The 60,948-nt window shown below is 39.5% G+C and overlaps 1 protein-coding gene and 1 pseudogene across 1 annotated transcript; one reads left to right on the top strand and one right to left on the bottom strand.

Annotated features, from left to right (window-relative positions):
• Positions 1-16,212: 16,212 nt before the first annotated feature.
• LOC127488053 (vomeronasal type-2 receptor 116-like) lies at positions 16,213-27,290 on the bottom strand. Its single transcript, XM_070067499.1, has 6 exons — positions 27,042-27,290; positions 25,467-25,752; positions 24,297-25,103; positions 23,381-23,608; positions 22,913-23,036; positions 16,213-18,939 (listed from the first exon to the last, which is right to left on the bottom strand). The coding sequence occupies exons 1-6, from the start codon at positions 27,239-27,241 to the stop codon at positions 18,005-18,007; spliced, it is 2,580 nt and encodes an 859-aa protein (XP_069923600.1). The 5' UTR covers positions 27,242-27,290; the 3' UTR covers positions 16,213-18,004.
• A 21,594-nt stretch (positions 27,291-48,884) lies between these two features.
• On the top strand, positions 48,885-50,675 carry LOC127489358 (pyruvate dehydrogenase (acetyl-transferring) kinase isozyme 1, mitochondrial-like; annotated as a pseudogene).
• The last annotated feature ends 10,273 nt before the right edge of the window (positions 50,676-60,948 follow it).

Genomic DNA, 60,948 nt, shown 5'->3' with positions numbered 1-60,948 from the left:
GTACAGCTCCCTGCTAATGCACCTGAGAAGGTGACAGAGGATGGCCCAAGTGCTTGAGCCCCTGCCACCCATGTGGGAGATGGAGTTCCTGGCTCCTGGCTTCAGCTTAGCTCATCTGGGGCTGTTGCAGCCATCTGGAGGAGTGAACCTTTGGATGGAAGATATCTCTATCTGTGTGTCTATCTTCTCTCTCTTTCTCCATCTCCCCTGTCTCTGTGCCACTTTGCCTTTCAAATAAGTAAGTAACCCCTTTTTTAAAACCAAAGATAAAAAAAATAGATCAACAAAGATGAAAGTTAGTTCTGAAAAACTTCTAGGATCATGATTAGGGAAGAAAAACATGACCAAAAGCAAGAAATGAACATTTGAATGTAACTTCAAAGGCTAAAAAAATGATGAGAGATTACTTTGAGCTCCAAGATCCGAACTTGGAAAAACAAAATTTCTTAGAAAAACATAACTTACTGAAACCACGAGGTGGCGCTGCAACATCAGGTTCCGGATGCCTCATGTCTCTCCTGGAATTTTTTATGTCTTCATCTGGAAGAGCTCAGGTAGGCACAAGGAGCATCCTGCACCTCTGGGTCACTCTTCAGGGAGAGGAAGAATACAGGTGGAGGTGCCTTTGACTAAGACAGCAGGGACAATGTCGATGTTATTGATGAACAGAAAAGATACAAGACATAACTCCTCACACCACAGTACCATGCATCAGGCCACTATGCTGTTTTCTATTGTTGAGGCACACAATTGATGGCTTAAAACAATGCACACACTTAATTATCTTGCCATTTCTGAGAACTGGAAACCTGGGCACAACAGAGCTGGGTCTTGGGCTCTCATAAGCCTGGAACCAATAAGGGCTGTGGTTTCATCTTAACTCTCAACTGCTGAAGAACCCTCCCCCAAGCTTGATCAAGTTGTCACCAGAATTCTTTTCATTGTTGTGATAAGAATGAGGAAAACAGCTTCTCTCCAGCTCTTGGTGGGGTTGGAGGTGGGAGTGGGTGGGGGTGGAGGGTGGGGTGGGAATGGGGATAGGCTGTCTCTGGCCTTGGGGACTATTGTAGTGCCCTGGTGTTTGCCTTTTCCATAGACAAGCCACAGGATTGATCTGCAAGGCCACTGGGATAATCTTTCACTCCCATCTGCCAAGACCAAGTGTTATATGAGGGTACTTCAAAAAGTTCATCGAAAATAAAATTAGGTGATACGTTAGGGGTGAACATTTGGCTCAGCAGATAAGATACTGCTTAGAATGGCCATATTCCATGTCAGAGTGCCTGGTTCAAACCCTGGCTCCTCCATTTCCTATCCAGCTTCCTGCTAATGCACTCTAGGAGGCAGCAGGTGATGGCCCCATGTGGGAGAACATCTGGACTCCTGGCTTCAGCTTGCTGTTGTGGCATTTGATGAGTGAACCAGCAGATGGAAGCTCTCTTTGTCTATCTCTCTCCCCATCCCCATCACTCTTTCAAAGAAATCAGTCTTTAAAGAATGATGATGGTAATGTCAGTGACAGTGATGACATGATGATAATGATAATGATGATGGTGAAGACAATGATGATGAAGGTGAAGCTGCTACTGACAATGATCCTGATGGCAATGGTAATGGTGACAATAATAACAATGATGGTGATGATGATAATGCCAGTGCTGATGGCAGATTGAAATTCATTGAGTACTTACCATTTGCCTGGCATAGCTTTATTTCTTTCACTTGAAACTCTTTTAACTGAAGTATAATGTATATACAACAAAAGGCATGAATTTTAAGCACACAGGCATGCGGATGGAAGACCTTTCTCTCTCCCCCCCCCTTCTCTCTTTCTTTCTCTGCCTCTCCTACTCTAACTCTTTCAAGTAAATAAATGAATTTGAAAAAAAAAAAAGTGTACCGAGTTCCTTTGGCCTTCATTTCCCATTTCTGATGTCAGCAAGGCACCAGGAGGACCCCTGCCAAGGGGTTCCATTTCCTGCTTCAGGAAGAAAAGTGCCAGCACCTGCTATTTTTAAAAGCATCTTTAACTCAAAGTAAGCCATACGCCAAAATGGCATATTTTGGAGTGACCAATGTTGACCCCCTTTACAGAAAGAGACCAAATGGAAGCAGCCTTAAACTCCTATGTCCTGAACCAGTTGCAGTCACTGAGATCAAGGTAGATCATTAAAATGCAGGTTCCCACACTTCTTTTGTCTTATTACAGTTTCACGTTGACTATATTTTATTGTACCTACTACATGAAGGTACCTCAATAGGTTCTGGAGAAAATGGAATTTAAAATTGTTTATTTTGATGCAAAATGTTTTTTAAATCTGCACATAGATTTTGTTTGCCATAATCCATGCCCCTTGGTTTGGACATTGTTTATCCCCCACAAGAGCCTGTGTGTTGGGACTTGGGTCCCCAGGGTGGTGCTGGGGCCCTAAAGAGGCTGTAGTCATGTCAATGGTGGCATCACCCACAGAAGAAACTAACACTCCTCTCATGGACTGCGTTGGCTCCTGCAAGAATGAGTTCCTACAGAGACCAAGAATGCCCCTTCCCCAGCCCAGTCTCTGGGTTCTTGTATGGTCTTATGATCCTTCTCACACACTCCCACCATGATGTCATCCACTAGGATGTGGTGCAGCCAAGGGGCTGTCACCAGAGGCAGAACCCACGGGGCCTCCCACTCTTGCACTTTCAGCCTCCAAAACCATGAGATAAATCACCCTCTTTCCTTTTCTGTCTAAAGTACCCAGGCATTTTGTTATAGCAACAGAAAATGGACTAATGCAAGTGCCTTCTGAGAGGGATAAACACTCCTACTGTGAGTGCTCTCAGCTGCACTGAGACTCGAGGCCCAGGAGGCAGATCCAGGAATTCAATGGCAGTCACCCCACCCTCCAGGCTGGGGCCCCAGGGACTCTGCTAAACAGCAGTGTGGCCACTTGGAAGGTGCTTTGAGGAGCCCCAAGAGGTCCCTCTGGGAAAAAAGGCCACATCCCCACCTACTCACCCTGACACTGAAGCATGCCTTGAGACTCCTTCCTCTGAGAAAACACTTCATTTCCTGAGAGGTTCCTATTAAAAGCCATGAAATCAGGAGGCAGCACTCCAGCGGCCACTCCTGCCAGTTAGCAGTGGCATCCATTTCCCCAAGAACTGGGGAGCTTACAGGGATGGAGAGAGTGGGGAAAGCCATCTGGTAGGAGCATGGGGGACAGGGATTACCCCAGTGGATACCTGGAGCTTTGGCAGCTTTGAGAGCCAGTGTGGAAGTTGAGCTGAGGCAAACAGGGCCGTTGCCCTACTTGCCAAACCTTGCTGCTCTCACTGTCTTTTTTAAAGGCTCTGCTGGTGCAGACTTACCTTTGTCCACCTGCCCTGGAGAGAGATGGAATATGGGGCCCACCCTGTGCAAAGGGGAGCTCACCAATTGATTGACACTGCTGCAATGTAAGACGGAGCGGCTGTCAGGTTGGGTCACCAACAGCACTGATCCTTATCCACAGATGCTTTCCCAGTAGTCAATGGAACCTTGTTGCTGCTGAAATACAAGTAAGGGGGCACATTTATATTCTAGACACTGAAACAACAGCATGATTTCTGGTGTTTCGAGAAAGCATCCCAAGCTACTTGGAATGACCACCTGAAGAAGCTCTTAAGGGGATCAGTCAGGACTACATGCCATGCAATGGAAACCAAGTTATCTGCCAGGGAGAAAATGTCACTTTTGCCTCATTGTTCATTGACTGCATTTCTAACTCTTGTAGAAGTATCTTATGTACACTGTGGGCTACAGCAAACAGCATTGTATATGTGATAAATCCCATCACTCATGGTCATGTTAAAATCATGTGAAAGCAATGATACCAAGGAGGTATTCAGTGGACAATACAGCAAGGTTTTGCAGGATGCCCCAGAAACTAGGCATGCAAAACCAGTGACGAGAATCTAGAGAGGTAAATGTCTTCTGGGTATTTTGAAGGGTTAGCTGTCCAAAGAAAGTTTTTGAAACCAGAGATCTCACTACAGTGCTGTGAAAAAAATCAGAGACCCACGGAATGAATGGAACAGGAAATTTCTCACTGATGGTGAAATCCCATTCTGAGGTGGTGACCCAGACTTTCCGTGTCATTAAAGGTTTCCATGTTTTAAAACTGATTACTATGAGGGATCAGTGTCACAGAAAAGAATCACCACATTTGCTGATGATTTTAGGATCTGGATATGAAACCTATTCTCGAGTGAAATACGTGATTCCTCAGTGACTGGAATCAATTCCACAAAGTCCACAAAGATGCCATTCTTTTGCATCTCAACTTTCAAATCACAATTAAACAGAATACCTTTTGGGCAGTCTGTTATGGCTGAAGCCACCCAGATCCACCTGAAATGAAGCATCAAGGAGACCACGCCAAGGGCCAGAGAAGTGTCTTTGGGGGCCATCTGATAGAGAGAAGGAAACTGACCACTGTCACTCAGAAGAGGTTCAAAACACCCAAGAGTCAGCTAAGGAAAAATATGAGAAATCTCTGTAAGGTTATTGCTATATTGAACAAAATTATTCCTGGAGAAATTAAGCAAATGATGGATGTATGAAAAGATTTTAGAATATTTCATTTTTCTCATCTCCCACTATATATAAATTTCCTAGTACATGAGTCATTAGAATCACACGTTGAAAAAACCATTTCTCATTTTCACTCCCCCACACTACTTCAGGACAAATATGGCTACTCCACCAAATCTCTGCACACCTTCTCTTTAGATCACACACTGTGGCAAATGTATAAGGTCACTGTAATGTAAATTTTTGTGTCTAAGTAAGGCAGCTAAAGGTGATGTGCTTTTCTCCCTTTCCCTTGCACACTCACCTGTGGAACTTTGTAGAGTTCCCAGAGTGTTCCCATGTGGATAGTAATGCTTGTTCCTGATATTACAGCTATAGACTTGCTCTATTTCCAACACGTGTTATTGGGAACATGCTTTTCCAGTCCAGCAAGCCAGATGAAGAGAATCTCCATCACCACATCACTCTGCATGACATTATAGAGGTTGAATCCTAAGGTCACGTTGGGTTAAAGGTGGGGGTTTTTTGTGATCTCCTCAAGAGCAAAACCAATGCAGAACATAATGTGTTTTTTTATTTTTTTGGACTGAAACCTGCATGAAAGGCACAAGGACCTTAAGGAAAAAGCCTCCAGTCCAGATTATCTTCAATTCTACTGCAATAACTGCTACAAATGGATTGGTCATGGCCAAAAATTCATATGATCTAATCTTTCTCTGTATATTAGCAGAGGACAGAGTGTGAAAACTGCTGTATTTGCAGGACAGAGTCCTGAAAAGAACAAAAGCTGATATGACCTTGATCCTGACCTAGCCTAAATAATTCTGAAAAACAAGATCTGCTTTTACACCACATGGCTGTCCATTCAGCCAAAGAACATGATCTCATTTATGGATGCACATCTCATCAATTTAAATCATTTCTGGCATTTAAATCATCTCCTAAGTTTTTATATTTGCCCTCTCTAAAGTTCATGAACACCTTGGAAGAACATTCCAGTTGTCCAGGAATGCATGACAAGGAAAGTCACATCATCTTTAGCATGCCTCCATAAATGTTTCCTCAATTCACAAACTACAATGATTCTTCTTCTGATCACATCAGTAAATGCTTCTTGAAATAGGAGTCATATGATAAGGCTGCAGGTTGTAATTGGAAGAAAGAACAATTCAACTGAAGGCTCTGTGATCAGAAAGAGGGATGATGTCACAGCACTGAGAATGGTAGAGTGAAAGCCTGCCATTTACCCAGAAAAATATCTTCCTCATCAAACTTACCCATCAACCAGCATCACAAGCCAGCATAATGAAATCAGATGCAGAGTTACAAGGAGGGAAACAGTGAAAAGGGGGAGCTCTTTAGAGAAGCCTAAACAATCACTGGGTGGACTTGAAACCTTGTGCTGCGAGACCTTTGATGCTTTACAATTAAGACAGTCATCCATTTTTAGAACACTAAGCATATCTTAAAGTAAATCATTAACAGTGGTATCAGTGTATTCCAAACAGGCCTTCTTCACTCAATTTTCCCTACAGAATTGAACATAATTGATCTATGCAGTGTCATATTTCCATGCAAAGAACACGATGCGTTTCTACTTTCTGGGTTGTGACATTTCACAAAAATGTAAATGAGGAGTCCTTTTTATTTATTTCTGATGTCTGGTGTGTTGAGTCTTGATGAATGGACTAGATCATGCACAGTTTGTTAAGGGTTATTGTGTGCTCCAGAGAAAGTGACAGTTTTTCAGGTCTTGGTTCATGCTGCAACATAATATGTATGTATATATGTATATATGTGTGTATGTATATTATATACATATTCTCTCTATGTATTTATATATAGGCATTCTATAACCATGTAACAGTTGCTTTATATTGTTTTATATATAGTTTCTATAAATATTTGTTATCCAAATATGTCATTAATACTTTCTCTGCAGAATGAGGAAATTTGAAAATTCTTGCTAAATGAATCAAATAATATTCAGTTTTGTGTTTCATGTATCTCTGTTCTTCTCCTCATTCTTCTACACTTCTGTCAATTCCTCATCCTCTCATTTATTTCTCCAATTCCTGTCCAGTAAGAAAATGTCTAGAAGGCTTTTTAACACACTAGGCATTTGTGAGCTTTGCCATTTCAAACTATTTTATGCTGCCTTCATTATCTCTAAGAAGAGTTTATCAGGAATTACTGTATATTTGAGTTTTGGTGAATCCAGCATGAGACAGTATAGTGTCTAAATCTATTGATAGTCAATATGGCTTGTTTTTCCAAGTATCATCAATGCAGGTATTTTCTCTTGGATTTGCTAAGATTAGATTATGATCTCCAATTTGCATGGCATACATCTTGGAGGAATCTTGCTTCTACTCATAGAATCTACTCTTGATGCTGGAAATTCACTATCTCCTTATCTGTGCCATTTAGGGTACACGTAAATGATGTGCTGCATGCATAACCATGGGGAATACTACTACTAAAATAAATGAATATTTCATAAGTTGGATGCCTTGTGCACATATCAAATTAGGCAAATTTTTAAAAAATCAATGTGAATAAAATCATAACACCAAGCCAATTTCCATTAGATATTTTCTGGAGAGATCTCTGGACATATGCCTAAAATACTTAATGAGTTGAATCACCTTGGTTGCACCAAATATGCTTCTCAAATCCATTGGCGCTAATGATAGTGCAATAATCTATGTCCTAATATCTACCTTCTATCAAAGATCTATGCAGTGTCAACCTACTTCCTGGAGCATTATAGTAAAAAGCACTTAGAAAATTAGCACCTTCATAAACAGGTGAGAAGAAAATTATGCTGTCCTACAAGACACTATAATTTGTAATCATAAAATTTATAAATATATGTATATACATATGAAGCATTTATATTTAGCTACAAAAAGAAAGTATCCTAAAGAGGGGCAGAAGCAGAATAATCCCCCTTCTGTAATGTATTTCTACAGAATGAGATAGAATCAGGGACACATTGTGAATGTTGTAGATTTCAACCATTGAAGTTCTCATGGCATATTCATCATTAAAATATAATTATTATTGTAGTTGTGCGAAGCTGTTGCCCTGAGATTACTTTAACCTAGTAAAAAACTTACTTTCTTGAATATCATTCTCCTTTAAAACTGTAGAAGAAATGAAATGTTGTCATAGCCCCAAATCAAGCACATAAAAGAAAAGTTTGAGAGCACATGTGGAAGAGCTCATGTAATTCAGGTTTGTTCATTTCAGTGTATGGGTTCTGTAAGAATCTGCTGCTGAGGTGCAATAGGCCCCTGAGCTGATGAACGGGGCCAGGGAAGGACAAGAAAATACCAACCAGACTCTGCTTCCTCCTATGATGAGATAACATTTCCTGAACCATTCAAGGTGCTAGGCAAGAAGAAATGTCTTCTTCATGTCCAGAATTAATTGTCAGTTTTTACAAGAGACAGATGATGGACAAGAAGAGACAAAGAACACATTTCTTTATTCATTTGCACACCCCCAAAAATTAGCTCTTATGTAAATTAATGGAAAATTATTTTAGCAAGAACTTACCATCTGTGTGTGAGAATATTCTGGAAATTATACATGGTTCTTGGAAAGAAGTATGTGCAAAGGGGGGAAAAGCAGCAATCTCAATACATCCATCCTTGTAAAAACTCCATTCCATCTGGAAAAATGTTGTTGCAATCAATCATAACAAGAAACAAAGAGATACAGCTGCAGAAAGAGCAACAGAATAATCAAAGTGAAGATCCTCAAAATCTGTGAAAAACCCTAGGACAGGACAGCATTTCAACATGCAGTGTCATGCAGATGCATACATATAGTGTGTGTGTGTGTGTGTGTGTGTGAGAGAGAGAGAGAGAGAGAGAGAGAGAGAGAGAGAGAGAGATTGCCTGAATCAAGCTACTTTAATACTGCTCCATCTGATGTCTTTCCACCAGCTGTCCACTCATCCATGGGGGAATCTGGAACCCTTTCTGCTCTGAGGATCTGTAGCTCAGGTCTTCTGACCTGGTGAAAAACACAAGAAACAAAGCATGTTTGTGAAGATCCTCTTCACCACAGGTGTCAGGATTTTCCCCAAGTCCATGGATGCAGACTCAAGGGAGAAACCCCTGTTAGTTACATTTGGTCCAAGGGCTTTGTCAAAAACCTTTCCATGAACTTTTTACAATTATGTACCTGGACTGCATCAGAGGACACGAACGGAGGCATCAGGTGTGGATCTCATTAAGGTTTCAGACCAGAAATCTCCAGTGTCACACACTTCAAAGACCCAGAGAGCAATGGGGCAACCTCCCGCACCCAGTGTTCTGGGCAGGCCCACATTACCTAGATGCAACACAGACCCCAAACCAATCCTGTTTAAGTTCCCATTCGGTATGTCAAATCACCACATCTTCAGTTGTAAAACATGAAACTCTTCCATGTTGCTGTTAACCGTGGTAATCTCGTGTTGATCTGTTTTTGCACCTTCAACCTTGGTTGATGCTCTCATGCGAACTAGGGACTCTTTGACTACTTACCACTTTTTACTACAAAGCAGACAATACCAGCCAGAAGTCACCTCTTTATTCCCACCACAACAAACACCAAAGGCAGAGTAATGCCTGCAGACTCTTGCATTGCTTGGATACAAGCAACTTTCAGGATGCTTATGTAGGTCACCATCAGGGCAGCTACATACCTTTAAACTCTGTTAAAACCCACAGACTGCACAACACAAGAATGAACACAATGGATAGCATGTGCTGCAGGCAATAATGATGATCAACACTGACTAATAATTTGTGCTTGCATGCCAGTGTGATATATTGCTAATAAAATAAATCTAAAAGGATGGGGTAAAGAGGGCATATAGGAAAATGCTATTATTCCACTCTGAAGTTTTCTGAACTCAAACTGCTATCAATGAGATGCCTAATATTTTCAGCAAAACACATTTTCCATTGCCTAGCCACTGCTCTGATGCCATAAGGGAGATTTTGAATAGAGGCTCGTGCAAATTGAAAATGAGTATAGCCACAATGAACACAAAATTCACTGACTTGCATAAAAATTAGAACATAATGACTTGATGAGTTAGATTTATTACCAGTACAGTGATGAAACTTTCGCCTATTCATTTAAACAAGAAAAGTCAATCTAAATCAGAGAAAATATCTCTTATTTTGTCTCATGTGTAGAAACTAAAAGTAGAGTCATTCTGAATGCACACAGTTCACTGAACAAAGGTTGAGAACAGAGATGACGAAGTCCACGCAATGAGAAGGCTTAGAAATTGCATGGAAAATGTGTGTTATGAATATGTGTGTTTGTAATAAAATATGAAAATGTGTGTTTGCAATAAAACTGACTAATGAGAAGAGATTTCACATAGTGTTACATGCCTTACACCTTGGAATTGCAGAGCAAGGAAGAAGCAGGATTGGGAAGAGGCACCATATCACTGCCAGGGGCATGTGCTCATCCTCTGACCTCCACAAAGTCCTATGGGATATAAAGGCAGAGAGCGCATGTACAAGTGGTCCTACTGTTTCAATACACCTGCCTTGCTAATTCTGATGCCGGATAAGATTTGAAAGCTCTGAGGGCTCCTGTGCAAGGTGAAACTCTTGCTGAGGGCTGCTGTTGCCAATCTCACCTGAGTCTTTGGTGCACAAACACCTATTTGGATGAAGTCTCAATCTAGGGGCAAGTGGTGGTCTACACGAGGGCCTCCGTAAACTCCCAGAGTTGCATGATAAAGATCTCTGGAGGTGGTACTGTGGTGCAACAGCATAAGTCTGCACTTCTGGCACCGGCATCCTACATGAGTACTGATTCATGTCCAGCTGCTCCTCTTCTGATTCAGCTCCCTGCTCTATCACCTGGGGAAACAGTGCAGGATGGCCAAGTTCTTGGGCCCCTCCACTCAAGTGGGATACAGAAAAAGCCCCTGGCTTCTGGCTTCGGATCATCCCAGCTCCAGTCTTATTGGCCATTTAGGTAGTGAACCAGTGGATGCAAGATCTCTTTCTCTCTCCCTCTGCTTTGCAAATAAGTAAATAAATATAAGCTAATAAAACATTAATGAAGAGACCCAATGGTCTCTCTAGGTGGCATTTAGCACAGTCCTGTGGAAAAATTCCAATCCATCGTCAGCCATGGGTGTGCTCACAGGGTCTGAGGGTTACCTTGATCCCCTGAAGGAATCCAGACTTGTGCAGAAGAGCAAGAACAGACTCCCTAACACCCACCATTGTTGGACTGCAAAGACAACCTGAATGTTGTTCTGCAGCACCAATGTTCATCTGATTTCAATGTAAGGGGATCCATAAGATCCCAGAAGAACCAAGAAAAAACATATCTGTACACAACATTCTCAGAATAATATGATAATTATTGTTTCTGAGGAATATGGTTGTGCATGGTTTATCTATTTTTCTTTATATTTAATTTTGGATTTAATTTCCCATGTCTACATCTTGTATAATAAAAAGATAAATGATGCTTCCACATTGAAAATAAATGCCCATGCATTTATACCTAAACTATGAGCACTCCTATTTTAAACAAAAAAAGGAAACAAGCCAAGTCAGAATAGAATAGATTCTTCATATAATGAATACACATATATGTGACTCAATTATTTCTAATAAATCCAAGTATCAATGAGACACTATTTGCACATACCAACTCAGGCCACCTGTTAAGATAACCAGTGTGAAGGGAATAATAGTGTTATAACTGTCTAGAATGCATCATTTTAATTCTTGAGGATTTCGGACATATGCCTGAAATACTGCATCACATGAATTGCTTGGTTAAACCAATTATATGGTCCATTATAGTGGATTCTCAGAATCCATTGGCTTAAACCATAATGCAGGGGCCAGTGCCATGGCTCACTTGGATAATCTTCTGCCTGTGGTGCCGGCACACCATATATGTGCCAGGTTCTATTCTTGGTTGCTCCTTTTCCAGTCCAGCTCTCTGCTGTGGCCTGGCAAGGCAGTGGAGGGTGGCCTAAGTGCTTGGGCCCCTGCACACACATGGGAGACCAGGGAAAAGCACCTGGCTCCTGGCTTCAGATCGGTTCAATGCCGACTGTAGCAGCCATTTGGGGAGTGAACCAATGGAAGGAAGACCTTTCTCTCTCTCTCTCTCTCTCTCTCTCTCTCTCTCTCTCTTACTGTCTGTAATTCTACCTGTCAAATAATAAAAAATCATAATGCAAAGAACGATGCCCTAATATCTATCTTCTATCAAAGATCTATGTACTGCCTTCTTACTAACTGGATTATTAAAGTAGAAGTCAGTTTGAAAGTCAGAAACCTTCAGAAATTGGTATGATAATAAAATTATGCTAGACCTCAAAGATATATTTAGGTCTAAATTAAATATAAAGGTAGTTACATGGAAGAAAAATATCATATTTTACTACGAATGCAAACCTAAGAGAGGAGGAGGCAGAATAACCACAAATTTCAAATATCTATATATTTTTGCAGTTGTCTAAACACAAAATTATTACTTATGAAATGAAACATTTTCTTTCTTGGCCTATCTTTTATTTTCAATGGGGATTTTTTAAAATGCATTCTTATGGTCCCCAAATCAAGTGCCAGGTAGAAAAGTTGATCAGCACATGTAGAAGAACTCAAGTAAACACAAGGATGTTCATTTCAGTGCCTGGGCCGGGAGACAGTGTTTTTTCAAACTGATCAAATTGGAGAATGGAGGACAGGAGGTATAACAAATACCCTCTCTTTTCTTCTATGAGGAGATGCAGTGTCACACCAACATTCTAAGATTAGTCAAAAGAAATGTCTTGATGAGGCCACAAGCCTCTAGAGATTCACAAAAGAAGACAGTTCACTTAATCTAGAGTCATAGTATCGCAAGAAAAGCCACCAGAGCAAAAAACAAAAAAAAAGAAGAAAAATGCAAAGAATATCTCCACAATGCCAACAAGAAACAAGGAAAACATCATGACGCTCCCAGATGAACATGACACTCCAGTACATGATTATGAAGATGATGAAAGAGAAGATTGCAAAATATGCAATTGAAAATTTTATGATAAGAACATTTAGAAATTATCATAAGCAAATGCATGAACTACAGAAACCCAAGCAGGACATGACAGAAAATCTCTCTTATGAAAATGAAATATTAAGGAGGAATCAAAATGAAATGAGGAATTCAGTAGAATGTGAAATTGAAATACTGAAGAGAAATCAAAATGAAATGAAGAATTCAATAGAACAAACAAACACATTTGAGAGCCTTAAAAATAAAATCAGTGAGGCAGAATAGAGAATATCTGACTTAGAAGACAGAGCACAGGAAAGTATATAGTCAAACCAAAGGAAAGAAGAGGAAATAAGAAATCTAAAAAATATTGATACATGATACTATTAAAAACCCAACATTTGGGTCCAGGGAGTTCCTGAAGGTGTGGAGAGAGAAAGGATTAGAAGGCCTTTTTAATGTGATACTAGCAGAAAATTCCCCAGGTTTGCAGAAGGAAAGAGAAATCCAAGTACAGGAAGCACATAGACATCCCAATAAACAGACCAAAAGAGAGCTTCATCATAACACGTTGTTATCAAGCTCACCACAGTGAAACATAAAGAAAAGTTTCTAAAATGGGCAAGAGAGAAACATCAGATTACTCTTAGAAGATCTCGAATTAGACTAACAGCAGACTTCTCAGCAGACAGTACAGGCTAGGAGGGAATGCCATGATATAGCCCAAGTACTAAGAGAAAAAAATGCCACTACACAGTATTATATCCTGCAAAGCTCTCATTTGTTAATGAAGATGAAATAAAGACCTTTCATAGCAAAAAAAAAAAAATTGAAAGAATTTGTCACCATTCATCCAGCCCTGCAAAAGATGCCTAAAGATTTGTTACACACAGAAACATAGATACATGGCCAGTGATACAAAAAAGGTAAAGGAAGAAAATCGATCAGTAAAAGATCACAGGAAGCTCAAAGAATTTATTAGAAATATCTTTGGAAAAAATGACAGGGCAAAGTCACTACTTATCAATAGTCACATTGAATGTAAATGGCCTCAACTCTCCAATTAAAAGACATACACTGGCTGGCTGGATTAAAAAACAAAACCCATCAATTTTCTGCTTGCAAAAAGCACATCTTTCTAACAAAGGAGCATGCAGACTAAAAGTGAAAGGTTGGAAAAAGTGTTTCTATGCCAACAGAAACCAAAAAAGAGCTGGCATAGCCATCTTAATATCACACAAAATAAACTTTAACAAAAAACCTGTTAAGAGAGACAAAGAGGGGCAGTATATAATGCTTAAGTGTTCAATTCAACACTAATTGGAAGATGTAACTATTATAAAAGTACATGTACCTAATCACAGGACACTAGGTTATTTAAAAGATATGTTTAGGAACTTAAAAAGAAGACTTACATTCCAATACAGTAGTATAGGGGGACTTCAATACTCCATTCTCAGAAATAGACAGATCGATCAGATAGAAGATCAACAAGGAAACAGCAGATTTAATAAACACTATAGACCAACTGAATCCAACATATATCTACATAACTTTTCATCCTATACTTAAAGAATACACATTCTTCTCAGCTGTACAAGGAACCTACTCTAGGATTGACCACATACTAGGCCATAAAGCAAGTCTCAGAAAATTAAAAAGAATCGAAATCAAACCATGTATCTTTTCAGACCACAAAGGAATGAAGCTGGAAATTAGCAACTCAGGAATCCCTAGATCACATGCAAACACATGGAGACTGAACAACATGCTCTGAAATGAACAGTGAGTCATAGAAGAAGCAAAACAGAAATCAACAACTTTATGGAAGTTAATGAGGATAACAACACAACATATAAAAATTACAGGATAAAGCAAAATGAGTGTTAAGAAGAAAGTTTATAGCAATAGGTGCCTACATCAAGAAATTGGAAAGGGACCAAATAATGAGAGCCAATGCATCTCAAGGATCTAGAAAAACTAGAGAAACCAGATGCAAAACTATTAGGAGAAGAGAAATAATTAAAATTAGAAAAGAAATCAACAGAATTGAATCAAAAAAATACAAAAGATCAGCAAAATGAATGGATGGCTTTTTGAATAAAAACTCAATTGCCACACAATTGGACCAACTAACTAAAAAAAAAGAAGAGAAAGGACCCAAATCAATAAAATCAGAGATGAAAAAGGAAATGTAACAACAGACACCACAGAAATAAAGAGTCATCAGAAATTATTAGAAAGAGTTGTATACCAGTAAACAGGGAAATCTATCAGAAATGGATAGATTCCTGGACACATACCACCTGCATAAATTGAACCATGAAGACATAGAAAATCTAAACAGACCCATAACTGAGACAGAAATTGAATGAGCAATAAAGTCCCTCCTAACAAAGAAAAGCCCAGGGCCAGATGGATTCACTGCTAAATTCTACCAGACATTTAAAGAACTAACACCAATTCTTCTCAAACTATTCAGAACAATCAAAAAAGAGGAATCCTCCCAAATCCTTCCTATGAAGCCAGCATCACCTTAATTCCTAAACTTGAAAAAGATGCAGCAGAGAAAGAGAATTACAGACCAATATCTCTGATGAACATAGACATAAAAATCCTCAATAAAATCTGGCCAATAGAATGCAAAAACACATCAGAAAGATCATCCACCCAGACCAAGTAGGATTTATCTCTGGTATGCAGGGATGATGGTTCAATGTTTGCAGATAAATCAATGTGATACACCACAGTAGCAAACTGCAAAAACAACATATGATTATCTCAACAGATGCAGAGAAAGCATTCGATAAAATACAACACCCTTTCATGAAGAAAACTGTAAGCAAATTGGGTATAGAAGGAACATTCCTCAGTACAATCAAATCAATTTATGAAAACTCATGGCCAGCATCCTATTGAATGGGGAAAAGTTGGAAGCATTTCCACTGAGATCTGGTACCAGATAGGGATGCCCACTTTCACCACTGCATTTCTATATAGTTCTGGAAGTTTTAGCCAGAATAATTAGGCAAGAAAAAGAAAATTTTTAACTTTTATTTAATGAATATAAATTTCCAGAGTACAGCTTATGGATTACAATGGCTTCCCCCCCATAACTTCCCTCCCACCCGCAACCCTCCCCTTTGCCTCTCCCCCCCTTCCATTCACATCAAGATTCATTTTCAATTCTCTTTATATACAGAAGATCAGTTTAGCATATATGAAGTAAAGATTTCAACAGTTTGCACCCACATAGAAACACAAAGTGAAAAAGACTGTTTGAGTACTAGTTATAGCATTAAATCACAATGTACAGCACATTAAGGACAGAGATCCTGCATGAGGAGTAAGTGCACAGTGACTCCTGTTGTTGACTTAACAAATTGACATTCTTTTTTGTGGCATCAGTAATCACCCTAGGCTCTTGTCATGACTCACCAAGGCTATGGAAGCCTTTTGAGTTCACCAACTCTGATCATATTTAGACAAGGTCATAGTCAAAGTGGAAGTTCTCTCCTCCCTTCAGAGAAAGGTACCTTCAAGAAAAAGAAATTAAAGGGATACAAATTGGGAAGAAAGAAGTCAAACTATCCCTCTTTGCAGATGATACGATTCTTTACTTAGAGGATCCAAAGAACTCTACTAAGAGACTATTGGAACTCATAGAAGAGTTTGGCAAAGTAGCAGGATATAAAATCAATGCCCAAAAATCAACAGCCTTTGTATACACAGGCAATGCCATGGCTGAGAAAGAACTGTTAATATCAATCCCATTCACAATAGCCACAAAAACAATCAAACACCTTGGAATAAACTTAACCAAGGATGTTAAAGAACTCTATGATGAGAATTCCAAAATCTTAAAGAAAGAAATAGAAGATGATACCAAAAAATGGAGAAATCTTTCATGCTCATGGATCGGAAAAATCAGTATCATCAACATGTCCATTCTCCCAACAGCAATTTATAGATTCAATGCCATACCAATCGAAATACCAAAGACATTCTTCACAGATCTGTAAAAAATGATGCTGAAATTCATATGGAGACACAGGATATCTCAAATAGCTAAAGCAATCTTGTACAACAAAACACAGCCATAGGCTTCACAATACCACATTTCAAGACATACTACAGGGCTGTTATATTCAAAACAGCATGGTACTGGTACAGAAACAGATGGGTAGACCAATGGAACAGAATAGAAACACCAGAAATCAATCTAAACATCATCAGCCAACCTGTATTTGATCAAGGATCTAAAACCAATGCCTGGAGCAAGGATAGTCTATTCAACAAATGGTGCTGGGAAAACTGGATTTCCACGTGCAGAAGCATGAAGCAAGACCCCTATCTTACACCTTACACGAAGATCCACTCAACATGTATTAAAGATCTAAATCTATGACCCAACACCATCAAATAATTGGAGAACATTGGAGAAACCCTGTAAGATATAGGCACAGGCAAAGAATTCTTGGAAAAGAGCCCAGAGTCACAGGCATTCAAAGCGAAAATTAACAATTGGGATTACATCAAATAGAAACTTCTTATGTCTGGCACTGGCAAAAGAAAATCAAAGCAAAATTTATAATAAACAAAATGAACAGATGGAAAAGTTTGCAGAATCACTTCTACATATAATGAAATCTTGGTGTGTATCACATCATTTGAAATTCATATGAAATGATATATAATTAAGGAGTTTCTGGACAATGAATTATACATATTATAATGACAACATGTCTAATGATTGCACTGAAATATTCCAACTATATTACTAAGCTGATTTTAGTATAGACTCCAATGAATGATTAAAAGTAGCAACCAAATGTGTAATTCATTTTATCAAAATAGGAAGATAACAAGGTCAATGAGTTGACAATGAAAATACAGGATTGAAAAGAAATGAGATGGGTTTGTGCTTATGAACATAAAACCCAGGCTAAGAAATTAGTACACAGTATTATTTTGAAGGAGGAGGATTAGGACCACCATGAGGGTGTAGTGGATATAACCACCACCTGTAAACCTAACATCCCATGTTGGTGCGAGTTCATGGCCTGTCTGCTCCACTTGCAACTCAGCTCCTTGTTAAGATCTAGAAAAGTCTCTGGAAGATGGCCTAAGCCTTTCCGTCCCTGGTACTCACATGGACACCTGAATTAACCTCCTTGCTTTGGCATGAACCAGCACTGGCCCACTACAGATATCTTCACATTCCATCACAAGATGGAAGGTTTATCCCACTCTCTCTTCATTTTCTGTGCATTGGTCCTTCAGAACAAAAATGTTTTAAGAAAAGTATAAATTGTTCATAAGGAGGTCACATGCTGCAAGTTATTTTATAACATCACAATGCAAAATCAGTTTTATAAATTTTAGTTTCTAACCATTGAAAACTGAGAGAGCCTAAGAGCTATTCCTGAGAACATCTGTTTCCTTGGAAATTATTCTATCCCTGAATCCTTTCAAAGCATTCTTCTCAGGTCTGAAGAGAATAATGTAGCACTTGGGAACAAAGATGCAGCCCAGGAGCCCTGCACTGGAGCACAAGATGGAGAAGACCTCCACAGCCACCATGACCTTCCCCTTGGTGCTGTGGTAGACAGGCAAGAAGGTCACCCAGACACTGCAAAACACCAGCATGCTGAATGTCAGGAACTTGGCTTCATTGAAGGTGTCAGGCAGATTCCTGGCTAGGAAAGCCACAGTAAAGCTGGCCAGGGCCAAGGAACCCAGGTAGCCCAGGACACAGTAGAAGGCAGTGACTGAGCCCTTGTTGCACACCAGGATGATGTGGCCATGCTCAGAGTGTGCATCTGTGTCAATAAAGGGAGGAGAAGTCCCAAGCCAGAAGCCACAGAGAGCCAGTTGGATCAGGCAGCAGATGGGAATAATGGAGTTAGGTAACCCTGATATCAGCCAGTGTCTCATTCTTCTCCCTGGGCCAGTGACCCTGAAGGCCAGAAGCACAGTGATAGTTTTGGCCAGGACAGTGGAAATAGCCACAGTGAATACCACTCCAAATGTGGTCTGCTGGAGGACACAGGTGGTTTTGTTGGGACGACCAATGAACACTAAGGAGCAGAGGAAGCAGAAGATGAGGGTGATGAGCAGGATGTAGCTGAGACAACGATTGTTGGCCTTGACTATGGGAGTGTCTCGGTGCTTCACAAAGACCCCAAGGACAACAACGGTGAGGACAGAGAAGCACAGAGCTGTGCAGACCAGGGTCATCCCCAGGGCATCTTCAAACGACAGAAAGGTCACTCTTTTGTGGAAGCACTGGTTTTGCTCTGTGTTGGCATACTGAAGATCTGGACACTTCACACACTGGTCCATATCTAGTGAGAAACATACAATAACATCATCCCAATTTCCTGATTCACAAGGACCCGACTTAGCCAGTTTAAGCAAGTAGTCCTTATTTGGTGTTGAAATACCATATAAGATGACATCTACAAATTATTGGCCATTATTCATGCCCATCTTCCTCATGTTAGCCAGAGTTATTACTCCATCTCCCTAAGTACCTTACATACTCATGAGTACATGCTCTTTTTGTCCTAACAAAGTACTAAGGGCTACTCTCTGAACCTACTCATGGTACTTTAAAAACCTACCTTTTTGACCTGTTTCATTTTATTTTATTTTATTTTTTTTTTTTATTTTTGACAGGCAGAGTGGACAGTGAGAGAGAGAGACAGAGAGAAAGGTCTTCCTTTGCCGTTGGTTCACCCTCCAATGGCCGCCGCTGCAGCCGGCGCACCGCGCTGATCCGATGGCAGGAGCCAGGATCCAGGTGCTTTTCCTGGTCTCCCATGGGGTGCAGGGCCCAAGCACCTGGGCCATCCTCCACTGCACTCCCTGGCCATAGCAGAGAGCTGGCCTGGAAGACAGGCAACCGGGACAGAATCCGGCGCCCTGACCGGGACTAGAACCCGGTGTGCCGGCGCCGCAAGGTGGAGGATTAGCCTATTGAGCCACGGCGCCGGCCCCTGTTTCATTTTAACACCACAAATTCATTCTTCACGGTTTCTTCAGATTGGGAAGTGATGATCAAGATGCCAGGGGTTTCTATGTGTGGTAAAGACTACTCTGACCTTTATACATTGCACATGCTTGCTGCATCCTCACTTTGAACAAGAGCAAGCAGCAGTCCTTGTTTTCTTAATGAATGCATTCTTTCATAATTCAACTTTTTTTAACTAATGCTTTTTTCATAGATAGAACTTTGGGAATATAGCGATTCCTTCCCCTAAAACCACCTTCCCATCCCAACTCTCATCCCACCTCCCTCCCCCTCTCCCATCTCCTTCTTTATTATGGTTCATTTTTAGTTTGATTTTAAATATAGAAGACCAACTCCATATTAAGCATAGATTTGAACAGTTTGCATCCATGAAGACAAACTACATATAGAATAGAGTTTGGGGAAAAATTGCAGTCAATTCTCAAAGCACAACTCATTATGGATGGAGTTCCTACATGGGGAATAAATGCACGGTGACTCTGTTATTCCTTTAACAATTAACACTCTTATGTATGACATCAGTGATCAGCCGAGGCTCTTGACATGGGCTGCCATCAATATTTGGACATTGCCATAAGCAGTTGGATGTTCTCTCCTCCCTTCTGAGAAGAGTATATTCTTCTTTGATGACCATTTCTTTCCATTTAGGTCTCACGGAGATCCTCCATGGAGGCTATTTTTTGCCAGAGTCTTGGCTTTTTATGCCTGCAGTAAGCCCTTGTTTTAATGGTGTTATTCCCTCTGGATTCTCATGGCCCTCTTAATGACCAAAGGATCCCAGTTTTATTTCTAAGGAGTGTTTATTTATTTATTTATTTATTTATAATTTAATGAAAGGCAGAGTTTTGGAAGGAGGAGGAAAAGTAGGAGAGAGGGAGAGTGAGAGGGAGAGAGAGAAGGACAGGAGGACAGGGAAAAAGAGAAGGGGAAAGAGAAAGAGGGAAAAAGAGAAAGGAAGAAATCTTCCACCAGTGATTCACACCCCAAATGATGGTAATAGCTGGAACTAGGCTGTCTTAAGGCAATAAATGGGAGCTTCTTCTGGGTCTCCTACATGGTGTGGACTCAGAAACTTGGGCTGTCTTCTGCTGCTTTCCTAAGCATCAGCATAGAGCTGCATTGGAAGTGAAGCAGCTGAGACTGGAACTGCAGCCCAACTGGGATGCTGGCATTCCAGCCAGAGGCTTCAACTCCTAGTCACAGTACTGGCCCACGTTCCCACTCTTAATTTCATGCACTGGGATATTTACTGTGTGAATTTGGGGTGCACAGAAAGTACCCTGTTATCTCACTAAACCACATCTCTCTAAGGTAGGATCTGGATAGCCATTCTATGGGCAAGTACTGATTGAGAGATCACCATTAGAAAGCAGATGGTCAAGTTCTAGAGAAACGCAGAAGAGTTGTACACTTGATACCTTCTGGATAAGATGCCACCCTTGAGCAGATTTCCATGAAGGAACACACTGGGATGCTGCCTGTAATCAAAGTCAGTCTGGAGATCACCTTGAACCCTACTGGCATAGTTCCACTTTGCTACCTTTTTATCCTTGAACATGAATTTTCTTTCTCTCTCAGTATCCCCTTCTATACATTGCTCCATCGATGTCAGATATTGCAACTTGAAGTTGTCTTCCAAAATTTAGGTGGTCTTATCTTTGGATAGTTCCTACTTTTGAGATATTACATGTGCTCATTTTCAGAGCTTTGTTTTCCAGAATTGGTAAGCAAAAATAACTTTTTTTTGTATTTAATCTAGTATTCCAGCACTACTTAACTCAGTTACTGATTTTTGATTGTATTACACCATCCCAAGATCAGTTGAAAATGATTCCACTTTTATATCTTCCTTTATAATAAGTTGCATGGCTTTCATTTCTATTATATGCACAAAGCAGACCATCCTGGGTAATTTCCTGCATAAGTTGCACTCTTTCTTCAACTTTGTATCCAATCTTCAGCCATAACTTCCATGATTTTAGCATTCTAAAGCACACTTTAGGATTGAAAACTGATCGTTCTTTTTGGCATTTTTGAGTTGTCTTGGTCTTCTTGTATAATTCTCAGATCACTTAGATTTGTTAAATGTTTTTGTTCAGTTATGCTATTCTTATTACTATTATTGTATGCAAGGCATTGGGCATGATGTAACCTATTTAAAAATACTGTTGGATTTATGTTGTTTAAAATTTCAAATGTGTGAATTTATTTCAACAACAGTGTCTTACAATTTCATTTTACTGAAATATCTGGCAGTATTTGACCAAACAAGTTAAGATGTTTCTGTAGAAGAAACAGAATTTTTCCATTTTTCCTATTCTGTACAGGAGTTGAGAAAGAGTTCCTTTCCTATGTGAAAGTGTTTATCACAATAAAAGTATTAAGAATTATTTTCATAATCTTGAAGATACTTGGATTTTTAAAAGAAATTCTCAATGTATTTCATTTTTATATCTGGAAATATCTGAATTTCTTCTCTATTCAAACTATCACCATTAAATGATTAAAAAGTTCTAGTATTACTATTTTTATATCTGTGCAGAGATCTCTTCACCTCTCTTTGTGTAACACACAGACATTGTAATCTTGTTTTTAGTACTGTTCCAACTTTCTGAGGTTCATAAATTTTGCTTGTTTTATGAGCACCACCTATAAGCTCTTCCAATTTTTATTTACCTCAGTTTCCTTATAATGTCCACATCCTATCTTCAAGGGTTTGTGTTGAATTTGATGTCATTAACCTACCTTGCTATGCATTCTTTTTACCATGCATGTCAGCATGTATTATTTTGAAATAAATTTTACTCATGAGTGTATGTGTGTAAGCATAGAAATGTTCCTGAAGATATATGTTTTCATAAGCCATGATTTTTCTCAAAGGCTAAGGTTAGCTCATTTATGATATCTGATGAGTATTATCCTTAGCATGATATACTATATAATTTCTAATACAGCTTTTCTTCTTACACACAGTTTGATGAAAGTTGTGCTTTCTCTCTGCAAGCATGCTATATTTGAATTTGGTGTAAGCATTTTATCTAAACACGCACAAGGAATGCAGACATGAATTTACCTAAATGATTTTGCAAATACTACATGTGGTAAAGTATAGTGTGCAAAGTTTTATCCTTTTAGGGATTATTACTGAATATAAGGTTTAACTTCCCCCAGAAGGTGAAAAGAATCTTCTCAGCAGTCATAATCCACATTCTTTTCTTTTCATGGAGAAGAGAAAATTCTAAGAAACAGGTGTTAATTTCTCCATGAAGCTGGCACTGACTTACTTGTCTGATTGGAAATCTCATTCTCAGAACAAGGTGTGCAATCAAAACAACAGGTAGGCTTCCCCTCCAGAGGGGCTTTCCTGAATCCAGGGCTGCAACTCTCACTGCAAACTGAACGTGGAGTCTGAGAAAAATCAAATGAATATTGGTCATATTGGGAATGTTACTTCTGTTCCAAGTAGAGGGTTTTCAAGTCCTGCACAACCTATTCACTGAAACTGTAAACACCTATTTCTGACACAATCATGGCATGCAAGTTTATTTCCTAAATAAAAAGATTCAAAACATGGAGGGACAAATGTGTGTACTGTCCATCCTCAGACACTAAAAACATAACAAAGTATTTAGATTGGGAGGGGTGTGGTTTAATGTCTCTAAGTATGTTATAATAAGCCAAGTTGCACAAATCCCCATATAAATTGGAGGGTAACAATGTATAGTGTGAATCTTATGATCAGACCAACTTACCTCTGTAATTCCTGTGGCCCACTCTATCAAATTCTCAGAGAGAGACAACTGTTGGCTCTGTGGAACATATGGGGAAAACTGTCCTACTTTAACCTTACGTCCAACACTATATGGAAAATTCAGAAAGTTGAGAATGTCATATTCAGCTTCCAAATTCCTCATGTGATTCAAATTCACTAGGTCACCCGCAGGATTGGTAAGTTGGAGGTTCTTGAGAAACGGGTGCAACTGAAAAAATGCATCATATTCTCATGAAGACTGCCCAAGCAATAACACATCAAACCCAGGTTAGAGAAAGCCTTTTGTCTGTAATCACAAATAAACAAAGGGAACTTTTTATAGCCACCCAATGAATTAAAACTAAAAACCTGATGAGGACTACATCAAAATAAGTGTGATTTCACTCACTTTCATCCAAAAACAAGGGCAATCAAAAATATCTAACTGTGAAATTATGACAGTTTCAAAATGTGGAGTCCAGGTTACCAACACTCACTTATTTTCTCAGTGTCCCTAGGACAACCATCTGTAATGCAGTTACCAGAATAAAATACTATGCAATTTAATGGGATGTCTTATGTACATTGTGGATGAGCATACTCAACAACATTTGACACTAAAAAGTAATAATTTTTTACTGCTGAGACTGAAAATGGAATGACACAGTCTAGGTATTCACAAGTCATAATTAAATTGTCAGGATGGGAGAGTAATTTTTAAGATACAGCACTGATGCTTATCTAAGTTACCTTCCCAATTGAAAAGGGAACCCTGTTTCTAATCACAAATTACAAAAAAAGGCTCATTTATATCTTGTGATTGAAGGAAGGATCCCAAGTTATTGGTTTGAAAACCCGCAGAAGCTTTTAAGGGGATCATTCCAATAATACAAGTCATGCAAAGGAAACCAAATTACCTGCCAAGGAGAAAATTCCACCTTTGACACACTGCTCACTGGCTGCATTTCTAACTCTTGTAGAAGCATCTCATGTACACTGTGGGCCACAGCATACACAGCATTGTATATGTTGTAACTCCCATCACTCATGCTCATATCAAAATGATGAAAAGGCAACGATTCCAAGGAGGCATTCAGTGGACAGTTTTGCAAGGTTTTGCATGATGCCCCAGTAACTGAGCAATGAAAATGTAGTGACCAGAATGTAGAGAGGAAAAAGTCTTCTGGGTATTTGGAAGGGTTAACTGTCTGAAGAAAGTTTTTGAAACCAGAGATCTCACCATGGTGGTGTGAAAAAATGAGAGTCCCATGGAATGAGTGCAGCAGGATATGATGCTCATCGCTGGCAAAATCCCATTGTGAGGTGGTGACCCAGACTTTCCATGTCATTACACGTTCCCATGTTTGAAAGCTGACACCTATGAGTGAATCAGTGTCACAGAAAAGAATCACCACATTTGCTGATGATTTTAGGATCTGGATATGAAACCTATTCTGGAGTGAAATGTAAGACTCCTCAGTGACTGGGATGAATTCCACAAAGTCTACACAGATGCCATTCTTCTGCATCTCGACTTTCAAATTGGACATAAACTGAATACCTTTTGGGAGGTCTGAGATGGCCAAACCCACCCAGGTCCAGCTAAAATGAAGCATCAAGGAGACCATGCCAACAGCCAGAGAAGTGTCTTTAGGGGCCATCTGATAGAGGGAAGGAAACTGACCACTGTCGCTCAGAAGAGGTTCAAAAGATCCAAGAGTCAGCTAAGGGAAAAGGCAAGAAATCTGTGTAAGGTTATTGCTATAGTGAATAATCTTATTCCTGAAGAAATTAAGCAAATGATTGATGGATCAGAAGATTTTAGAATATTTCATTTTTCTCATCTCCCATTACATATAAACTTCTTAGTTCATGAGTCATTAGACTCACAGGTTGAGGAAAACATTTCTCATTATCACTCACCCACATCACTTTAGAACAAATGTGGCTACCTCACCAAATCTCTGCAAACCTTCTCCTTAGAATATGCACTGTGTGAAATATATAAGGTCTCTGTCACTTAAACTTTTGGGTCTAAGTAAGGCACCTAAGGTGATGTGCTTTTTCCCTCTCCCTTACACACTCACCTGGGGAATTTTGTAGAGTTCCAGGAGTGTCCCCATTTGGACAGCAATGCTTGTTCCTGATATTATGGCTACAGACTTGCTCTGTTTCCTACACGTGTAATTGGGAACATGCTTTTCCATTCCCACAAGCCAGATGAAGGGATTCTCCATCACCATCATGTCACTGTGCATGACATTATAGAGATCAAATCCCAATGTCATGTTGGGTAAAAGATGGGTGTTCTTGTTGATCTCCTCAATAGCAAAAACCAAGGCCAGAACATATTGGTAGTTTTTGGATTGAAACCTGCATGAAAGGCACAAGGATCTTTAAGGGAAAAGCCTGCAGTCCTGATTATCATCAATTCTACTGTAATTACTCTGACAGATGGATTGGTCATGGTCAAAAATTCAAGTGTTCTAATCTTTATATGTACATTTGCTTAGGACAGAGTGTCAAGAGCATCGTATTTGCAGGACAGTTGTCCTCACCAGAACCAAAGCTGCTAGTATCTTTATCCGGGTCACCCAGCCTAAAAGATTCTAAAAAATAAGATCTGCTTTTACACCATAATGTCACATCATTAAATGCTTCTTGAAATAAGAGTCATATGATCATAAGGCTGCAGGATGCAATGGGAAAAGAGAATAACTCAGCTGAAGGCTATGTGATCAGAAATTTGGATGACATCAAAACATGGAGAATGGTAGATGGAATTTTGTAGTTTATCGAGAAAAATCTCTTCCCCATCAAATATACTGATCAACGACCATCCCAAGCCAGGAAAATGAAATCAGATTCAGAGCCTGAAAGAAGGGAAACAGTGAAAGGGGAGGAGCACTTTGGAGAAGCTGGAAACACTCCCTGGGTGGACTGGAATCGCTTTATATATATATATATATATATATATATATATATATATATATATATATAACATTTATATTTAGCTATAAAATGTATCTTAAAGAGGGGTGGAAGCAGAATAACCCCCCTTCTGAAATGTATTTTTCCCAGAAAAGGAAAGAATCAGGGACACATCATGAGTGTTGCAGATTCCAAACATTAAATTTCTTATGTTCATCATTAAAATATAATTTTTATATTTGTGCAAAGGTGTTGAGCCAAGATTACTTTTAACTAGTGAAAACTTACTCTCTTGAATATCTTTTATTCTTTACAATGTAGAAGAAATGAAGTGTTCTCATGGCCCCCAAATCTAGTACGTAGAATAAAAGATTGTGTGCACATGTAGAAGAGCTCATGTAACTCAGTTCATTCATTACAGTGCATGGGTTCCGTAAGAATCTTCTACTGAGGCACAGTAGGCACCTGAGTAGATGAACATGGACAGGGAAGGACAGGAAGATCCCAACCTGACTCTCCTTCCTCCTACGATTAGAAAACCTTTCCCTGAACCGTGCATGAACACAAGAAAGAAAATGTCACCTCATGCCCCAAATTAATTATCAGCACTTTTTAGGAGAGACAGAGAATGCAAAGTGTAGGAAACCACATATCTCTATCCATCTGCAGACCCAATAACAAGTAGTTATTATGTAAATCAAGGGAAAATGTTTATGGCAATGGAAACTTACCGGATGAATGTGAGATCTCTTTGGAAAATATTCATGAGTCTGTTAATGAGGTGTATGTAAATGGGGAAAAAGGCAGCAATCTCAATATCTCCATCCTTGTAAAAACTCCGTTCCATCTGGGAATAGCACTTGGGACCATCCTGACAAATCACAAGGAGATATAGCTGCAGAAAAAGCAACAGAAAAATCCAAGGAAACATTTTCAAAGTCTCTGAAAAACCCTAGGACACAACCACAGTGGAACGTGCAGGGTCATGCAGGTGCATACATATAGCATGTTTGTGTGTGTGTGCGTGTGATTCCTTGAATCAAGCTACTTTAATACTGCTCCATCTGATTTTTTCCACCAGCTGTCCATTTCTCCATGGGGGAATTGTAAACCCTTTCTGCCCTCAGGCTTTGCAGCTCAGGTCTTCTGCCAGGTGAAAAATACAGGAAAGAAAACATGTTTGTGATTCATCCTCTTCATCCCAGGTGCCAGGATTTCCTCCAAGTTCATGGATAAAAAGACTCATGGGAGAAACTCCTCTCAGTTACATTTGGTCAATGGGCTTTGTCAATAAACCTCTCCATGAACTTTTGGCAATTATGTACCTGGATTACATCAGATGGCATGAAAGGCAGCATCAGGCAAGGTTCTCTTAAAGGTTTCAGACCAGAAAATTCCTGTGTCACACACTTTAAAGATAATGAGCCACACAATGCAGCCTCCCACACTGCATTTTTGGGCAGGCACATTTCGTCTTGATGCCACATAGACCCCAAACCAATCCTGTATAGAGAGATACCCACTAGGACATGTGGTTTTCAATCACTGTGGAACCAGTAATCACCCTGAATTCAGAAGTTCCGATTCTGTATGTCAAATCACCACATCTTCAGGTGTAAAACAAGAAACCCTTCCACTAGTGTTAACCACGGTCATCTCATGTTGATCTGTTTTTGCACCTTCAACCTTGGTTGATGCTCTCATGAGAACTAGGAACTATTTGAGTACTTTTTGCTTTTTACTATAAGACAGACAACAGCAGCCAGAAGTCACCTCATTATTCCCACCACCACAAACACCAAGGGCAGGATGATGGCTGCAGACAACTGTACTGCTTGAATGCAAGTGACTTTCAGAACTATTATGATGGACAGGGCAGCTACATACCTTTAATCTTTTGCAAAACCCACATACTACACAACACGAGAGTGAACACAATGGATAGTATGTCCTGTAGGTAATAGTGATGATCAACACTGACTAATCATTTGTGCTTGCATATCAGTGTGATGTATTGCTAATGAAGTAAATCTAATAAGGATGGGACAAGAGGGCAATAAGAGAACTCTAGTATTCCACTCAGATGCTTTCTAAACTCATACTGGTATAAATGAGATGCCTATTATTTTAAGCAAAACACATTTTCCATTGCCTAATCACTGCTCTGATGCTACTAGTGAGGTTTTTAATAGAGGCTCATACAAATTGAGATGAAGTATAGCCACAACACACACAGAATTCACTGACTTACATAAAAATGAAAGTTCATTGTCTTGATGAGTTTGATTTATTACCAGTACAATGATGAAACTTGTAGTCTGTTCAGTTAACAAGAAAAGTAAATCTAAATCAGAGAGCAAATATCTCCTGTTCTCTCTAATGTGTAGAAACTAAAAGTAGAGTCAATCTGAATGCAAATGATCTACTAAAAAAGATTAGGAATGGAAAGGATACACTCCATGCAATGAGAAGTCTTCAAAAATTCATGGAAAATGTATGTTATGAAACAATGATGCAAAACAATTTTTAACTTTTATTTAATGAATACAAATTTCCAAAGTATAGCTTATAGATTACAATGGCTCCCCCCCCAGAACGTCCCTCCCACACGCAACCTTCCACTTTCTTGCTCCCTCTCCCCTTCCATTCACATCAAGATTCAATTTCAATTCTCTTTATATACAGAAGATCAGTTTAGCATATATTGAGTAAAGATTTCAACAGTTTGCACCCACATAGAAACACAAGGTGAAAAATACTGTTTGAGTACTAGTTACAGCATTAAATCACAATGTACAGCACATTAAGGACAGAGATCCTACATGAGGAGTAAGTGCACAGTGACTCCTGTTGTTGACTTAACAAATTGACACTCTTGTTTATGGCATCAGTAATCACCCTAGGCTCTTGTCATGAGTTGCCAAGGCTATGGAATCCTTTTGAGTTCACTGACTCTTATCTTATTTAGACAAGTTTGTAGTCAAAGAGGAAGTTCTCTCCTCCCTTCAGAGAAAGGTACCTCCTTCATTGATGACCTGTTCTTTTCACTGGGATCTCACTCATGTAGATCTTTCATTTAGGTCCCCCCCTTTTTTTTTACCGGAGTGTTTTGGCTTTCCAAGCCTGTAATACTCTCATGGGCTTTTCAGCCAGATCTGTGTGCCTTAAGGGCTGATTCTGAGGCCAGAGTGCTGTTTAGGACATCTGCCATTCTATGGGTCTGCTGTGTATCTCACTTCCCATTTTGGATCATTCTCTCCTTTTTTATTTGATCAGCTAGTATTTGCAGACACCAGTCTTCTTTATGTGCTCCCTTTCGCTCTTAGTCCTATCATTATGATCAATTGTGAACAGAAATTGATCAGCGGGACTAGTGATATGTCATTGGTACATGCCACCTTGATGGGATTGAATTGGAATCCCCTGGTATGTTTCTAACTCTACCGTTTGAGGTAAGTCAGCTTGAGCATGTCCCGAATTGCACATCTCTTCCCTCTCTTATTCCCACTCATATTTAACAGCGATCACTTTTCAGTTAAGTTTCAACACTTAAGAATAACTGTGTATTGATTACATTATTCAACAAAAAGTATTAAGTAGAACAAACGAAAAATGCTAAGAGGGATAACGTATTAAGTTGTTCATTAACAGTCAGGGCAAGGGCTGATCAAGTCTTCATTTTTCATAGTGTTCATTTCACTTTAACAGGTTTCCTTTTTGGTGCTCAGTTAGTTGTCTCGGATCAGGGAGAACATATGGTATTTGTCCCTTTGGGACTGGCTTATTTCACTCAGCATAATGCTTTCCAGATTCCTAACAGGGATCACTTTTCAGTTAAAATTTAAACACCTAAGAATAATTGTGCGTTAATTACAGTTCAACCAATAGTACTAGAACAAAAAAAAATACTAAAATGGAGAAAGTATTACATTCTTCATCCCATAACCACCCACCCTCCCACAAACCATCCCATCTCCTACTCCCTCTCTCAATCTATTCATCATTAAGATTCATTTGTAATTATCTTTCTATACAGAAGATCAACTCTATACTAAGTAAAATTTCAACAGTTTGCACCCACACAGACACACAAACTATAAAGTAAAGTGGTTTTTTTTTTGTAAAGTAAATTTTGAAGATTCGTTTTAGCGATAATTCTCAAGGTATAACACATTAAAGACAGAGGTCCTACAAGGGGTGCAAGTTCACAGTGACTTCTGTTGTGGATTTAGCAATTGACACACTTATTTATGACACCAGTAATCATCTGAGGCTCCTGTCATGAGCTTCCAAGGCTATGGAAGCCTCTTGAGTTCACAAACTCTCATCTAACCTATTTAGACAAGGTCATAATCAAAGTGGAAGTTCTCTCCTCCCTTCAGAAAAAGGTACTTCCTTCTTTGTTGGCCGCTTCTTTCAATGGATCTCACTCACAGAGATCCTTCATTTAGGCCTTTTTTTTTACCACAGTATCTTGGATTTCCATGCCTCTGTTGCATTCATGGGATTTTCAGCCAAATCCAAATGCCTTAAGGGCTGATTCTGAGGCCAAAGTGCTGTTTAGGGCATATGAGTCTGCTGTGTATCCCGTTCGCATGTTGGGATCGTTCTCTCCTTTTTAATTCTATGTTATTATTACCAGACACTGGACTTGTTTATGTGATTCCTTTGACACTTAATCCTACCTTTATGATCAGTTATGAACTTCAACTGATCAATTTACCTAGTAAGATGGCATTGGTATCTGCCAACTTAATGGGATTTGGAGCCCCATGGCACGTTTTTCGCTTTACCATTAGGGGTAAGTCCAAGGGTGCATGTGCCAAAATGTACATCTCCTATCTCTCTTATTCCACTCCTATTTTTAACAGGGATATCACTTCAGTTGGATTTATACCCCTAAGAAAAATTCTGTGTTAATTAAAGAGTTCAAAGAATGGCATTGAGTAGAAAAAAAATACTAAGAGGAATAAAATAGTAAGCTGTTCCTTGAAAGTCAGAACAAGTGTAGATCAAGTCATTGCTTATCATAGTGTCAGTTTCACTTCTACAGGTTTCCATTTAGGTGATCAGTTAGTTGTCACAGATCAGGGAGAGCATATGATATTTGTCCCTTTGGGACTGGTTTATTTTACTCAGCATGATTTTTCCAGGTTCCTCTGTTTTGTTGCAAATGACTGCATTTCATTTTTTTTACTACTGTGCACAATTCTATAGAATACATATCCATAGTTTCTTTATCCAGTCTTCCATCGATTGGCATTTAGGCCCATTCCATGTCTTAGCTATTGTGAATTGAGCTGCAATAAACATTGAGGTTCAGATAGCTCTTTTATTTGCCAATTTAATTTCACTTGGGTTAATGTTGAGGAGTGTGATGGCTGGGTCGTGTGGTATGGCTATATTCTGTTTTCTGAGGAGTCTCCAAACTGTCTTCTATAGTGACTCTACCAGTTTGAATTCACAGCAACAGTGGATTAGTGTGCCTTTTCCCACACATCCTCACCAGCATCTGTTGCTAGTTGATTTCTGTATGTAAGCCATTCTAACAGGGTGAGGTAAAGCCTCATTGTGATTCGGATTTGCATTTCCCTGATGGCTAATGATCTTGAACATTTTTCATGCTGGCCATGAGTTCTTCATAAATTGCTTTGATTGTGTTAAGGAATGTTCCTTCTATACACAATTTGTTTAGAATTTTCATCATAAAAGAGTGTTGTATTTTATCAAATGCTTTCTCTGCATCTATTGGGATAATAATATGGTTTTCCTCTGCAGTTTGTTAATGTGGATACCACATTGATTGATTTTTGAACATTGAACCATCCCTGCATACCAAGAATAAATCCCACTGGGTATGGGTGGATAATCTTTCTGATATGTTGTTGAATTCTACTGGCCCGAGTTTACTGAGGATTTTTGTATCTATATTCTTCAGGGAAATTGGTCTGTAATTCTCTTTCTCTGTTGAATCTTTTTCAGGTTTAGAAAATAATGTGGTACTGGCTTCAAAGACAGTATCTGGGAGGATTCCCTCTTTTGATTGTTTTAAATAGCTTGAGAAGAATTGTAGATCGTTCTTCTTTAAATGTCTGGTAGAATTCAGCAGTGAGTCCATCTGGTCCTGGGCTGTTCTTTGTGTTCTTTGTTGGGGGGGGGGGTTTATTACTGATTCCATTTCTGTGTTGGTTATGGGTCTGTTTAGGTTTCCTATGTCTTCATAGTTCAATTTAGGCAGGGTGTATGTGTCTAGGAATCTATCCATTTCTGTTAGATTTCCCAGCCTGTTGGCATACAACTCTTTTTAGTAATTTCTGATGACTTTTTTTTCCTATTTCTGAGGTTTCTGTGTTAAACTCTTTTTCTTCTCTAATTTTATTGGTTTGGGTCTTCTCTCACCTTTTCATGGTTAGTTGGGCCAAGGGTGTGTCAATTTTGATTATTTTTTTAAAAAAAACTTTTAATTTTTCTGATCTTTCGTTTATTATTTGGATTCAATTTTGTTGATTTCTTCTCTAATTTTAATTATTTCTCTTCTCCTACTAGTTTTGTGTTTGCATTGCTGTGTTTTATACAAGATCCTAGAGATGCATTGATAGCTCATTTATTTGGTGCCTTTCCAATTTCTTAATGTAGGCACCTATTGCTATAAGCATTCCTCTTAACACTGCTTTTGCTGTATCCCATAAGTTTTGATATGTTGTGTTGTTATCTTTATTTGCTTCCAGAAAGTTTTCAATTTCTCTTTTGATTTTTTCTATGAGTCTGTTATTCAGTCTCCATGTGTTTGCATATGCTCTAGGGATTCCTGAGTTGCTAATTTCCAGCTTCATTCCAATGTAATCTGACAAGATGCATTGTATGATTTTGATTCTTTTGAATTTGCTGAGACTTGCTTAATGGCCTAGCATATGGTCATTCTTGGAGAAAGTTCCATGCACTGCTGAGAAGAATGTGTATTCTGCAACTGAAAGATGAAAAGTTTCAGAGGTATTCATTAGATCCAATTGTCAGTAGTGTCAATTGAATCTGCTGTTTCCTTGTTGATTTTCTGTCTGGTTGATTTGTCCATTGCTGAAAGTGGATTATTCAAGTCCCCCAATACTACTGTATTGTAGTCTAAATCTCCCTTTAAATCACTTAACATATCTTTTAAATAGTCCAGTGCCCTGTAATTATGGGCATAAATGTTTATAATGGTTACCTCTTCCTGTTGAATTGATCCCTTACTCATTATATAGTGTCCCTCTTTCTCTCTTTTAACACTTTTCATGTTAAAGTCTATTTTGTCTGATATTAAGATGGCTACATCAGCTCTTTTTTTGGTTTCTGTTGGCATGGAATAACTTTTTCCAACCTTTCACTTTTAGTCTGCATACTCCTTTGTTGGAAAGATGTCTTTCTGGTAAGTAGCAAATAGATGTATTTTGTTTTTTAATCCATTCAGACAGTCTCTGGCCTTTAACTGGAGAGTTGAGGCCATTTGTATACAATGTAACTATTGGTAAGTCATGACGTTGCCCTGTCCTTTTTCCAAAGATATTTCTAATATATAATTTGAACTTTCCATGATTATTTACTGAGAGATTTTCTTCCTTGACCTTCTTCTGTATTGAGGACTGTGTTTCTGTGTGTAACATATCTGTAAGCATCTTTTGCAGAGCTGGGAGAGTGGTGACAAATTCTTTCAATTTCTCTTTGCAATGGAAGGTCTTTATTTCACCTTAATTTACAAATGAGAGCTTTTCAGGTTATAATATTCTGGGATGACAGTTTTCTCTTTAGTACTTGGGCTATCGCTCTCCATTCCCTCCTAGCCTATAGGGTTTCTGATGAGAAGTCTGCTGTGAGTGTAATTGGAGATCCTCTGAAAGTAATCTGGTGTTTCTCTCCTGCACATTTTAGAATCTTTTCCTTATGTTTCATTGTGGTGAGTTTGATTATAATGTATTGTGGTGAGGATCTTTTCTGGTCATGTCTACTGGGAGTTCTGTATGCTTCCTAGACTTGGACATTTCTTTCTTTCTCCAAACCTGGGAAGTTTTCTGCTAGTATCTCACTAAAAAGGCCTTCTAATCCTTTCTCTCTCACCATGCCCTCAGGAACTCCTAAAACCTGAATGTTGGGTTTCATAATACAATCCTGTCAATTACCAACATCATTTTTTATATTTCTAATTTCCTCTTCTTGTCATTGGTTTGACTGTATACTTTCTTGTGCTCTGTCTTCTAAGACCAATATTCTCTCTTCTGCCTCTCTGATTCTGTTTTTAATGCCCTCAATGGCATTTTTTACTTGTTCTGTTGAATTCTTCATTTCATTTTGATTTCTCTTCAGTATCTCAATTTCATGTTCTACTAAATTCCTCATTTCATTTTGATTCCTCCTTAAGATTTCATTTTCATGAGATAGATTTTCTTTCATTTCCTGTGTGGATTTCAGCAGTTTGTGTATTTGCTTTTGATTCCTTCTATGTAATCTTATCATCAGTATTTTAAGTTCCATTGCTTGCATTTCTTCTACCTAATCTTGTATTGAAGTGTCATTTTATTTTGGGAGTGTCATATTTTCATCCTTCTTCTTATTTCCTGGATTTTTGCATTTGTTGTTTTGCATTTTATGAAATAGTGGTTGCTTTCTTCTTTTCCTTCCACTGTGTCAGCTTTTATCATTGTACTATGACTCTGTAGATAAGTGGACTGTCTGTTTTCAGTGAATCTCTAGAGGCTTGTGGTGGGTGTGGCCAGAGAGCTCTGTTTAGTTCTCCAGGATCAAGAGTGTGCGTAAAGTGAAAAACCCAGTTTGCGTGTGGTCAATCTCCTCTCTTTTTAATCAGAAGGAAAGTAATACCACTCAGCTGAGCTATTCTCCTCGATGGAGACCAATGCAAGAGCACGAGCCCCAGTGGGTATAATATTCATCTACTCTGTCCCAAGGACCACACAAAGGATCTGTGCAGTCCTCAGTGTATTTCCCCAGAAATATCTCTCACAGAGTTACGAGGACCACCCAAGCTTGTGGCATTAACCACTGAGACTGCTTAAAGTCTCAGCCACACAGTGAGTTCTTAAACACAACCTTTTTTTCACAGTCCCAGTAAAGAAGCCTCACACACTCACAAGCTCTGATTCACCTGTTATTTCTCCCAACCAGAATCAGGAATCTCTACTCAGCTGATTGCTTGGTGCAGACACGAGCAAGTGCAGCTGCTACTTATGTCCAAAATGGCAACTGCTCTATTGGCTTGTATGCCTTTGTAGGGTGATCAGTGAGAGAGAAACTTGTCTGCACCATCCTCTTTTTTCTCTCTTTTCTAGTTAGGCTGGTGCAATTTCACCCATGGGGCTTCAAGCCTCATTACCTCTAGGCTCTTCCTGCCACTTTTTCACCAGTGTCTTGGGCTACTGTGGTCTCATCTCACCTCACTTTCCAGCACACATGTGTAGCTCTCAGCTATTGGAGTCCCAAGCTGTGGGCATTCACATCCTCCCCATGGGTCCACTGTCTCTCTAATTTTGGAAGAGTTTCCACTGCCTTTTTTTCTCAACTCTTCCCTGAGAATACACTATCTACACTTTTTACAACAATTTTATCCTGAGCTGGATCAGTAAGCTCCCTCCCTATTCCACCATCTTGGAACTCCATCTACTACATTCTTAATGCTGAACATTATGGTTTTTGTAGCCCAGGCCACTGCAGTCTGATCTCCTCTCCTTACCCAAGATGTTATTTTCTGTGGTTCTTGGCCCCTAAAGTTCAATTTAGACAGAAATGTATGATCTCACATTCTATACTTTTTGCAATTACAATACATATTTTCCTTAAATAAGTCTGAATGCTACATTTGAAGCATTCATTATAAGCTATAAAACCATAATTTTCAGCAGAGAGCTGCAACACAAGTGAAAGTGCCAGAACTGGAACCAGTGCCAATATGAGATGCCAGCACTGCAGCGAGTGGATGTACCTACTATGACAATTTGGCAGCACCAGTTTGAGAGCATTATAGATCACAACTCTTATAAAACATGTCCAGGAAAGTCCTTTTCTTCTTTACCATTTTCTTCTCTCTATGTAAAATAGAGAAAATATCACTACTCCTATCTCTGAGTGCTTCCTCTTTATATTCTACCTTTGGACAAAGAAAATTTTTATTTTACATCTTTTTATACACTTGAGAAGGTCACCCAGATGAATGTGGGTTTTCTGTCTCCCCTTCTTACCAATCTGTGGGAATTTGTAGAGCTCCAGGAGTGTCCCAATCTGAGTAGAAATTCTTGTCCTGGAGAGTACTGCTACGGTAGAGGTCTCACTCTTCTTTAGCTGTAATGTGGGAAGTCTTTGTCCAGCCATGAAAGCCCGATGAGGAGACTCTCCCTTGTCCTTAGGTCACTGTGCATGACACAATACAGATCAAATCCCAGAGTCATGTTGGGCAAAAGAGAGGGGTTCCAGCTTCTGTCCTCATTGGTAAATACCAGAGCCAGAACATACTGGTAGTTCTAGGATGCAAACCAACATGGAGGACACAGAGATGCTTAGGGAAAAGATTCTAACCATGATTATTACCAACTACAATCCTATCACTGCTATAGAATGAATGTGGTGTGCAAATATACAGAGGTTGAAATACTGCTCTGTTGTGTGCTCATAGCTGATGAGGTCTTTGGGAGGTAATTACAATTTTTTATGACTTACCTACCCACTTTCTTGGATATTTCCAATATGAGAATGTGGAGAGAGATTGTACATCTCAACCTGGTGAAGACAGTGTGAAGAGGAAAAGAAAAATGCCTTTCATTGAGGCAGAAAATGTGTCTTTAACAATCACCAATCTCATGTATCTTGACCCTTGTCTTCCCTCTGTAATTCTAAAAATAAATTTCTGTAGTTAAGTCACAACATCATGGTATGTTGTTATACGGAAAATCTAGGTGACCAACACAACAATCAAGTTTGGATGAACATTAGTTGATTTCATTTGTGTCAACAGCCTGCTCTCCCATCTCCTTGGATTTGTAGCAAATGCCAGAACAGGCTCTGGAATGTTCTGTCTACATGCTGTACACCACGAAGAGGATAAACTAATTTTCAAAGGAAAGGATAATGAATTAAATGCAAATCACTCTTGGTGAATTACTGCACATGTTCCATTCTTGGGCCAAAATGGTTAAGTTAGCACAGCATTATATGATTCCCTGAACAGTGTCAACATGAACACAACTTTTTGCAAGGTCATAGGATTGAAGAATAACTCACCTGAAGGCTATGTGGTCAGCAGAGGCAGGATATCTAAGTTTGGAGAATAGTGGAGTACAAGGCTTGGCATTTATAATGGTTAATCTTTGCCTTATAAAACCTAGGCATCAGCTCCCATTCCAAATCAGAAAATGAACTCAAATTCAAAGCCTGAAAGAAGGAGGATCATAAAAATACAGAACTTTAGAAGATGTCAGAATCACTGGGTGGATTCAAGTACTGTAGATCAAAATGCACTGCACCTAGTGAATTTGAAGGCCTTCCATCTATTTTAAAAAATTACTATTGGTAGCAGTTCTAACTCCAAAAAGGTCTTATTCTCTGAAGCATTTTCCAGACTTGCCTGCAGATAGAATTGCATGCAAAAAAAAAAAAAAAAACCAAACAAAAAACAACACATTTCTACAGGAAATGGCACAAAACTTCCTCAGGGAGAGTACACAGGTGCCCCTTGTATTTCAAATGCCCTGTGTATTCAGTTGTGATGAACTGTCTACTTCATGTTGAAGACTTGTTCGTGCTCACTGTGTTCCTGACAGGAGAGCCATCTTTGAATTCTTGAGCACAGAATTTTATATGTTTCCAACAAATGCAATTGTAAACTTGGCTTTTGAGTTTTCTTTTTATTATCTATATTGCTTTCTCTCTGAGTTAAGTTGAAAATTCTCCTTCTACGTGAAAATATATTTCCTTTTCTATATTGTTCTTTTTCTCTTCCTTGTCATTCTTCCAGTTTTCCTCTAATTCCTCTGTCCTCTTCATCTCCTCCTCCTCCTTTCTTCTACTCACAATTCCCCAGGAGAAACCCAGGGAAACCCCCTACTCACACATCTCCACTCCTCCCCAGGTCTCACAACTTGGGATAGAGTCTGAGAGGGCCCATTGAGCTGCAGAGCAGTGAGGAGCTTACAGGGGGCAGTGGCAGGAACACACTTTGCTCCTCTGCAGCTCGGTCCTTGGGGACCACACACATAAAGCCCCATATCCTCAGATTTTGCACCAAAGAAGCAAGGCAAGGTGGGGCATCTTCTCATTCCCCATGCCTCATGACCCATATTCCTGTACAGGACATGGTTCCTACTCTGTCCTCACAGAATGTACTATTTAGTTAATACAGAAACATATGATCTAGTTATAAATGATAGAAATTATAATCAGAAATATCATTTGCATATTAACTCAGGACTTAGTTTTTGCATGCAAAGAATATGGAATTTCAGTTCCAGTGATCTTGCCTTTGTAATGAATGAATAATGAGAAGAGAATCCATATGGTGCTACATGCCTTACACCTTGGAACTGCAGAGCAAGGAAGAAGCATTGGGTTGAGTTTTCAGAGTTCCTCCATGTGGTCTATTTTTGCTATAAAGTCTTGACTTTCCATGCCTGCAATGAGGACTTGTTTTAATGGTGCTATTCACTCTGTACTTTCATGGTGTATTCAACCACCCAAGGGTTGCAGTTTTTGTTTTAATGAGCATTTATTTATTTATTTACAATTTACATGAAAGTCAGCTTCAGAAAGAGGAGGAGAAGCAGGAAGGAGGAAGAGGGAGAGAAAGGAGGACAGGAGGACAAGGAAAAGGGGACAGGGAAAAATGGAGAGAGGAAAAAGAGAAAGGGAGAGATCTTTTGACCCAGTGATTCACACGCCAAATGATGCTAACAGCTGGAACTGGGCCATTTTGAAGCCTGTAACTAGGAGCTTCTTCTGGGTCTTCTGCATGGTGTGGGCTCAGAAACCCGTGCCATCTTCTGCTGCTTTCCCAAGCATCATCAGAGAGCTGCATTGGAAGTGAAGCAGCTGGGACTGGAACTGCTACCCAACTAGGATGCTGGCATCCCAGCCAGAGGCTTAACCTACTATGTTACAGCACTGGCCCCCAGTTTCCACTCTAAGTATCATGGACTGGGAGGTTTACTTTGTGAATTTTGAATGCACAGGAAGCACCCAGTGATCTCACTAAAGCACATCGCTCTAAGGTAGAATCTGGATCATGTCATTCTAGGGGTAAGCACTGCTGGACAGACCACCATTAGAAGGCAAATGGTCAAGTTCTAGAAAAACACAGAAGAGCTGTCTACTTGATACCAAGTGGAGTAGTTGCCACCCTTGAGCAGGCTTCCATCAAGGAAAACACTAGGATGCTGCCTGTAATCCAAGTCAGTATGTAGAACACCCTGTACCCTACTGACATATTTCCACTTTTCTGGCTTTTTATCATGAACATGAAATTTTCTCTCCAGCTCTTTCTGCATCCTCTTTTTTTCTATACATTGCTCCATCATTGTCCAATGTCTGAACATGCAGATGTCTTCCAACATGTATTTTATTTTGGGATATTTCATACGTTGGAGACATTACATGTACCATTTTTTCACAGCTTATTTCCCAGAATTGGTAGGCAAAAGTAACTGTTTTGTGTGTTTAATTTTGTATTCCAGCACTACTTAACTTAGTTACTGAATCCCTGATTTCATTACACCATCCCAGTAGCAGTTGTAAATGATGCCACTTGTATATCTTGCATTTAGTAAGGTGTATGTCATTTTTTGACAATATGCATGGAGCCAAGCCTCGGATAATTATCTGCAGAAGTTGCATTTTTTCTTCAACTTTGTGTCCAATCTTCAGCCATAACTTCTATGTTATTGAATTCTGCAAATACTCTTTAAGATTGAAAATTGATTCTTCTTTTTGTCATGTTTGAGTTGTTTTGTTCTTTTTAACAATTCTTAGATCAGTGAGATTACATCAAGTGTTTTTTCTTCCATTATTCTAACTATTATTACATTTTTTCAGGGACTATAAACTGAATTAGAGTATATACATCACTTTGGCATTATGTAACCTATTTTAAAATACTGTTGGATTTACATTGTTTCAGATTTCAAATGTGAGAATTTATTTCAACAATAGTGTCTTACAATTTCATTTTGCTGAATTGTCTGGCAGTATTTGATCAATCAATTTAAGATGTTCCTGTAGAAGAAACAGAATTTTTCCATTTTTCCTGTTCTCTACAGGAGTTGAGAAAAGATTTCCTTTCCTATGTGAAAGTTTGGTAAAAGTCATCTGAAAATTGAGGAACACATATAAGTATTGGGAATTATTTTAATAACTGTGAGGATATTTGGATTTTTCAAATATTTCTCAATGTATTGGACAAGATTTCTATCAGGAAATTTCTGAATTTCTTCTGTATTCTTCAATGTATCACCATTAAATGATTAATATGTTCTAATATTACTATTTTTAATATCTGCAGAGACCTCTTCAGCTCTCTTTGTGTATACGCATGCACACACACCCACATACACCCACACACATACTGTAATCTTATTTTCATAGTGTTCCATCTTGCCTGAGGTTCATAAATTTTGCTTGTTTTCTGATCACCAACTTTAAATTCTTCCAATTTTATTTACTTCAGTTTCCTTATAATGTCCGTATTTTACCTTCAAGGGCTTGTGTTGAATTTTCTGTCACTGACCAACTTGTTATACATACTTACTTTTTTTAAAGACAGAATTACAGACAGAGGTAGAGACAGAGAGAGAAGACTTCTGACTGCTGGTTCAGTCCCCAGATGGCTTCAATGGCTGGTGCTGTGCTGATCTGAAGCCAGGATCCAGGAGCTTCTTCCAAGTCTCTCATGTGTGTGCATTGGCTCAAGGACTTGGACCATCTTCTACTGTTTCACAGGACATAGCAGAGAGCATGATCAGTAGAGGAGCAGCTAGACTAGAACCAGGGCCCATATGGGAAGCTGGCATTTCAGGCCAGGGTATTAACCCACTGTGCCATGGTTCAAGCCCTGCTATGCATACTTACTACCATGTATGTGAGCCTGTGTTCTTTTGATATAATTTCTATACATGTGTGTACATGTGTAAGCATAAGAGTATTCCTGAAGATTTATGTTTAGAGCAACAGTGACTTTCTCAAAGCTTAAGATTAGCACACTGCATGATATTTGATGAGTAGTATCCTCAGGATGATATACTGTATGATTTCTAAAATAGTTTTTCATATAACACACAGTTTGTTTAGAGCTGCCCTTTCTCACTCCAAGCATGCTACACTTGAATTTGGTGAAAACATTTTTATTTATACATGCACATGGAACACAGACATGATTTTCCTATACTGAATTAGTACATACACTACACTAATCCCACGAGTTATACTCTGCTGCCATAAACTTTCACTATCAACAATAAAACCTTTCACTATCAACAATAAATATTAGAATAATACTAAATATATGGTGCAAATAACTACTCATACAACACAAGCAAAAACTGTAAAATCTTTATGATACATGTGATGATAGCAAAGTACTGCTTCATGGAACAAATCTCAGAAATCCCACACCATTTAATGTGGTGGATATTCTCCAATTTCTGACTCTATTCATTTTTTACCATATATTTCACCATGAACTCCAACATGGTCAGCCTTCCTGTGACAATCATTCTTTCACATGCCTTCATAAATACATAGAGTAGAGTGTCATGTAAAGTTTTACCTTTTGAGAATTATTACTGATTATAAGGATTAATTTCTAAGTGAAGGTGGAAGAATTTTCTCAGCAGTCATATTCCACATCTTCTTCTTTCCAGGGAGAAGTTGAAAATTATTGGAAACAGGTGTTAACTTTCCATGACGCAAGCACCGACTTACCTGTTAGATTGGAAATCTCAGTATCAAGACAAGGTGTGCAATCAAAACAAAAGGTAGGCTTTCCTTCCAGAGGGGTTTTCCTGAATCCAGGGCTGCAAGTCTCACTACATACCTGTAGGCAGCCTATGGACAACACAAGGCTGATCTTGGCTTGTGGAATTCCTGGGATAAGAAAGTCACATACTGCCATCCTGAAGGAGAATGTTGATCAAGAACACTCTGTTAAAATTATCTGTGTTACAGGAGGCTCGATAAGTTGTTTGTGTATGTTATTATCTTTTGTGCTTCTTTGAGCTGTAGCTGGTTATGTATAAATATCGCTGAGACACTGGAATAAATGAGCCTTGATCAGCCCTTTCTCTTGGCTGCATTCTCCGCACCCTTGTCCTTCTTTTCATTCCTACTCCTTCCGTCAGGTTCTGTTCAACTGATGTGGCAGGCCCACACAGGTGGTGCCTGAACAAGGACCTGAATATGGGGGAACTATGTGAGGAATGCCAAAAAAGAAGGACGCTGCAAGCTCGGTAATGCGGAGGAGTAGGTAAGTACCCACTACCTATAATCCTCAGTAAGCAACAGCACAATATGGGACAAGCACAAGGAAAAAGAGGTAATTAAAGCCATTAAAGGTTTACTTCAGATGCAGGGAATGGGGTTAAAGAGCAAACTGTAGGGCAATTTGTCAGTGCTCTGGACAGGATTAGTCCTTGATTCACTGAGGAGAGAGTTGTAGATGAGGAACATTGGGATTTATTAGAAAAAGAGTTGAATACCCATTTGCAGACTTTCAGTCCCAATGATCTTCCTGTTATGATATTTTCTTTATGGTCTCTGATAAAAGAAGCATTATCAGCACAAAAAGGAAAGGCTAGTGTTCGATCGGTTCTACAGAATCTTCAGTAAACAATTGAGGAGGCATGCAGTCAGGTATCAGAGGCAGGAGAACAGCTCTCTTGTGACACCATGCCACAGAAATTAGCAAACCCAGAAGAGAAAAGTGTAGAATATGGACCATGGGAACGGGACCCTCTGGGTCCTTTCAGACAGGAGCCATGGCCCAAAGCTTCCCATATATCAGTCAGTTGAAAGAGGAGGTTGAATGATTAGAGAAACAGGTTTTATTGGAAAAGGCTAAACAAGATTAGTTAGACAATTCCAAAGTCTTCGTAATCAACAGGAACTTTCCCCCCCCAGACATTTCTTATTCCCATTGCCCTCATGTTGGTGTTGAACAAGTTATTCAAAATGCTGTAATGGCAGGAGAAGATGGGGCTGAAGTATTTTTGCATCTTTCCCTGTGGAGGAATATCAGCAAGTTGGGCAGAACATGAGGAAACATACTCCCATATCATTTAAAATGTTGAACGAATTAAAATTTGCTTGTGATTCTTTGGACCTATAGCCTCATATACAATGACATTGCTACAAAGCTTAGAATCCATGGTACTTGCACCAGCTGGTTGGAAGACCATAGCTAGAGCATGTCTTTCTGGGGGAGATTACCTGGTATGGAAGTCAGAATTTTTTGATCAATGCCACAAAACTGCTCGACTTAATGCTCAGGGAGCTAATGCTGGCTGGACTTTTGATATGTTGGCAGGGCAAGGGGCATATGAGGAAATCTTAGCTCAAATAGCACAGCCCATTGCTGTTTTTCAGGAGACAGCTGTGGCCGCGCGCCGAGCTTGGATCACTCTCCCCTCAAAAGGAGCAAACATGGGAGAGTCACTTTCAAAGACCATACAGGGGCCTGATGAGCCATATGCTGACTTTGTTAATCTCTTGTTGCAAGTAGCAGGAAAGATCTTTGGGGATCCACAAGCAGGAATGGATTTTGTAAAACAATTGGCTTATGAAAATGCCAATTTCCTGTGTAAGCGGGCTATTCATCCTTACAGAAAAAAAGACAGATTTGGATGGGTATATTAATCTATGTGCTGACATTGGACCTTTTATACTCAAAGATTAGCCATGGCTGCCTCTCTGCATGGTATGTCATTACAAGAATCAGCAAGGAGGGCTATGCCAAATAAACAAGGGTGATATGAATGTGGGCAGCAGGGACATGTGTGAAAAAATTGTCTGAAAGATAAAAATCAAAATAGGGATCTTCCTGGGATTTGCCCCCCGTGCAAAAGGGAAAGGCATTGGGCCAAAGAATGTCACTCCAAAACTGATAAAGAAGGTAATTCATTAAAAGAACAGAGTTCAGGAAACTAGAAGCAGGGCCAGCCCCAGGCCCCAGCCTGACAGAACTGACAAATCTTTGGGGCCATGACATTTGTTCAACAAAACACTTTAAATCAGTTGGTACCTTGCAGTGAGCCACTAGGGGGAGTGCAGGACTGGACCTCAGTACCCCCTGCTACACAGGCATAATGCCCAAAATGGGAGCAGTGGCCCTCCCAATGGGTATCTGTGAGCTGTTGCCTAAGGGATTCTTTGGGCTTCTGCTAGGAAGAAGTAATACTAATATAAACGTGTTGCAAGTATTCCCTGGGGTTATAGATGGAGATTTTATGGGGGAAATACAAATTATGGCACATGCTAATGGTACTGTTGTCACACTTTCTCCAGGACAGTGCATTGCTCAGCTGGTCCTTCTTCCTCTTGCCTTATTTAAAGCCACATTGGCAAATTCCCATGGGGAAGGAGGTTTTGGGTCTTCAGATGCTTATTGGGTCCAGCCTATAAGAAAGGGCAGACTGTAATTTCAATTGAAATTCAATGAAATTGAAATTAAATTAAATTAAATTGTTCCTAGGGTTACTAGATGTGGGAGCTGATGTTTCTGTCATTTCTACAAATAAATTGGCTAAAGGATGGAAAAAAGAATTAACTATGACTCAGTTATGAGATACTGGTCAGAGTCAGTGGTTAGAACAAAGTTCTGAATTGTTGGAATAGGAGGATGAAGCAGGTAATGCTGGAAACTGTTGCCCCTATATTTTAGCTTGGTTACCTGTTAATCTATGGGGACATGATATTCGAACTCAAATGGGGGTTTTAGAGTGTAGTCCAAATGAGACTGTTACCATTAACATGCGTCAAAAGGTCATTTGCCAGGTAAAAGCATAGGCAAACAACAACAAGGTGTCACATCTCCAGTTACTTTAACTGTCAATCATGAATGGAGAGGCTTGGGTTTCCCTTGATGGCCAATGGTCAGCCTGTGTCCCATGCAGAAAAAATAAAATGGAAATTGGATAATCCTGTATGGGTGGATCAGTGGCCTTTACTGCAGAAAAAGACAGCTGCTACACAGATATTGGTGAAAAAAACAATTGATAACAGGACATATAGTTCCTTCTAATTCTCCTTGAAATAGTCCTATTTTTGTTATCAAAAAGAAATCTGGGAGATGGCGGTTGCTTCAGGACCTTAGGGCAGTTAATGCTACTATGGAACTTATGGGGGCCTTGCAACTGGGTCTACCACTGACCACTGCTATTCTAAGAGACTCCTATGTTACGCTAATAGATCTAAAAGATTGCTTTTCTACAATACTTTTACATCCAGAAGATTGTCCCTGATTTGCCTTTAGTGTTCCATCAGTAAAGTTTTAAAAATCTATGAAAAGATATCAATGGAGGGTTTTACCTCAGGGAATGGCCAATAGTCCTACTCTGTGCCAACAATTTGTTGATGTTGCTCTTCAAAAAATTCATGAAATATATAGCAATTTATATATTATATACTATATGGATGATATTTTGATAGCTGGCCCCGAGGAACCTCTGGTTATACAATGTTTCACAGAAATGAGAGAACAGTTATCTGCCTTTGGTCTTATTATAGCCCCTGAAAAAATGCAACTTCAATATCCTTATCAATATCTAGGCTTCTAATTGTACCCACAAAAATACTTCAACAAAAAGTGACCTTACAATTTGATTCTTTCTGGACTTTAAATGACTTTTAAAAACTTCTGGGGGATATTAATTGGCTTTGTCCCCATCTCTGCCTCACAACAGGAGACCTTAAACCTTTATTTGATATCCTGAAAGGAGATAGTTCTCCTACCTCCCAACGAGTGCTTACTCCTGCAGCATGGCTGGCCTTGGAAAAGGTACAACAAGCCTTATCTCAGATCTTTGTTTCTAATATTGATTATAATCAGCCTTTAATTCTTATTATTTTGATTACAGATTATTTACCCTCTGCTCTGCTGGGGCAAGAAGCTCCTTTACTTTGGATATATTTACAGGCTACCCCTAAAAAGAATGTCATACCATATTATAATGTGATAGCTGAGATTATAGCTAAAGGGAGATTAGAATGTAGAAAGATATTTGGGATAGAGCTGACATGTATATGTCAACCCTATACTAACAAACAGCTAATTTGTCACCTGTCTTTCACCAAAGATTGGCCTCTTGGATTATCTTCTTTTTCAGGACAAGTTCATAATAACTATCCAGCAGATAAAGTATCATGGTTTTTATGACAACCAGTGTATTACCACAAAATACAAGTTTTCAATCTTTAGAGAATGCTGCCTTGATATTTACCAACAGTTTCAACACTGGTCAAGTTTCTGTAATTCGTGACGATCACCGTACACCACTTTTTCATCTCCACAGCTAGTTGAATTAGCTGCTGGTCCACTTGCATTGCAGTCTACTTTGGATGTAGTGGTTAACATATACATCAATATCAAATATGTGTTCCTATCGGTGCCTCAATTATAAACCTGTTCATTTTTTCCTGATTCTTCTGCTGCTTCTACTTTGTTTTCTCACATTTGCACTATCATTCGACGGTGTACTTGGCCTTTCTTTATAGGTCATATGTGAGCACATTCTGATCTTCCTGGACCTTTAGTAGAGGGCAATCATTTGGCAGATTCTGCTTTTCATGCATATTCTATCAAAATAACAACATAATATCACACTTTACATCCTTTAAATCCTCATACATTACGTTTAAAACATAAAATTGCTCAAGAACAAGCTCAACAAGTTGTAAAATCCTGTTCTACTTGCTCCATCCTGTTACCAGTACATTATTATGGAATTAACCCTCGCAGTTTGTTCCCCAGTCAACTATGGCAAATGGATATCACCCACTTCATGGAATTTAGTAGACAGAAGTATATACATGTTTCTACCAATACTTGTTCTGGATTTATTTTTGCTTCCTTACATACAAGCAAGCTACAAAACATGTCATTACCCATTGCTTTTAAGCTTTTGCTTCCTTGGGAACCCCAAAACAAATCAAGATGGATAATGGACTTGCTTATACTTCTACTTCTTTTAAAATTTTTGCGCAACCTTTTTATATCTCATGTTACTGGTATTCCTTATAATCCTCAGGGTCAATGCATTGTTGAACACACACATAATATTTAAAGCAATATTTAAATAAAATTAAAAAGGGAGAGTTTGGGCTTTCTGCCCATTCTCCTAACAAATGGCTCTCACATGTTTTATACATTTTAAATTTTCTCACATTGGATAAAGATGGTCGTTCTGTTGCTGATAGACACTGGCATACACAAACAGCTGCAAAAAGAGCAATGGTGAATTGGAGGGATCCTATCACCAATCAATGGAATGGACCTGATCTGGTACTGGTATGGAATGTGGGCTCCTAATGGATGCTTTTTTTTTTAATGCAGCTAATATGCTTTTACATTGTTAGCCCTTGATAATTTCTGCAACTGCTCATTGGGCCGTGTGGCCCCAATGCTGACATTGGCAATGTTCATTACCTGAGAACTGCGATGACAATGTCATCCTAATCAGAGAAGACACTGCCTTTACCATGGCTATATCCGTAGTAGGAGTTCCTGGATTGGCTTATGGAAATAATCATGCACTACGAAGGCTTGCATATCTGGTGACCAAAATAATCAATCTTACTGCTACTGCACTATCCAATATAGCGGAAGAATTGGATCCAGTTCACTCAGGAACCCTTTTCTACCATGCAGCTATCAATTACTTGCTGTTGAAAGATCATATAAGCTGTGAATCTGTGCCTGGGGGGTGTTGTTTTAACATTACTAACAATGTGCCATATGTAGAGTCTGTTATTGATAAGTTTAAGAGTGAAATACAACATATGTTCATTAACAAGCCCCTATATTTTGGAGAGTTTCAGAGGATCCATTGGTTATTAATGTTGCCTGGACCGCTACTGCTTTTCCTACTTTGTATGGGAAGTTTTCCGTGTGTTTTACAACTTACGTTAACTTCACTACAGTCTATATGACTGAGATCCATCATTTAAAACTTCTTACTAAACCTCCTTTGTAATGAAAATAATTGATATTTGGCCAAATATCTTATCAATCCTTGACTCTCACCTAATGCGTAGCTGGAATGATCCTCAGAGCTGGGTAAGACACTCAGAATCCTGTACCAACCTAATACAGGGCTCTATGCCAAGCCGCCAGAGTTACCAATGATGGGTAAGTACAGAGATGACTGAGGGCAACCTAAGACAGAGGCCATTCTCAATAAAATAAAAAAGAGGAGATGTAGGCAGCCTTTGGAAAAGTCAAGGCCAGTCTTGGCTTGTGGAATTCCTGGGATAAGAAAGTCACATACTACATACTTCCCGGCTGAGGTGCCCAGTGGCGACCTGGTGCCGGGGCTCCAGCTCCTCCAGTGAGGCTTGGCATGAGGCTGGCGCGGCTGCTGCACAGAGCCACTGTGGCCAGCTGGGGCCCGGGGCTGCGTGCCATAGGCCCCTGAGACTGCCGCAGCCTTGCCTCAGACTCGGCTCCAGCCCAGTGTAGGCGGAGAGCAACATTCCGGGCCAAGTCGACTTCTGCATGCTTCTTGCCATCCCTGCTCTCCATGAAGCAGTTCCTGGACTTCGGATCAGTGAATGCTTGCGAAAAGACCTCGTTTATGTTTCTGTGGCAGGAGCTGCCTGTTAGATTGGCAAATATACTGAAAGAAATAAGTCTCCTTCCAGATAATCTTCTCAGGATGCCATGTGTTCAGTTGGTGCAAAGCTGGTACATCCAGAGCCTTCAGGAGCTTCTTGATTTTAAGGACAAAGGTGCTGAAGATGCAAAAGCTGTTTATGACTTTACAGATACTGTGATCCCAATCAGGAACTGCCACAATGACGTCATTCCCACAATGGCTCAGGGAGTGATTGAATACAAGGAGAGCTTCAGAGTGGATCATGTCACCAGCCAGAATGTTCAGTACTTTTTGGATCAGTTCTACATGAGTCGCATATCAATCAGAATGTTGCTCAATCAGCACCCCTTATTGTTTGGTGGGAAAGGAAGTCCATCTCATCGAAAACACATTGGGGCTGGCGCTGCAGCTCACTAGGCTAATCCTCCACCTTGTGGCACTGGCAAACTGGGTTCTAGTCCCAGTCGGGGTGCCGGATTCTGTCCCGGTTGCCCTTCTTCCAGGCCAGCTCTCTGTTGTGCCCAGGGATTGCAGTGGAGGTTGGCCCAAGTACTTGGGCCCTGTGCCCCATGGGATACCAGGAGAAGTACCTGGCTCCTGCCATAGGACCAGCACGGTGCAATGGCCACAGCATGCCAACGGCAAAGGAAGACCTTTCTCTCTGTCTCTCTCTCTCACTGTTCACTCTGCCTGTCAAAAGAAAAAGAAAGAAAGAAAGAAAGAAAGAAAGGAAGGAAGGAAGGAAGGAAGGAAGGAAGGAAGGAAGGAAGAAAACACATTGGAAGCATAAATCCAAACTGCAATGTAGTTGAAGTTATTAAAGATGGCTATGAAAATGCTAGGTGTCTGTGTGATGTGTATTATATTAACTCTCCTGAACTAGAACTTGAAGAATTAAATGCAAAATCACCAGGACAGCCAATACAAGTGGTTTATGTACCATCCCATCTCTATCACATGGTGTTTGAACTTTTCAAGAATGCAATGAGAGCAACCATGGAACACCATGCCGACAAAGGTGTTTAACCCCCCCCCCATTCAAGTTCATGTCACACTGGGTAATGAGGATATGACTGTGAAGATGAGTCACCAAGGAGGTGGCATTCCTTTGAGGAAAATTGACAGACTCTTCAACTACATGTATTCAACTACACCCCAACCTCGCCTAGAGACTTCCCGTGCAGTGCCCCTGGCTGGTTTTGGTTATGGATTGCCCATATCCCGTCTTTATGCCCAGTACTTCCAGGGAGAACTAAAGCTGTATTCCTTGGAGGGTTATGGGACAGATGCAGTGATCTACATTAAGGCTCTGTCCACAGAATCCATAGAAAGATTGCCTGTGTATAACAAGGCTGCCTGGAAGCATTGCAACACCAACCACGAAGCTGATGACCGGTGTGTCCCCAGCCAAGAGCCAAAGGACATGAGAACATTCCTCAGTGCCTAGATGAGCTGGGGACAAACTAGCTTTTGTGTTAAATTTGGAAGGGATGGCATTCAGAACTACATTATACCAAATACTTCACATGTCGTTCTTGCAGAACAAATGGAAGCTGAGTTCCACTTGTGCCTGGTAAACCTCCTAAAGGATGAATCTCTACCACAGTCAGTGTGGCATACTTTTAAACACCTGTAGTTTTGGTCAATTTTTTTCTTTCCATAGACTTCAGAAGTGTGCATGTCTGGGTTTCTATAGGAAGCTGGGGTGTTTTTTTTAATACTTTTAATTTATGTCTGCTTGAAGCATTTTATAAATACTGAGTGTAGTTGGTTAGCCATCTTTCTGTGATTTGGAGGTATTCCTGCTATCCTTTATTGAGTAGTGACAACTGAAATAAGATGGTGACCAACTACAAATATACCATGTAAACCTAGGCCCAGCTACCTTTCACTCCCTACATGCATTTGTTAGCTCTGAAATTAATTTATAATCTTAAATTTTTGTAAAAGATTGTGATGACTGGTTCCCTGTGGATTTAAGCCAAGATCATGGGCAATCTTTCCAGCGTGCTGGTGATCAATGTAAGGGAAAATTTTATATTAAACATGAACTGGCAGTTGCTAAAATTATAGAGAAAAAAATTGAAGACAGAGCAGTAAATCCTTGAAACGGACTTAATCAGTTGACTGTTGGTGATCACCTGGGCAGCTTTTAAGAAGTTTCTCCAGGTCCTGCTGCAGACTTGCTGGATCAGCATCTTGTGGGCAGGAGCCCAGAGAGCTGTTTTAAAACACTTCCTAGGTGAGACAGATGCTAGTCTAGTTATGATACTACTTCTATAGAGTGCATAGTGATGACAGTGTAGTTGCCAAAGTAACAGCGATCTTCATGGTGGTTTCCACCTATTTCAAAGTCAGATTTCTGGACTCCAGGAGAGAGAAACTGAGTCAAGGCCTGGTGCAACTAGAAGAGTGATTAGAGACAGAACAGAGTGATTGTAAGAAAAGAGACAGATAACTAGAGTCAGAATCATAAATGCATTAAGTATTGACAAAGAATGCCTATTTTCTAAAATACAGATTTTTTTTCTTTAACCAGGGAAAATTCAACCTAGATTTATGAAAATCCTTTGCATCCATGAGGTAATTTGTAGTTTACAATTAATTTGATATATCACAGTCGCTCTCTTGGTCTTCAAGGCAGCTAGCAGGTGCACCACACTCATTTTCACACAGAGCCTGGCCCAAAGTTGCATAGGATTAGAGCAAGAGCCTAAAGTAGGAGACTGTGTTGTTAGTTGTACCTTATCTTTTTTAAGGTGATAGATACCCTGAAAATAAATTTTAAAGCAAAATCTAAACATTTAAAGAACAGCATGCCACTTAAATGGGAGAACTGTATTTATCTGGAAAATGACATTGAGTTGAAACACTTTCTTTTGATCACACAAGGTTAACAATTCTGTATAAACCTGTAGGTTGGAAGGGCTGTTAAAGGGCACACAGTCTACCACCCTCACTGAAGAAATGAGGACCTGCAAACTCAGAGGTGGTATCCTTTGCCTAGGGCTTCTTATACCAGCGAATCTGACCAAATGTCGGAAACAGGCATCTTAGGCCGGCGCCGTGGTTCACTAGGTTAATCCCCTGCCCTGCGGCACCAGCACACCGGGTTCTAGACCCAGTCAGGGTGCCAGATTCTGCCTCGGTTGCCCCTCTTCCAGGCCAGCTCTTTGCTGTGGTCAGGGAGTGCAGTGGAGGATGACCCAAGTGCTTGGGCCCTGCACCCCATGGGAGACCAGGAGAAGCACCTGGCTCCTGGCTTCGGATCAGCGTGGTGCACCGGCCGCAGCACACAAGCCACAGCGGCCATTGGAGGGTGAACCACGGCAAAGGAAGACCTTTCTCTCTGTCTCTTTCTCTCACTGTCCACTCTGCCTGTCAAAAAAGAAAAAAAGAAAAAAAAAACAGGTATCTTACATAAGCTACTGTTCCTCAATTGTGGATTCTTTGAAAAACAGTAGAATATACTGATTTATATTAGTTTGACATGTTACAATTTTTTGGCTTTAAATTAAGCTTGTAATGATGAAATTTTTAGACTCTTTTGAATCAAAATGTTCACTTTCTTTCCTAAATGAGGTATTTGTAATAACTAACATAAACCTGACATTTTTACTTATAAAATATTTCCCCCTCCAAGAAAGTTTTTCCTCTCTTAAGAGCTAAGACATGATATTTGCAAAGGAAAAGTGAAATTATTTTCCTTTAGCATTTTTTAAGTATAACAGCTTTATACTTGGTTATTGTGGTAATGGACAGATGATTACATGCAAAGTATTATGGTATACCTTTTACGAGTTGGTATCAAGCGATCTGAGCTATCTGAGAGGTTTTTCAAGATTCTTAGCTGTTTTGAGCACCAGGATTAATATGCAGTATGGATATAAAATGTTTCAAAGGACAGAAAGTGGACACTCACTAATTTTTAGAACCCAAGTGAGTAATGTGCCAACATTTTTAAGAAAGTTATAGAAAAAATATTCTGTGCTATACTTAAGTACTGGCTGGCTTTGGATGTCTTCATACTTAAAAGTGATCACTTTCTTGCACTGTGAAATTTTTACATGAAGATGTTAAAGGGGATGTCTACCTTCATATTTTGTTAAATGTTTTCTATAAGGCAATAAACAAAGCATGGACCAGCAAAAAAAAAAAAGTCACATACTCCCATCCTGAAGGAAGATGATGATCAAGAACACTGTGTTAAAATTATCTGTGTTACTGGAAGCCTGATAAGCTGTGTATGTATGTTGTTATCTTTTGTGCTTCTTTGAGCTGTAGCTGGTTATGTATAAATATCACAGAGACACTGGAATAAATGAGCCTTGATCAGCCTTGTTGTCTTGGCTCCATTCTCTGCACCTTTGTCCCTCTTTTCATTGCCACTCCCTCCTTCAGGTTCTGTTCCAATGGTGCAGCAGGCCAGCACAATTACTAATAAATCAAAGTATCAATGAGACATTATTTGAACGTACCAACTCAGGTCACCTGTTAAGATCATCAATGTGAAGGGAATAATATTGTTATAACTGGCTACTATCCATCATCATAAAAGTGGAGTGCTCTGCGGACATATGCCTACAATACTATATCACACGAAATGCTTGGTTGCACAAATCATATGGTCCATTATTATGGATTCTTGGAATCCATTGGCTTAAATCACAATGCAAAGATCGATGCCTTAACATCTATCTTCTATCAAAGATCTATGTACTCTCTTCCTACTGACTGCGTTATTAAGGTAGAAGCCAGTTAGAAAGTGAGGAACATTCAAAAATTGGTTTCAAATAAAATTATGCTAGACCTAAAAATATATTTAGGCCTGAATAATCATAAAGGAAAAAATATGTATCATATTTTACTATGGAAGGAAAACCTAAGGGAGCAGTCAGAATAACCTATATTTTGAAATATCTATATTTAAGTAGTTGTCTGAACACAAAAATGTTAATCATCTGTAATGAAACATATTCTGTTTTGGTCTATCTTTCATTTTCCATTGAGATTTACTAAAAAAATAGCATTTCTATGGACCCAAAAACAAGTGCGTTGCAGAAAATTTGACCAGAGCAAGAAGAAAAGCTCAAGTAAACACAAGGATGTTCATTTCATGGCATCAGATGGGAGACAGTGTTTTGCCGAGGCTTATAGGACTTCTGAGCTGATCATAGTGGAGAAGAAGAGAAACCAATACCCTCTCTTTTCTTCTATGAGGAGAAGCAGTCTCTCATCCCACAATTCAGAGATAGGTGAAAAAGAAATGTGATCATGAGACCAAAAAAAATTATCAACAAATTCTATGCGAGGTAAGGGATGGACAGGCCAGGGACACAGAATTTTATCTCACCAATTATCTAGGCATTTGTCTAACCATTTTCAGAATCCTCAAGAAATAACTAACAGGACAACCACAGAAAATATAAAGAAAGCAAAGGACACTTACACTTGGCATATGAATATGGGATTATTGATGCTTCTGTTAGTGATGTATCTATACATGGGGGGGGTCAGCAATCACCATATATCCATCATTATGAAGGCTGTTTTGTAACTCAAGAAAGCACAAACTATCAACCAGTGAATACACAAGGAAGGGAACCTGCAGTAGGGGAATGAGAAAAAGCAAAGGAAGCATTTAGGAAATCTGTACAAAACCCTAGAACTCAATTGTAGAAGAACCTTCAGTGCTAGGCAGGTACACACACATATTGTATGTTTCTGCATTCATGTATGCACATCTGTGTGTGTTTCTACTGGACTGGAGAGGACATTCCAATGCTCTTCAATCTAACTCCTTTCTGCAAGCCACCTCCTCTTCCATGGAGTAAGGAATCATTCTTCCCTGGGGCAGTGCAGCTGAGGTCTTGTGTCCAGGTGAAAAATACAAGATGGAAAACCTACTTTTGGCCCATCTTTTCTACACTCAGGTGCTATGAGGATGTCAAAGTCTATGGATAGCAAGATCCTAGAGACAAACTGCTATTAGATTTGATCCAAAAACTTTGCTGTTTAATATGACACAAATAGACTGCCTCACAGGGTGCAATGGGAGCTGTCAGGTGAGAACCTAGAAGGGCCAGTCTCAGTCAGCACTTAGCCAAGAGCATTCCAGCATCAGACTCCCCAGAGGACAAAAGAGGAAGGGGCAGCCCCACACACCCAGTATCCAGGGAAGCCACAGAACATTTCCTTGTTTCCCACACAGATCTCATAGAAATCCTGTGCACAAAGAAACCCACAAGTACAGGTTTCCCAAGTACTGTGGCCCCACTCATCACTCTCAATTCAGAGATTCCTAATCAGTACATCAACATCAATGTATCTTTATGTTCACACATCCATGTATGACACCTTTCCCCAATGTTCTAACATCCACACTAATTCCATGAAGATTTACACCTAAAACCATGGGTATTTCTCATTTAAGCCCTTTTGAGGCCATGGAAGCTAAGTGCCAAAGTCTCCATTTTCACCCTAAAGCAGAGAAATCAGCTGGAAATCATCTCTATTCTTACCATGATAACCACCAAGGGCAGGATCATACCCTACAGATATCTATTATCTGGAGTGCAAGTGGTTTTCAGGACTACTCTCTAGAATACCATCATGGAGAACACGTATCATTATTCCACTGCCAAAACTTGTGGATTGTGCAACAAAAAAAGCAACCCAAAGTAAACTAGAAACTTTAGGCAAAGTGATGCATCAACAATGGCTCATCAATTGTCCATTTTATCCTACTATCCTACTGTCATGAGATGTTATCAATAGAGGATAGCTAAAGGAGTTGGGGACACATAAGAAAATTCTAGTATTCTGCTCAAATACTTTGTAAGTTTAAACTGCTGTAAAACAGAAAGTCTAATAATTTTAATATAAACAGATTTTTCATCCAGGCACCACTGGTGCCTTGCCTTTATTAAGCATTGAATTAAAATAGTTCAATTGTCTAAGAGCCTTCCATTTTCTATGAATAATTTGAGGTTCTCTGGACATGTTGCACACATACACTAAAATATCACAGAACTATTAAGTGTTAATCAAAGCTGTAAAATAACTTAAGAACCTAGAAACATGTGATTTTATTATCTACTGAACACATGGAAGAAATGATCATTCTGTATCTCCTAAACATAATCATAATAATAACATATATTTACATACACACATATGTACACAATTGCTTTAAAATGCAAAGGAATCAAATACAAACTGACTTGGATATTAGAAGCGGCATCTGCTAATGGCTATTCATACACAACTGAGTATGACTCAGGAAGTTTTTCTATGTTCTGAGACAGCCCCATAAAGTTATGGTATCTCCCACCCAAGTGCTTCTCAGGCTATAGGAGCTGAAGACACTGTTGGAGGGTTTGGGGAGAAAGAAGCAATTCTATGAGGAACTATCTACTGTGTTGGAGATGATGAGGACATTTGTAATTTAAGATATCTCAATCGGGGAAAAGGCTCTCAAAATGATGTTCGAATTAACCTGTTCTGATGCTTTTCCACTTATCTTTTAAGAATAACAGAGAGGAGCCAAGATGGCAGTAGAGCAACAAGATGTTCTCAGTCTCAAGGTGGAAAATAGATAGTTAATTAGGAAAGGTGATACAGGCTGGTGACAGAGCCACAAGAATTTTGAGCAGAGAAGCCCTGGAGTCCAGCAGAGATGGAGCAGGACCACACAGAGGGAGCAAACAGCCACTGAGCCACAGCAGAGGTGTGAAGAAGAACCCAAGTGGGGTAACTGATGTGACACCATCCCCCCCCCCCCCGGGTGTACCAGGTGAGATGTAAGTTTACGAGACCCCAGAGCTGCGGTTAGCAGTGGGCAACTGAAATTCCCAGAGGGAAGTTATGGGAAAGGACAGAGAACTAGGGCATACTCCTGCCCACCTATGTCTCCCCCTCCAATCAGACTGGCAGCCAGCTGGGAGAAGCCATATTATCTGTTTACATCTCTGAAAATAAAGACGGTGCTACCATATTTGCCTTCTGTGTGCATGTCCATTGACTTTTGGGGCTACTTCACTGCACACCTGCCACCCAGAACAAGGATCACAACATTTCAGGGTACTTTCCCCACCACCACCACATGAGCTATATGACAGTGAGAAGTTCTAAAGACTGAAATCCCTAGTTCATTTCACACACCAGAGCCTGGCCCAAGTAGGCAGGGCTTAGTGCACCAGAGCCCTTCTATTGGCCCCCATCACCATCCAGAAGCAAGCAGGACTTCCAGAGGTGGAACTACATATTTCCACTGGCAACGTAGACACATAGCAGAGGGAAATCTTGCCACAAGCACCAAGACACATATTAAAGAGGAAAGAAATTGGAAGTGCTGAAAAACAAGGGGAAAAATTTTAATAAAAGTAAGGAAGATAGTATTAGCCCCAGAATGGAAGATTACATCAACTCTTCAGTAATAGAAGCAGAAGAACAAGGGATTGAAGATATTCCAGAAACAGATTTCAGAAAACTAATCATCAGATTACTTAGAAGCAATCAGAAACACATTCACAACCTAAATGAAATGTGCTCCCAGGAAATTGAGATATTGAAGAGAAATCAGAATGAAATTTAGATGTGAAGAATTCAGTAGAGTAAATAACAATACAGTGGATAGTCTCAAAAAAATCCCCAAAGAGAAGAAGAAAGAACATCAGAACGAGAAGCTCTCCTCAGTAACACATAAAGAAAAGATCTTAAAATGTGCCCGGGAGAAATGCCAAATCACATTCAGAGGGAACCCAGATAAACTCACCCCAGTCTTCTCATCACAAACCCTACAAGAAAGGAGAGAATGGCAAGACATATTCCAAATCTTAAGAGAAAAAATATGGTTGACCCAGATTACTATACCCTGCAAAACTCTCATTTATGATGGTGCTGGGAAAACTGGATTTCCACGTGCAGAAGCATGAAGCAAGACCCCTACCTCACACCTTACACAAAAATCCACTCAACATGGATTAAAGACCTAAATCTACGACCTGACACCATCAAGTTATTAGAGAACATTGGAGAAACCCTTCAAGATATTGGCACAGGCAAAAAATTTCTGGAAAAGACCCAGGAGGCACAGGCAGTCAAAGCCAAAATCAACTATTGGGATTGCATCAAATTGAGAAGTTTCTGTACTGCAAAAGAAACAGTCAGGAGAGTGAAGAGACAACCGACAGAATGGGAAAATATATTTGCAAACTATGCAACAGATAAAGGGTTAATAACCAGAATCTACAAAGAGATCAAGAAACTGCACAAAAACAAAACCAACAACCCACTTAAGAGATGGGCCAAGGACCTCAATAGACATTTTTCAAAAGATGAAATCCAAATGGCCAACAGGCACATGAAAAAATGTTCAAGGTCACTAGCAATCAGGGAAATGCAAATCAAAACCACAGTGAGGTTCCACCTCACCCTGATTAGAATGCCTCACATACAGAAATCTACCAACAACAGATGCTGGCGAGGATGTGGGGAAAAAGGGACACTAACCCACTGTTGGTGGGAATGCAAACTGGTTAAGCCACTATGGAAGTCAGTCTGGAGATTCCTCAGAAACCTGAATATAACCCTACCATACAATCCAGCCACCCCACTCCTTGGAATTTACCCAAAGGAAATTAAATTGGCAAACAAAAAAGCGGTCTGCACCCTAATGTTTATTGCAGAACAATTCACAATAGCCAAGACCTGGAACCAACCTAAATGCCCATCAATGGTAGACTGGATAAAGAAATTATGGGATATGTACTCTTTAGAATACTATACCGCAGTAAGAAACAACGAAATCCAGTCATTTGCAACAAACTGGAGGAATCTGGAACACATCATGCTGAGTGAAATAAGCCAGTCCCAAAGGGACAAATACCAGATGTTCTCCCTGATTGATGACAACTCACTGAGCACCAAAAAGGAAACCTGTTGAAGTGAAATGGACACTATGAGAAACGGTGACTTGATCAGCATAGCCCTGACTGTTAATGAACAACTTAATACATTATCCCTCTTAGTATTTTTTTTGTCTGTTCTACTTAATATGACTGGTTTAATTCTGTAATTAATACACAGTTATTCTTAAGTGTTGAAAATTAACTGAAATGTGATCCCTGTTAAACATAAAAGTGGGAATAAGAGAGGGAAGAGGTGTATAATTTGGGACATGCTCAAGCGGACTTTCCCCAAATGGTAGAGTTAGAAACATACCAGGGGACTCCAATTCAATCCCATCAAGGTGGCATGTGCCAATGCCATCTCACTACTGCAAGTGATCACTTTCAGTTCACAATTGATCATAATGAAAGGACTAAGAGTCAAAGGGAGCACATAAACAAGTCTAGTACCGGCTAATACTAACCGATAGAATAAATAAAGGGGAGAGTGATCCAACATGGGAAGCAAGATACTCAGCAGACTCATAGAATGGCAGATGTCCTAAACAGCTCTCTAGCTTCAGAATCAGCCCTAAAGGCATTCGCATCTGGCTGAAAAGCTCATGAGAGTATTTCAGGCATGGAAAGCCAAGACACTCTGGCAAAAAAACAAAAAAACAAAAACAAACAAACAAAAAACACCTAAATGAATGATCTCTGTGAGTGAGATCCCAGTGGAAAGAACAGGTCTTCAAAGAAGGAGGTACCTTTCTCTGAAGGGAGGAGAGAACCTCCACTTTGACTATGACATTGTCTATACAAGATAAGAGTCGGAGAACTCAAGGGGCTTCCATAGCCTTGGAAACTCATGACTGGAGCATAGGGAGATTACTGATGCCATAAACAGGAGTGTTAATTTGTTAAGTCAACAACAGGAGTCACTGTGCACTTACTCCTCATGTAGGATCTCTGTCCTTAATGTGCTGTACATTGAGACTTAATGCTATAACGAGTACTCAAACAGTATATTTCACTTTGTGTTTCTATGGGGGTGCAAACTGTTGAAATCTTTACTTAATGTATACTAAACTGATCTTCTGTTAAAAAAAAAAGAAGAAATTATCAATTCCCAACTTGACTCTCACTGGGATTAAACATGACAATAGGTCTGATCTGATTTCATCATCATTTTAAAAAAATCATCTATTATTTTTCACTTTATGTTTCTGTGTGGGAGCAAACTGTTGAAATCTTTACTTAATGTATGCTAAACTGATCTTCTGTATATAAAGAGAATCGAAAATGAATCTTGATGTGAATGGAAGGGGAGAGGGAGTGGGAGAGGGGAGGGTTGCGGGTGGGAGGGACATTATGGGGGGGAAGCCATTGTAATCCATAAACCGTACTTTGGAAATTTATATTCATTAAATGAAAGTTAAAAAAAAAGAAAAAAAAACCTCTCATTTATGAATGCATGAGAATAAGGATCTTTCACAGCAAATAGAAGTTGAAAGAAACTTTAAGTACATGCCCAGCCCTAAGAAACACACTCAAACATGTGCACACACAAACACAGAAACAGGAACATCACTGGAAAAGGACATAATTAGCCAGCAAAAGAACAAATGAAATCCAAAGTACATAAATAGAACAATTTACAGAAAAATGGTAGGACAAAGTTGGTACGTAACAATAGTACCACTGAATGTAAATGGTCTCAACTCCTCCGTTAAAAAACACAGACTGTATGAATGGATTTAAAAAGAAAACTCATATGTTTGCTGCCTACAAGAAACACATCTTACCAAAAAACATGCTTGCAGACTGAAAGTGAAAGGATTGAAAAAGATATTCCATGCCAACAAAAACCAAAAAGAGTTGGAGTGGCCATTCTAATATAAGACAAAATAGGCTTTAAC

The sequence above is a fragment of the Oryctolagus cuniculus genome (assembly GCF_964237555.1).
Source record: "Oryctolagus cuniculus chromosome 16 unlocalized genomic scaffold, mOryCun1.1 SUPER_16_unloc_1, whole genome shotgun sequence".
NCBI lineage: Eukaryota > Metazoa > Chordata > Mammalia > Lagomorpha > Leporidae > Oryctolagus > Oryctolagus cuniculus.
This window is presented reverse-complemented; position numbering and strand designations above follow the sequence as displayed.

Bases quoted from the DNA above. Each gene is read 5' to 3' on its own strand.
- LOC127488053 (XM_070067499.1), bottom strand. From the start codon at position 27,241: ATGTTTCCTTGGATTTTTCTGTTGCTTTTTCTGCAGCTATATCTCCTT. The intron at 25,753-27,041 runs GTAAGTTTCCAT...CCTTTCATGCAG, and splicing joins AGAGATCTCACATTCATCCG to GTTTCAATCCAAAAACTACC. The intron at 23,037-23,380 runs GTAAGTTGGTCT...GATTTTTCTCAG, and splicing joins GGGCCACAGGAATTACAGAG to ACTCCACGTTCAGTTTGCAG.